General features: G+C 34.7%; 1 protein-coding gene across 1 annotated transcript; it reads right to left on the bottom strand.

The window, feature by feature from the left end:
• Window positions 1-15700: 15700 nt before the first annotated feature.
• LOC308414722 (prefoldin subunit 3-like) lies at window positions 15701-16396 on the bottom strand (the record flags this gene model as incomplete). Its single annotated transcript, XM_080909955.1, has 1 exon — window positions 15701-16396. The coding sequence occupies one exon, from the start codon at window positions 16394-16396 to the stop codon at window positions 15803-15805; it is 594 nt and encodes a 197-aa protein (XP_080766081.1). The 3' UTR covers window positions 15701-15802.
• Window positions 16397-72089: the final 55693 nt, after the last annotated feature.

Here is a 72089-nt window from a genome sequence, read left to right on the forward strand (position 1 = left end):
ATGCTTTCAAATAAATACTTTAATTTGTTTTGAAGATTTTAATGTTTTCTATAGTGGCTAAATTATTTTATATACATAAAAAGTATATAATAATCCTAGATTTCATATATTCTGGTCTCTTTATTATGGTTTATATTGCTATGACGAAATACCATGACCAAAATCAACTTGGAGAGGAAAGGATTTATTTGGCTTACACTTCCACATCATTGTTCATTATTGAAGAAAATCAGAACAAGTACCAAAACAGGACAGGAAGCAGGAGGCAGTAGCTTACGCAAAGGCCATGAAGGGGTGCTGCTTACTAGATTGATCATAATGTCTTACTCAATATGCTTTTTTATAGAACCCAGGATCACCAGCCATGGTATGGCACCACCCCAATGTACTAGATCTTTCTCATCAATGACTAATTTATAAAATGGCCTATAGGCTTATCTATAAACCAACTTTACTTTAGCATTTTTCTCAACTGAGGTTCTCTCCCCTCTAGTGACTGGAGCTTGCTTCAAGTTTACATCAAACAAGCTAGGACATTTTAACTCTTTTTTTCCCTACTTTTTTAAATGAAACATTCTAATAATAATAAAGTAGTATCTCGTTGCTGGTTAGATTTGCAACTTATTGGTTATTAAATATTAAATCATTTTTATGAGTTTGCTGAACATTTTGTTTATCTTACTTGGTAGACATGTCATTTAAAATAATTTTCCAATTTAATAGTTTTATTTGTGTTTATGTTTATGTGTGTGTGTCTTTCTGAGTATATGTGATGTGTGTGTGTGTGTCCTTGTGTTTACCCTCAGAGGTCATAAGAGGTGTATTTTTGAAAGATAAAATTATAGACAGTTGTGAGTTTCATGAAGTGGGTACTGGGAACTGAACGTATGTCCTCTGGAAGAGCAGTAAGTGTTTAAATCCCCAGTCATTTATCCATCCCTTCCCTTCTCTTAATTTGGTGTTTATGTTGTTGTTGATTTTATTTGCATATTCTGAATATTGTATCCTGTTTTAAAATATAGATAAGTAATGATTTTCTCATTATTCCCAACAGAATACCTTCACTGTTTGGATAAATTAATTTGAAATGAAGTCATAATATATCTCATTACCATATTTGTTCACATATAAGAAATCTTATCACTGATCAAATAGCTTTAATTTATTGAGATAAGAATAGTTAACTAAATATTAGTTAATATTTTAAGAGCTTCCTAATTTTTCATTTAAAGTAAACAGCATCATTATGTATTAACAAATATTTATATATCGGCTGGGGCTGCGGTCAGTGTAATAAACATAATAACCTGAAATTTACAGTCAATATCATGGAGAACAGCAATAAAATTAGGAAATCATATTAACATTTCCATGTAGCCATTATGCAGAGTCTATTAGATAATAAGAAAATAGGCAAATTTTTTATTTGTTATTTAATAAGTAAAGAATAAATCTAAGGCAAAAGCATGTCTCTACTTTCAGTCTGACCACTGGTAAATTTAAGTCATGTTTGCTTATATTTACTCTCAGGAAATTTTTTAAAAATATGTTTTCTAATTTTCTCACTGTATCCAGATAAAGATGAATTAAGATAAAATCTTCTACTAACTGTTTTGTAGACTTCCTCTCTGTTTCAAGACTTTTCCAAAAGAAAAGTTGTCCTTGATAACGTGAAAGTGCTATGAAAAATCATATGAAACCCCTGAGAAATGTGGAAATTCCCTTAGTATGTTGATTTTTCTATTTTATTGTACTGACTACATTTTTTATAGTGTAGCAGTTTGTTTAGAAATAAATAATTTATAACATTGAAAACTCAATCATCTCTACTGTGAGAATTAACAAGCTTGAAGTTTATAATATTTTCTAAACTGAAGAGGAAAAAAAAACAACTTTAGGGTAATTTATTCATTACATTAATGAATGATCAAAGAATGAATACAAGACAGTTCAGTGTGCTAATAATGTACATTTTGTTTAGAGTACAAGAAATCTTCAAAATGCTGAGAACTTGAAATAAATACCTGTGTTTTGCAAAACAATCACATATGGCAAAACTATGATATTAAGTAGAACTTTAATTACACACTCTGATTGTGTTAGTGACTTAAAACAAAACTGTATTTGGAAATGTTTGAAAACAATCTGATAATTCTAATAGTTTTCTTATTGGCATAAATATGTAATATATGAAATGTGAAATAAACTTCAACTGAGCTTCATTCAATTTTTAAAGATTTTTACTTGATTAAACCAAATTTAATTATGGTTTAGGTTTAAAATGAAAAGGATATATATATATATATACATACATACATACATAGAGAGAGAGAGAGAGAGAGAGAGATATTTTGATATAATATATTTACATTTTAACAATTCTTTAAGAATCTCTCATCATGCACCTAAGTCCTGCTTATTTCCCTGCCATCCCTCTTATGTACTCTTTGCCTTTATAATCTCTCCCACAAAATTTAAACACACGTACACACACCCCCCCCACACACACAAAAAGAAACAACAAAAAAAATAACAGAGCATAGAATATATAACCATAACCTCTTGGAGACTTTTAATGTATCACAGTGTGTCCCACAGGATATCCCTCTCTCCACACATCTTCACTCAGCACAGCAGAATTGGCTGTGCTGGAAGGGTCACAGATGATTCTGCAGCAGGGCTAAATTTCAGGATAGCTGTCCCAGCCACTCTTCTACCATGAAATGTCATGGATGTGGGACTGATGTCCTCTCTCTTCCACTCGCACCACCAGAAGTAGGCGTGAGAGCAGTCCCCTCACTGATTGTAGTACTCAGGTGAGCTGGACACTGCATCTTGCCTAGGTGATACAGTAGAGCTGGCCCTGATGGCAAAGACATGGGTAAGCCAGCCCCTAAAATGCAAGAGTGAGAGAGCTGGCTTAGCCACTTACAGGCTGCAGCACTTAGGAGTGTGGGACCTGTGTCTACACAGGGCATCATAGTTGACCTGGATCTGGACGCTTCGATGCAGGTGAGCCTATTGTTCTGAGAGCATGTAATATATTTTGATTATGATGGTTCCTCCCTTTAGTCTTCCCAATTCCCCTCTCATTAAAGTTACCCCCCCCCCTGTTAATAGAAAATGAATCAGCTATTAAGGATTTTCTGTTTTGCTTGTCCTCTGAGAGACTTTACCTGGAAAGCTGACTGAAACAGATGCAGACAACCACAGACAAGCATTGAAGGAATAGCAAGGATTCTTACTGAAGAATAGGAGAAAGTATTGCAGGCCCTGGAGTGAATAGGAACACTAATGGAAGACCAACATAATTAATTAACCTAGACCTCTGGGGGCTCTCAGACACTGAACTTCAGAGCATATATGGGCTGGACATAGGTACCACACAATATGTAGTAGATGTGCTCCTCAGTTTTCTTGTGGGTCCTGAACAACTGGAGCTGATGCTATCTCAAAAGCTGTTGCCTTGGGCCTGGTGGCTACACATGGGGTGTATTCCCAGGTGAGGAGGCCCCTGAAAGATCCCCTCTTCAATTCATGATCTTACACTTCATCCTGTACCTCCTCCCTTGAGTGTTTTGTTCTCCTTTTCTAAGGACTGAGGCTTCTACATTTTGGACTTCCTACTTTTTGAGCTTCCTAAGGTCTGTGAATTGTTTTTGGGTATTCAGAGCTTTCTTGGGCTAGTATTAAATTACCAGTGACTGTGTACCATGTGTGTTCTTTTGTGACTGGGTTACCTCACTCAGGAAGATACTTTCTAGTTCCATCCATTTGCCTAAGAATTTTGTAGAGTCATTGTTTCTACTAGCTGAGTAGTATTACTTGTGTAAATGTACCACACTTTCTGTCACTATCGCTGATGCTGGGAGTTGCTTGCTGGCAGGAACCAGATAGGGGTGCTTACTCTAGGTTCTGCCAGAGGTGCTTGCAGCTAACCATCAGACTGTAAACTGGGACCCTGGTCAGGGTGCTGTGGTGGGGGTAGAGAATGGAGGAGCTGAAGGGGTTTGTGCCCTCATGGGAAGAACAACACTGTCAATCAACCAAATCCTTCACAGCCCCATGGACTAGATCGCCAACCATTGAACACATATTGAGAGGCCCATGGCTCCAGTTGCATATGTAGCAGAGGATCGCAGTGTCTGGCATCAATGTGATACCTTTGGTCCAGTGAGGGCATGTTTTCCCAAATGTAGGGGAAGCCAAGGCACTGAGGTGGAGAGGGTGATTGGGAGCTAGGGCACCTTTGTGAAGACAAGTAAAGGGAGAGGGGGATGGGAGCAAGGTGGGCAAAGGAGATAACATTTCAAATATAAATACATTGTTGTCTGACTGTGGAATCCTTTCCAAAACAGTGATGCTATGTCTGGCCTAGGTGATAGAAGGTGTGTCTAGCCTCCTAGATACTTGATGATCCAGGGTGGGAGAATGCCCAAAGGTGGCCCAACCTTACAGAGAAGTGGTTATGGGGAGTTACTCTATGCGGTGGGGATAGGAGGCAGCATTTGGGGTGTAAATAAATAAATAATAAAAAAGGAAAAATCAGCATAATATTTTAAGACAAATACTTGTGCCAATAGAAATATCTATATGTCTGATTGAAAGCATCTGGCAATGGACATTAGGCAAAATACATTCACACACACACACACACACACACACACACACACATACACATATACATGTAGAAGAAAGCAATTAAAATACTTTTATGCCTTTTCTGAATGTTTTTTTGAATAATAGTAATGGACTAATTTCAGAATGCAGTATTTTGGGATGACAAAACCAATTCTAAATCTATTTGCTAGAATACTTTCATCCAAACAGTAGTGAGTTATTTGATTTCAGTTCTCTTTAGAATTCAAAATACTCTACCAGAAGCATAGATTGGAATTGGTATGTATTACAAACACAAAGCAAAGCATTATCATACAAATATATGATGGTCCTAAGATGCTGATTTTCATTATATTCTAGGTTTATAACATTTTTGATAATACATATGAGTCAAGTACACATCAATTTTTGGTTAGATATGGAGAGTCAGTAATAACGTGTGATGCAGAATGATATAACAACTTGTAGTGGGAGCTGAAGATACAATAAATAGCAAGCTATAAACCAAGGTTTATATAAATTAATTTAATTTTTACAATCTAGAGCTAAGGACAGTAGTCAACATTCAATAGAATTGATGATAAAACAAGATTTTGTCATTTTGTTTGCATTAGGTATTTTATATAAATACACTTTTTCATAAAATAGTTTACTAGAGGTGACATTCAATATCATCAGTTACAAGTAAAATAAATGTCTAATGTATGTACATGTCGAAAATACAGGTATTTTACAAAAATCATGGATGAATGATTTCTTAAACATATATGTTTCTCTGTTTTTACTTCAGTATTTAATTTTCAGTTCTTATATTTTAAACCTACCTGGATTTAAACAGTTGTAGGGAACAAAAACAGATGTGGAAAATATTTTTCATGGGATGGAATAAATAAGACAATATGCATTTAATATAGGATAATTATTTGAAGAAAGTGTTATGTGCAGACTGTCCATTTTTTTACACTGCCAAAGTAGAAAAAAATCCAACATATAATATGGAGAGAAGAGAATATATTTCCTTGGCTTTAATTTCACTTCCGTAGCTTTGATGAAGATAGATACCATCATGAATACTCATTATATAAGAGAAGAGAAATGTGATGACAACCTAATGCTATGAACAGTTTCATAGGTGAAAGAAATATTAAATCAAGTCTTTCCAAATAGCTATATTGGTTAGGAATTGAATAAGTATGGTAATTTAAGAAATAGAACATGTTAATCATTTGCTTGAAGTTTTCTTCCACATTTCATCACAATTGTAACTATTCCTGCACTCCATTCCAGCTTTTTTATAATGAAGAACTTGTAAGCAATTCCTAAAAAAATTACATTCTTTTTAAAGGGTTACCTCATATCATGTTAAATTAATTCTTTTTAATTTATAGTACTTCTTCATGAATATACAAGCATCCATGTCAGTTGCAATGATCAAGGCTGAGTTTTTTTTTTTTTTTTTAATGTTTCCTAATATTGGCTATTTACTTTCTATAGTGGCAAAAATGAAATTTGATTTTGAAAGCTTATTATTTACTACCATTTTTGTAATACTGATTTTCTCACCTATGAATGGGTATAACTACTCTGTTTTATGTTATTATGTGATAAAATATGTAATTGTGACAATAATCACTTATATAATTTGATATATAAAATCTTTTCTAATCTCGAAGATGTAATGTGTCCACATGTAGGGGCCTAATAAGACAGAAAATATTTTCCAAAAGGGAGAATTCCAGTCCTTGTTTCCAAATCAAGTCAATATAGAATGAGGGAAAATGTATGTGAGAAGAAAAACAGACCTTCCTTTATCACTGTGTGCGTTCTATTTCTAGAAATTCCAAAACATATTTCTCAATGTGTCTGAGACAGCTGTCTACTTGTTAAGGCTAACTCATGAAGCTGTAATCAAGAAGTCAATGTGGTCACAACGCATGTTTGGAGATGAGAAGAAGTTACAAGATATTAAAACATCTGCTACTTGGTTACTATGTGATGGCTCAATAGACACTGACATCCCTTGAAAGGAATATTTTTTTGGAAATGAAGTAGAAAACAGTCTAGCTTGATTATTCAGTCGAAAGTTTCACATAAAGAAGCAGAAGCTTTCCTAAATATTTAACTATGTTATAGAAGTAGTTGCAAGATTTATCCTGGAAGAGAATTTACAAAGTAATATGGTATGTCTCTGTAGCTCTTTACAAGTTAACCAAGTGCTTAATAATGTATGCTGATGCTTCATATAACATTATTCTCAATAATCCCTTTTATTTGGAACTGGGAAGAATTCACAGACAATGTTGAGACAATTAATGATGAAATCTTGTAGTACTAATGACTTAATTTGGCTTTCACTTCAGTCATTTTAAAACATAAATTGGTAGGCTATGAATGAAAATAAAGATGCTCAAGACATAGAAATTGAATAAATCTCTAACACTTCCACATTTAAATTTATAGAATTGTACATATCACAAGAATATAAAGGACATAGACAACACTTACCTTGTGATATTTTGCAAAGTCAAATTAAGAAGGCCAAGATTTTAAATCCACGCAGAGTTACACAACTAATTTGAGATGTACAGGATCCTATCTTTAAAACAAAATAAAATAGTGGAATAGAGGCTACCATGAGACAAAGCTTCCATTTGCACATTGTCAGTAATAAGAAACTGTGATCAATATGTTTTCAATTGTACCTAATGTACAGGATTGTTACAGTGAAATTGGAGTCAGTACTATTATTAATTGTCTTCTAATGTTTATTTTAATGCTAGCAATTGTTTGATTGTTATCTTACTTACCGTGTTTAACCAAGAGTAAGGGATATCAGACATTTTACCCAACAGTTATATGGACATACATAGTATATTTTTTTTTTCAAAAATATTTCTTGGTTTACTTATTTTATTTCCATAAGGCTCAAAATAGGGCAATACAGGAATGAGATAATTTGAATATGCTCAGATACATGATATACTTGTATTAATAAATTGTAAAGCTGGGCCTGCTGCCATAAACCTATATTTCAACCTACTTCAGAAGATGAGGCAGGAAGATTATAATTCAAGGATTGTTTGAGCTATAGAATGAGTTTAAGGACAAGCATGAAAACTTTGAGATTGTGTCTCAATATAGGGGAAAAAAAGGAATAACAAGAATATAGTTCAAGGACATAAAGTTTGCCTCCCCATGTGCAAAACCCTAATTTCCATGCATAAAAATGTTATTATAAAATGTCACTTTGTTCAAATAATACAGGTAATTAAAAAATTTAAAATGCAATGAACATGCACTGAATTATATTTAATAATAATAGCAAAAGAGCAGTAACTATGAGCTCAAATCTGATCCTCATTTCACAGGCAGACAGAAAGAATGTGAGCCTGGTGTGAGCTTTGGAAGCCTGAAAGCCCACCTATAGTGAGAAACCTCTGCTAACAAAGGCACAACTTTTAATCCTTCCCAAACATTATCACTACCTGGAGACCATACACTAAAACACATGATCCTATGGGCATTGTGTGTTTTCAAAACACCACATGTATATAGACAGGGTCGTACATGACATTCCACTCCTTAGAAGTCACAGATAGGCATATCTTTATTATTTATTAAAAACCTGGTCTACATAGAGCAAGGACAAGGGCTACATACGTACTGAGGTCCTGTCTCAAATAAATAAACAACTTGGAACTGTCCAAGTATTTTTATCAGAAAATGTTATTGTTTATTGAGTGACTAATATGTACCAAATGAGTGTGAAACTGTATTTGTCTTAGCTTTGTTTCTAATGCTGTGATAAAAGACAATAACAAAAAGCAACTTGGGAAGGAAACTATTCCTTTTATCTTAAAACTCTCCAGTCACAGTCTGTCACTTAGGAAAATCAGAGCAGAATTTGAGGTAGTAACCTGGACAGGAATTAAATCAGAGACCACGGAGGAACATTCCTTATTGATTTCGTCCTTATGGTTTGCACACCTTGACATTTATAGATGTAAGACCACCCGTCCAGGAATGGAACTACCCCATCAGGCAGGAACTGAAGCAGAGGCCATTATGGAAGGTTGTTTACTTTCTCAGTGTGGACTGCTCATCCTGTTTTGTTATAAAACTTATAACTAGCTGCCAATGGGTGGTGCTGCTCATAGAGAGCTGGGCCCTTTCACATCCGTCAATCAAGAAATGTCCTACAGACTTGAATACAGACACTCTGATGGAGGCATTTTCTCATGTGGGGTAGTTTCCCATAAGATTTTAGCTCGTGGAAAGTTAGCAAAAACTGATCATCATGGCACTGTACAAATTCTCAACAATCCATTTCATAATCTTATGAAGAAACATCACTCCTATCCTGATTTTACATATAAGTAAAATGAAGTCTCAGTGCTCACTCTGCAGCCAAGTAAATGAATCAGAATGGAGGCCTAGGCATGCTGCTTCAAGAAGATAAGTTTCAACCTACCTAATGCTGTGATCTTTTAACGCACTTCCTCCTGTTACTGTGATCCCTAACCATAAGATTATTTTTGTTGTTTCTTTATAACTGTAAGTTTGTAACTTTTAATACTTGTAATGTAAATATCTGTGTTTTTCAGTGGTCTAAGGTGACCACTGTGAAAGAATCATTTGACCCTGCAATGGAGTCACAAGTTGAGAACTACTGATTTAGAATCATTACAGTTAATGACTCTCTCAAGAATAAGGTAAAATAGATGTAATTAAACATGGAAGCATACTAAGAGTATGAAGCAATCAAAGTGCATTTGCTTTCGGATTATCTAAGTGAAGAGCTGCATAGGTGAACATTGAGTCATTTGTTGCTCAGCTCATTCTTCAGGATGTTAGTACCTATAGGGTCCATAGAGACTAGTGAAATTATTAATTTCCTTATATAGACTATCCTACATTTAAATTTTATAGAAAGGTTTTTTTGACAATATCTTTAGAACCAAATGAAATTTACAACTAATAGTATAAATTAAACATTTACAATGTAATAGGTCAGACACTGAACCAAATACTGTTATCATTTAGTTGAAAAAAGAAAACTCTAATTTCCATATAGCTTGGAGACAGACGCAAATCATAAGTTCCAGTCCAGCACAGGTCTCAGATCAACAAACAACACAGTAAAATGTATGAAGGAAACGCTACTTTGTAAATAAGAAATTTAAGTCACTCTAATGCTAAGATACACATGTTCCAAGTAAGAGTCAGGATGTGATGGACTTATGGCAGTATATGGGGGAGATTTGTGCATGTGCACAGAGGAGAGAACACAGCAACCAGAGTACTACACTTCATCCAACTATTTCCTTAAATATAGGCTCCCTTTGAACTTTCAGCTTACCTTTTTATGGAAGGGGGTGTGTACTCAGAGTAGTCAGACAACCTCAGAAATCCTACTGTCTTTTGTGACCACATTACACCAGCATTGAGCTGACATGTTCCTGCAGTTATGCACAATTTTCCTTCAAATGAATGCTGGAGATTTGAATGCAGCTCCTCATGTTTACACTGAACTATCTCCCTCAATACGTGATTTTTTGTTCTTAAATGCAGCCTCAATGATTCCTAAGTTTATGTTTTATAAAATTCATCCAAACTCAAAATAGAAGTAATAGAATCTGTGCTTTATTTTTGTTGAGTTTTGAATATGGTCATAAGTATAAAAATAAAATCTTACAAAGGATAAACACAGAGTTTTTCATACATGCCATAATCTCATTTTATGCCCAAACTCCCAGTTTATGAAAAACTTTTATTCTAAATGCTCACAGTATTTTTATAGTTTTTCTGGAAACAGAACACCTATTTTCATCAGTACAATTGCTTATGTGGAAACAGAAGGACCATTTCCTTATAAGCAATCTTAAAACATTTCTCACATCCCCACATTACCCTGACAATTCCATTAAGGCCATTACGTAATTGCATGATGTTGTTTTTCCAGTTTTGGAAGGCAAAGTTGAGGGTTGTAGTTAAGCAGCTGCCTGTGAATAGTAATAAAATTACTGATTTTAAACAATGCATGTTTGAATAAGTAACTTGACATTTTATCTTTTTAAGAGAGGAGTAGAAAAAACAATAATAACAAACCAAAATAATAAATTGCAATGTTGAAAATTAGTTACTGATAGAAGACCCTAAGCTTTGTGAGTAAACAGGCCCTATTTAGTGGAAAGAAAGACTTGAACTAGTTCTCATCGATTATTTGATCTGTACCCTTCAGTATCTAAACTCTGCATTGCTCTTAAGACTGAATCCATCAGTAACTTACTAAAAGATCATATTACAGAATTACTTTCCTACAATATATATATATATATATATATATATATATATATATATATATATAATTTTATATATATATATATATATATAAACATACAGATTGTTAAAAAAGAAGATAAAAGGTTATAGAAATGAATCTTAAGAACATGAAGGTAGATACTATTAGTTTAGTAGCTATATCAAGGAACAAGGAAGCTGACTTACCTTTTCCTGAGGTTAGACTGGAGAGACATCTAACTCTCCCTTTCACCTACATTAGTGCTTCCTTCTGTGCCTGCAACACTAAACAGTAATTAGATCAAGGAGAGCTCTGTATGTCCTGCTAAGGCATTTAGACAGTAACCTGAAGGCCATGGAGTCACTAAAGGGTTTTAATTCACAGATGAACACTTATGTGTTAGTTTCAATTACTGCAGATTACTTTCCATGTGCATTTAATGTTGCTTCCGGGCAACTGAAAAAAAATACCATAACCCTCAGCTTTCGCTTGTAAACATTTAGTACATTTTAACTTCTAATAGAACAGTTGCAAAAAGATAAAAATTCAGTTTATTAACACAAATCTTTTGGGGGAGGTTATAAAACTCAGTTTCTATTAGCAAACCAGATACATTATTTTTAAGAAGCTAAATGCAACATTCATTACTCTCATTGCAGTTTTTAGAGGTCACCAGATATGAAAGGCTTCTGGCAGCATTTCTAGTGGGCTAAACACTTTAATATATAATGTGAAAGCTTTTTATAGAGGAATATAACTTTAGATAGAGTGCCCACTCAGCAGTAAGGCATGCAGGATTTTTCTCCTGTATTGAATCAAATTTGTTGACATGTTGCTCCTCAGAGTCCTTAAAGTCTGATGGCTTCCTAGATTTATTATAAACTCTGCTCAAAGGATCTTGAACTTCACAGAGTATATCTTTCATGCTGCCCTTTCTCTAAAGTAGAGCTGCAATAACTTCATCTGCCTGGAAAGAATTGGCACTATGGAAATGAGACTACTTTTCTTGGCCAGTTAGAGGGCAATGGAAAGAGGTTTACATAGTCCAAATGCATTGATCCATTACTTAAACAATTTGGTTTCTTGACTCTCAAGAGAATATAAATGGAAGAGGCTGAGCTGAAACATTTGTGCAATAAAAGTGCTATCTGTGAGTGGATGGCTATTCTTACCTCTCAGAAAAGGAAAGGAGGCTAACTTATACGAACATTTGATTTTTTTGTGAATATGTTAGAATTCTTGCTTTCACAATAGATTGCTATTATTGCTGTTAAGATACAGAGTGTTACTCTGATGGCCAGGAGGCCTAGACCTTTCTATTTAGATCAGACAAGCCTCAGACTTCAGATGATTCTCCAGAGTTTGGAATTTACATTCATACATTATCTGTCATGTATCTCCAAAAGGCCAGCCTTCTAATAAAAAGACCACTGCTCAATCTGAGTGTTTTCTAATATTTCATAACCATATTCAACAGCACCAAATACTACCATCACTATATCCTTGTATTAATATTTAAATGTATTACAACAGATTTTCTGGTTTTAGCAATTTAAATCTATTACCCTTAAGTTCAATAGGTAAGAAATAGGACCCAAATTTCTCTAAATTCAAGTTGTTTGTCAAGCTAGCTTCTTTTCTTGAAGTTTGAGGGTTGATTGATGCTGTTTCATTTTCCCTTCCAACATCTATAAATTGTGGACACTTTGGCTCATATATCTTTTTGTTCATTGCTAAAATCAATAGCATAGCATTTTCATCTATCCCCTTCTGGATTCCTTAAATCATGTATTCTCAGATTAAACTTTCTGATTTTATTTGATAAAGTTTCCACACTTAGATTATTAAATAAAAATGTAATCTTAGGATCTTTTGTTTTCTCTATCCCCAATAGTTAATTTTTACTTTTCCTCAATAAATATTGTATACATACTCAAGTATGAGGATTTAATAGACTATTAAATCTGATGGATATTTTGTGAGAAACATATAGAGAAACAAACAAAATAGAAAGGAAATAACATAATCAAAGCTGGATAAATATTTTCAATATGTCAAAATTATTTCTTGTGTTTTTTATGTTAGCAAACTCTAAGTTCCAGAAACATGGAACTTCAAAAGTTTAAAATTTGTCATTATATATCAAATCCCCTGGGTTGGAGTACTTGGCTTTGAGACAGACACATAATTAGCCAAATATGCACTAGAGGGCTTAGAGGACTGTTCTGTAGTGATGTAAAGGATATTTACTAGTTTGGCCCTTTGTTAACATATTCTTGGTGAATGTACCATGCAAGTTTCCAAAGGGTGAAAACATCCAATTGTCTAATTAGCCATGACAGCTATGGCTCAATAACCATAAGTGTGCAATAGTGGTATGCGTACCTTAGCTGTTACCAAACAGCTTTTATACTAAACTTAAGTCTTACTAGAAAAGAGAAAATGTGTGTCTGGTAATGGAAAACTAGCTAATTATTGTACTGAGAACTTGTAAAACATGGTTGCTTGAGTAACTAAAACCAAAAGTAGTAAATACTTATGAAACCTAACAATAATCTATAAAAATATATCCTTACATGTAGAGATAAATGTCCTAATTCCCCATCAAGGCAAATCATCATTGCAACAGATAGAAATTATAGCAGAAAATCATAACCATTTAAAATTCTGAGTTGTGAAATCCTGTTCTAATGAGTACATCTAAAATACTCCTGTATGTAAGTCTTATGAAGCATTGCAGAAAATGGGGACAGAAAGATTGTAACTGCCAGAGGATCAGAAAGTTTGCTATGAAATAGTGTTTCCTAGGAATGTCAGGATCTACATACATAAATTCTTACCAGCCTGACTCTATAAGTAAGAGCAGAACATCTGATAGAAGGCTCCCATCCAAAATGCATAAATAACTCTGGAAGTTAGACTCCAGAGAATCAAATAACTCTATTAAAAATGTGGGACAGAAATAAATAAAGAATTCTCAACTCAGGAATACCAAATGGCCATGAAACATCTAAAGAAATGTTCAGCATCCCCAGTCATCAGGGAAATGAAAATCAAAACAAACTTGAGATTCCACCTCACACTACTCAGAATGACAAGATCAAAAACTCAGGTTACAGCAGATGCTGGTAAAGATGTGGAGAAAGAGGAACACTCCTCATTGTTGATGGGATTTTAAACTGGTACAACAACTCTGCAAATAAGTGTATCAGATGCTCAGACAATTGGGCATATCAATACCTGTGAACCCAGCTATACCACTCCTGAACATATACCCAAAAGATGCTCCAACATATAACAAGGGTACATCATCCTCTATATTCATAGCAGTCTTATTTATCATAGTCAGAAGCTGGAAAGAACCCAGATGTCCTTCAACAGAGGAATGGATACAGAAAATGTGGTACATTTGCACAATGGAGTGCTACTCAGCTATAAAAAACAATGACTTCATGAAATTCTTAGACAAATGGATGGAACTAAAATATAGTTCCTGTGTGAGGTAACCCAATCACTAAAGGACACACATGGTATACACCTAATATGATATTTTAGAGAACACTGGATATTTTTTGTCCTAATGTTATAATATGGTTTCAAATAGGTTTTTACATTTTATTTGAGAGCAGCAGAGGTTTTAAATACTCCTTAAAGATGGAGCATCATCCCAAGTTTTAAAAATCGTTCTCAAATCTACTCTTTTAACGGTACTCGTTTCTTGGTTTCTAGCAAATTAGTCACGATAACATGTCATTTCATATTTTCTATTATTTAATGTAACATAGTCAAAAAATGGAAAAGCTACTAGAGAAATAATCGGAATCACACTTATCACAAGGGCTGTGGAAGACTTAATCATTCTCTTAAAAGTTATTAAAGCATTGTAAAATATGTTTTCTATTGTTAATATGTTGTCAACGGTATTTCTATGTATGTTGTATTTTCTTTTTTTTTTTTGAGCATCACTGTTTTAATAACATGAATACAAGTACAAAACTTTGTACAAGTATACTTTTTACTACATAGAGATGGAATAACATGCATGTGTTTTTACCAGAACCTGTATCACCAAGCTCTTTTACCACAGTCAGTTCCAATGGCTTTCCAGAGATTACATCTGTACTATGCAATTTTATTATGAACAATAAAAGCTTACAACTATTTTCAAACAATGAAGATTTATATTTATGTTAATGTTCCTGTTCCAGGTGCTTTGAAAAACTATTACATAATATAAAATTACATTAGCTTATAAGTTTTGAATGGGTAGTACACTCTCACATTGATTAAATCTTCCTTGTACTGGCATTGCAAACACAGTGCACTTACTTGGGACCAAAATGTTATGTTTGTCAATCGTCCTCATACTGTGTAGGAAAGCAAATAACAATTTTCTGAAAAGTTCCGAGTATCATAAAAACCACTGGTTAGGCAGAAACGCATGAAACCCCATTTACAGAACAAAACAGCAACAAAAGATGATAATGTCCTCTAAATACTAAAGAAGAATAAGTTTACAAATATTGGAACTGTCGGTCTCTCCTGCCTCCAAAAGGTTTACCACACCAAGTGAGAGTAACATCAATCAATAAAGAAAAACTGCTCTGGTGCCCAGTGGTCAGCAGCTTCTGTAGCTTCCTCACAGTTTTCGGCCATTTCAGTTAAGAGTTGTCTTATAACAGATTACTTTTTAGGGAAATATGAAAAAATACTGTTAATTTCATAAAATATTTGAAAATAATTTGTTTTCATAAATAAATAAAATGGTGTTTCTAAATTTTAATCTTGCTGTGAAAAAAAATCAGTGAAAGTTACATCAATCTTTAAACACTGGCTTATTAAACATGTTTGGAAACCTGAATCACATTTTAATTGCCAATGTTATGCTTTATTCTTGGAAGAATCATCTTTGTTTCTTCGTTTTACATCCCAATTATAAACCCTGGCCATATTGACTTCTGTAGTAGTAAACTGATCTCGAAGAAAGTCAAGGTCTTCTTCAAGAGAATCAAGATTCTTTGTGGCAGTTGATAAATTCTTTTCCAACAATGCCTGAGCTTCATCAATATCATATTCAAGCATTACATTAGCCCCCAACCACAGGCACACTTTATCAGTAGGAGGAACTGAAGCTTTGCAGTATAGGTTATCTGCCAGTAAGAATCTGGTCTCCATTGAATTGGTAGACTCTTTTTTCTTCTGCATGTATTTCAGAATTTCCAAAGTCTGTTTAATTTCAGGAATCTGACCTTTCAGCCTCCTTTTTTTTTTTTGAGCAAGGTTGAGTTCCATAAACTTATACTTCTGATATTGTTCATCCAGCTTCTTTAACACTGTATCTGCAGTCTCATTCCCGGGCTGCTTCATGAAACAATATACATCTTCCACAAACACTTCTTCAGGAATCCCTAAGTGTAGCCGCCGCCCGTTTCCAGCAGCAGTTTCTAAGCCACATCCGTCCTTAGCCGTGGGCATCTTAAAAAAGCCGTATTTTCTTTTTAAAAAATAATTATTCATTTTATGTAGGTGAGCACACTGTAGCTGTCTTCAGACACACCAATATATGGCATTAGATCTTATTACAGATGGTTGTGAGCCACCATGCCTTTGTTGGGAATTGAACACCAGACCTCTTGAAGAACAAGCAGCCAGTATTCTTAAGTAATGAGCCATCACTCCAGCCTATATATTTCACTTTCAAAGGACAAACTATTCCTCATTCTCATATGGTAGAAAAAGTATTATGAAAGCATTATTTTTGATAATAAGTATGTAAGAGAAGGTTTATTTGTCTGGTTCCTGTTATGTTTCTAGTGATTAGATACAGTAATGTGCACACATTCTGAAATCATGGCAAGCCCACAAATATTAGCATCAGTCTAGTTCTTTCTGACAAGATTATGGTAATTACATAACATGACCTACGGTAAAATATAAAAATGCCATATTTGTTGCCAGTTGTATTTCTTCATATTATAGCACATTATTTCGAATTATAATGCTTGCAATGTTCATCTATATTTTTAAATATTGAAGGCTTAGAAATTCATACAGAATCTATATTCTTGTTTTTGATCTTACAAGGGAAAAGACAAAGAATATTAAGAAAAAATATGTACTAGATTTTTCTGAGTGTATGTATGAAACATGTAATTTCTGTTTATTACATAAGCATCAAATGCATGTGATCTTGTGATCAACTTAATTTTTTCACTTGAATCAAACACATTTTCTCTAAAATATGTGTAAGTGTACTCAAATTTATAAAATTAAAAAAATGACAGTGATACTGCAGTTAAGTATTACTTATTTAAGTCTTACTAGAAATGCTCTTCTCTCTCCCTCTCCCTTCCACCCTCCCTCCCTTCCTCCCTCTCTCTCTCTTTGTGTATGTATGTGTGTGTGTGTGTGTGTGTGTCTTTCTGTCTGTCTTTCACAAACATAAACACACACACACATACCAGAAAGCTATCTTGTATATTGGTGTCATCATAAAAAAGTTATGACAAAATAACTTGCAACATATTTAAACTGTGTGTTCTCATATTAAATTACTGTGAATTACTATGCTTTTTTTTCTTTTTTTCTTTATGTCTTTTTCATGATATACATTATTGAACATAAAGATTTATTACTTAGGATCTCATTTGGAACTCTGTCTTATGCTTTCTAGATACATTATTGTCCTTCTCTCACTTTGTATAATTATTTCACTAATTTTGATTAATATTTGATATGCCTAGCATTACAGATATATTATTATTACTCATACACACATTATAGGATAGACTACAATGTTTACTCTGGCCCTTCATAATAGGTTTTTACACCTATAAGTTAATAATTTGTCTACTTATTATTGCTTATTGTCTCATTCCTAGACTCCAAAAAATGTTAACTTTCCTTAAAATAACATTAAACATGTAAGGTAAATGATCATTTCATTGCTATGCATATAATACAGCTTTCTGGAAATTTTAGCTGGCTAAATTAGAATATAGTATGTTGTAACTATGAACCCACCACACAGCTTTCATGTTAATGCATTCTGTTATTCTCATCATCATAGGTAGTTTCTTGTTTATAGTTGATGGATTTTAGTTAATTAGCCACAATTCTAGTATGAACTTCAATAGCTCTTTTCATGGGGCTGTGGTCGATTTAGCTGAATACTTATATACTGAAGATAATCAAGATCAACCTTTCTATATTAGAATATATATCAATAATAATGAGTATGGTTTGCTTTATTCACCAGAGGAATAAGAAGAGTATGTTTGTGTTTGTGTATTATGCCACTGTGTGTTGAATATAATTTATTAGTCCACAAAAGAAATTATACTGTTTGCACCAAAATTAGAAGAAGTGATAGAAATCCTGCTGATTAAAATAAGACAGACTTGGAAAAATAAGTATATGAGTTTTTCAACATGTCCCTTTCTATATTAAACATAAACCACACATATATAGGGCATAAAATAGAAGTTGTATTGTTTAGAAGGTGGAAGCTATACAAGCTAGGTAAGTGGGACAGGAGAATAGAATAGAGAATAGGTATGTAGTATACATGCATGAAAATATCACATGGAAAAATAGTCAATGAGATGTGGTGTTTATATAGGTTTTAGTCACAAATTTCACTGTTGACTACTATCACTAAATTTTTTGATATACTGGAGATATAATATTTACTATTTTAAAACTTTAATTTTGAGAATTACTTATTCAGAAGCATATACATATTTATAAACTTGATTTTAAAAAATATTATACAAAACATGGCAGACTTAAAGTACTAATATATTAAATTATGCAGGCCCATCTATTTTAATTCACTTTCTTGTTGTGATATTAGTTCAACTTGACATTATCATGTGAAATTAATAATAATGTGCTTCTGAGCTAGAAATATGATGAAATATCTGAGAGCATGGTTGTATTCCTGCAGTCTTCCTAATCACACATCTATTCTCTTTCTAAACTATATTTTAACATTTAAGGCTAAGAATTTTTCAAATTTTCTGCAGGATCTTGTTTCACAAATATTCCATATATTATTTCTTATGTCATTCATTCCAAAGACTATGTTTGAAGTTCCTACTGTTCACTCAGTATCATATGCTTATGCATCTCATCAACTGTGCTGTAAGCTTCTGAAAATGTTTTACCTTTTTAAATGTGAACACTACTCTTTAAAATGCAGTCATAGTTTAAAGTCTTATTTTATTGTATTCCTTGAAGTTATCTATGTCTTAATATACAAAATAATTTAGTAAATAAGTTTTTTATGTTTAGATAACTGAAAAGATAAAGTTCTGTTTTCTACCCAAGGCAACCCAGAATAAAAGTTTCAATTATGCATAGATAATTACTAGATTAAAGTGTACATCTGTGTTTCCTTAGTAAGGTACCCGCATCTAATGCACCTTAAGGATAAGAACGTTTCCGGCATGAAATTATGTTATGTATGTGGGTATGTGAAGAATGTTTGAGGACATATACATAAAAAATATCCTCAACATAGCTATAGATAAAGTACTCCTTTAACTTTCTCACGTCCCTCTGTACCCAATCATACATATACATATATATGGGGTAGTCGCAGTTCAGCAGAGACAACAATAAATTGGAACTTTTTTATATTACAGTCACATATGTACTATTATATTTCCATCCATGAAAGAAATGTCTTGACATTTACCAATTTTAACACCTAGCAAATTTTGGTACTTATATGTGATAGTAAAAACTAAACTACTTTTAAGATGGTTAATCAAATAGTCATACTAAAAGTAAATTAGCCATTATGTCTTTCTTATATATATTGAGTAAACTAACCAACCTATGCAAAAAAATGGGTGGTATAAGATATTATTTCGAGATTTTAACAAATTGCTTATATTTAACTAATATTCATTCTATGAATATATAAAATTATGTCTGTGTCAACATACAAAATACAGATTTACTGAGACAACCTTATACTGAAATTCATGACAACAGTAGTAGCAATAGTAGTAGTAAATATTTAAAGTTTACTGCAAATTGAGAAATACTAATAAAATTTTGTATAGAAGGAAAATATGTAAAACAAAGATAAAGAATAATTGTGGCATTTTCTCAAATATGCCTGGCACATACCAGACAATCCAAAATAATTATTTATAGAGAGTTGGCAATACATAACCATAGTTTATTTTGTTACCACATTATAGTAATTTTAGATGTGAATAATAAAATATACCAGAAAGTTTTCTGCAGTTCTAAAATATGTAGAATAAAATGATTATGAAACCACTATATATCAGAATGTATTTTTTCGACAAATGGAGATTTGTATGGCAGAAGGGAAATGGAAATTGAGAGAAGTGTGTTCAAAATTGTAAAATATTTGCCAAGGACAAGATAAAAATAAAGCAAGAAGAAATAATATATAACAGTGATTATAGAATAAAACTACACAAAATACTCAATAAAATTAAGAATATCTACTGGAAGATTGTTGCCGCAAATATTAAAATGGGTGGCTTATCTCTTTATCAGCCCCCGCAGTCTCACTCCATGGACAAAGCTTTACTATGGAGCTGAATGCAGGAACTCTGTCACTTGGTCCATAAGCAGCCCTTTCCTAGGGATTCCTTTCCCAGGCAGTTCACTCTGCCACCCTGTTGATACTATCCTGGGTGGATACAACTGTCCTGGCATTTTCTTTCCTCCACCTCCCAGCACAAACATTACTCCAAAGCACAATAGCTTTTTAATGCAGATGTATGTATTAAATTCTCAATCCTCAAACTCTCTACACAATGCTATCATATCCAATGGACAAAGACACAAATTGCCCTTCTATATGAGATGAAAGAACTATAGAATACCTTAAAATATTCATATATACCTATCTCCAATTATGGCCACCAGGATATAGGTCTGCTTTCTCTGGCTCCATCTTGAATTTCTTTCTCTCTGCCGCCCCCCAATTCCATTTTCCTAACTTGTCCCCACCTACCTCTCCACTGACCAATGATGTGTCACCTTAACATCAATCTACAGGAGATGATGACACATGCCTTTAATTCCAGCACTTGGGATAAAGAGATAGGTAGATCATTGTTTTAAGGACCTCTTGAAAGCCAACAGGAAAAAATGTTGTACTCTTTGTTTTGTTAGACCAGTTTAACTTAGCATCACTTTTTAGGAACAATTCAATTAAGAAAATAGAAGTGCTGGAGATGTGGCTCATCAATAGTGAGCACTTGTTTTGCTGAGATTCCCAGCACCTATGTGGTGGCTAAGTATTAGATGCAAGACTCTGCCACTCACTTCATGAAGACAAAAACGGTCATTTACATAAAATAAAATAAATCTGAAAGAGGATATGCAAACACATGCCTTTACTTATATTTAAGAATATGTAAAAGAATATTGATATATTTAATTAACACGCATAAAATATGAATCATCATAATAAATTAATTTTATCCCAGATCTATAAAAATCAGTTTTTACAGTATACCATTGAATTTCCCTCTTTGATAAATAAGATACAAAAGGAAATATTACATAAAAGAATTATAAATAACATAAAATATTCATGTACATGTAAGTTAATTGACTGTATAAAATATAATAATATAAGAATATCATAATTAATAATAAATCCCATTTCTTATATGTAAAAATCATGCCTTTACTCTTAATAGCATATATCTTAAAACTGATTGAAATGCTCACCAGTAGTTACCATGCTAATGTGAAATGAAATAGTCTCACAGGACCCCTTCCAAGACAAAGAGCTACCGATAATTTATGGCTGCTGGGAGGAATTAATTAGACTTCCCTGAGGATGAGCCTCTCCACTGCTTATGCAATATGAAGCAAACCCAAAACCCTATACATATGAATTTGAGCAACACAAATGAACCCAGTAGGTTGTGTCTAAATATTTATTCATCTATACCTATATCTATCAATAATAATTAGAAAAGAGACCATGACCAAAACCTCCTAGTAAATACACTTTTTATTAAATATATAAAAATATGCACTGTACAGAAAAATTGATAGGATTGAAGAAAATTTAATGTTTTAAAGAGATATAACTTAATCTCAAAATTAAGAATTTTAGCATATTCTCAGATATCCCACTGATGTTAATCCCTTTAAAATTATTCTAAAACTACAATGTTCTCACAACATGACTGCAGATAGGATTAAATAAAGCTTAAGAAGCCAGTTTAATTAAGGAAAATGCTGAGAATAATTGATTATTTGTAAAAAAAAAATATACAAGTAGAAGAAGATTTTCTTACTAATCACCAATATATTACAAAGGGAATTCATGAACATCAAAACTTTCACAGGCTTAATTGAATTAGAGGAAATGGTGTGAAATTCAGAAACTGTTTCACCAATGGATAACATAAGTGTCACTGAATGTAATCAGAGTATTTTGTTTTTCAACAGAGCTATCATAACTTAAACATTGACAATGCTTCTGACTGGCTGTGTGGCTGACATGGGAGAAATAACTTACTACTTCTTTATGTCATTTAATTTAACTCTTGAATGGAACAATGAATACACATTTATGATAAAATATATTGCACAAATTATTGTGAATATTTTAGCAAAAATATAATGGCAATTATATAATACTATGAATAAAATTTTAGATATTAAACTTTAGCCCTACACACACCAAGAAGTACATTTCTATAATGTATAAAATACCCAATTTTAGGCACATTGTAAAATCAAGAGAAAATGAAATGGAGTAAAACCTATAACATATTTTAACATCTGAATGATGTACACAATGGGGAGGAAAGATAGTTCATCTGTTAGGAGTGTGTAATGTTCTCCACCACCGGGACTCAGGATCTGCCTGCAGGAGGCTGAGTTCCTAGATCAACTGCACAGGCACTTTTTCTTCTGGACCAGGGGTGAACCTGGGGCCCAGACCTAGGGAGATCACACCAGGAGTTCTTGGAGCTCAGGGAGCATGGTGCTCTCAGGAAGAGTGTCTTTTTTGCCCCACAGTGAGGGCCAGGTCTCTAATACCAGGACTTGGGATCTGCATACTGAAGGCTGAGCTCCCAGATCAGCTGAACAGGCACTTTTCCACCTGGACCAAAAGTGAGCCTGACACATAGGCCTGCTGGCTGTTCAGCTAGGAAATACATGGAGTTCTCAGTGTTGGGATTCGGTAAACCCCACCCCTCAATTACGTGGAAGTAGCCAGGTATGCTCTGCCCCAGTGACCTGACATTATAAAAGGGGCTGCTTGCCCCCTCCTCTCTCTCTTGGCCTCTCTTGCCTCCTGACTCTATTGCTCTCCCACCCCATCCCTCCTCCCTTCTATCCTCCCCCTCCATGTGTTCATGGCCAGCCTCTACTCATCTATTCCCCCCCCCCGTGTCTCTACCACCCTCTTAACTCTCCCATGACCTGAATAAACTCTATTCTGTACTATACCATTGTGTGGCTGGTCCCTTGGGGTAAGGGATTCCCATCATGGGTCCCCCAGAGGCATCTCCCTTGCCCCCCAGGCCTTGCTGCACCTCCACGGGCCATATGTCCCCCCACTCTCTTCATCCTTCCCCTAACATTGGTGCTGAAACCCTGGACTTGGGACGTCATCTTTTCACAACATTGGTGCCTGTGACTTTTCCTTTCAGTGACTTCCTTTCACTGAAAGTGCAAGGAGTTTGGTGCTTTCTGAAAAAAAGGTCCTTTTTGTACTTGAGAAAGAGCCAGATCGCTAGCATTAGAACTCAAGAACTGTGGGCAGAGGGCTGAGCTCCCAGAACAGCCACATAAGAGCTGTCATACCTGAGCCCAATAAGACGGAACTGAGTCATAGCCATGAGAACTCAGTGCTTCCCAACAAAGAGCCGAACACCCAAGAGCATTCACCCTCTTGAGTCCACAGACCTTCAGACCCAGAGGAGAGACAAGCACCAGTCAGAAACAAAAAGATGACCAACAACCACTGACAACAAGATGGTAATAGGAAAGCACAAGAACGCAGTCAATGGAAACCAAGACAACCTGGCAACACCACAACCCAGTTCTCCCACCACAGCCAGTAGTGGATTCCCCACCACTCCAGAAAAACAAGAATTAGACTTGAAAATCATACTTCATGATGATGATGGAGATCTCTGAGAAGCACATGAATAGCTACCTTAAAAAATTACAGGAGAACTCACTCAAAGAACTACAGGAAAATACAAACAAACAGGTGAAGAAATTAAAAGTGGACTTTACCACAGAGACTATGAAAGCTAGGAGGTCCTGGACAGACATCATACAGACTCTAAGTGAACACAAGTGCCAGCCCAGGCTACTATATCCAGCAAAACTCTCAATCACATAGATGGAGAAACCAAGATATTCCAGGTCAAAACAAAATTTACACAATATCTGACCACAAATCAAGCACAACAATGGATAATATATGGAAAATTCAACACAAGGGGGGAAATTGCACCCTAGGACAAGCAAGAAAATAACTATGCAAGAAATCCAAGGAAAGAAATACACACAAACATAATTCTACCTCTAAAAAGAAAAATAATAGAAAACAACAATCACTATTTCTTAATATCTGTTAACATCAATGGATTAAATTCCCCAATAAAGAAACAGACTATCAAACTGGATACAAAAACAGGATCCAGCATTTTGCTGCATACAGGGAACTCATCTCAGAGCAGAAAAAACAAAATACAAACAACAACAACAAAAAAAAAAAACAAAAAACAAACAAAACATAGACACCACCTCAGAGTAAATGGCTGGGAAAGAACTTTCCAAGCAAATGGCCCCAAAAAACAAGCTGGAGTAGACATTCTAATTTTGAATAAAATAGATTTATAACCAAAAAGTATCAAAAAAGAGAAGGAAGGACACTTCTTACTCATCACAGGAAAAAATTATCTTGATGAATTCTCAATCCTGAAAATATATGTTCCTAATACAAGGGCACCCACATTCACAAAACAAAATCTATTAAAGCTCAAAACATATATTACAGCACACAATAATAGTGGGATTCTTCAACACTCCCTCTCATCAATGGACAGATCATGGAAGCAAAAACTGATCAGAGACACAGTGAAACTAGCAGAGGTTATGAACCAATTGTAATTAACAGACATCTACAGAACATTTCATCTGAGAACAGAAGAATACACCTTCTCCTCAGCACCTCACAGCACCTTCTCAGAAATTGACCTTATAGTCAGTTCACAAAACAAGCATCAACAGATATAAGAAGATTGAAATCCTCCCATGCATCCTATCAGATCACCATGGAATAAGGCTGGTCTTTAATAACAACAAAGACACCAAAAATCCCATGTACACATGGAAACTGAACAAAATGTTACTGAACCATAACATAGTCAAGAAAGAAATGAACAAAGAAATTAAGAATATTTTAGAATTTAAGAAAAATGAAGGCACAACATACCCAAACTTATAAAATTCAATGAAAGCAGTACTAAGAAGAAAACTCATAGATTTGAGTGCTTCCAAAAAGAAACTAGAGAGAGCATACACTAGCAGTTAAACAGCACACCTTAAAGCTCCAGAACAAAAAGAAGCAGATACACACAAGAGAATTGGATGTCAGAAAATAATCAAACTCAGAGCAGCAATCAACCAAGTAGAAACATAAACCTTACAAAGAATAAACAAAACAAAAGAAAAAAAAAAAAAAAAAAAAAAAAAAAAAAAACCCAAAAAACAGGAGCTGGTTTGTTGAGAAAATCAACAAGATCGATAAACCCTTAGCTAGAGAAAGTATCAAAATTAGCAAAACCAGATCTAACAACAAAAACTGAGGAAATTCAAAAAAATCATCAGATCTTAATACCAAAGCCTGTACTCAACAAAACTGAAAAAAACTAGAGGAAATGGACTAATTTTTAGACAGATACCAAATACCAAAGTTAAATCAAGATCAGATAAACCATCTAAACAGTCTCATAACACCTAAAAAAAATAAAAGCAGTCATCAAAAGTCTCCGAAACAAAATAGGCCCAGGACCAGGTGGGTTCATTGCAGAATTCTATCAGAACTGCATAGAACATCTACTACTGATACTGTTCAAACTATTCCACAAAATAGAGAATAGGGGAACCCTACTCAACTCATTCTTGGAAGCTAAAATTACACTCATTCCTAAACCACAGAAGGACCATACAAGGAAAGAAAACTTCAGACCAATCTCACTTATGTAAATTGATGCAAAAATACTCAATAAAGATCTTGCAAACAAAATCTAAGAACACATCCAAGGAATCATTAACATAATCAAGTAGGCTTCATTCCTGGGATGCAGAGATGGTTCATTATATGGAAATTCATCAACATAATCCACCATATAATCAAACTCAAAAAAAAAAAACACATGATTATCTCAATAGATAATGAGAGATCATTTGCTTAAATTCAACATCCCTTCATTTTAAAAGACTTGGAAAGAGCAGGATTCCAAGGCCCATACATAAACATAGTAAAAGTAGTGTACAGCTAAGAAGTAGCCTACATCAAACTAAACCATGAGAAACTTGAAGCAATCCCACTAAAATGAGGGACTAGACAAGGCTGTTCTCTCTCCCCCTACCTATTCAATATGGTACTGGAAGTCCTGGCCAGAGCAATTAGAAAACAAAAGGAATTCAAAGAATATGAATCAGAAAGGAAGAAGTAAAAATATCATGATTTGCTAATGATGTTAGTATACATAAGTGACCCCAAAAATTTCACCAGAGAACTTTTACAGTTGATAAACAACTTCACCAAAGTGGTTGGATATAAAAGTAACTCAAACAAATTCTTAACCTTCCTCTACTCTTAGGATAAACATGCTGAGAATAAATTAGGGAAAAGATACCTTTACAATAGTCACAAAAAAATATGAAATACCTCGGTGTGACCCTAACTAAGGAAGTGAAAGATCTGTATGACAAGAACTTCAAACCTCTGAAGAAGGAAATTGAAGATCTCAGAAGATGGAAAGATCTCCCATGCTTATGGATTGGATAGATCAACATTGTAAAAATGGCCATCTTATCTAAAGCAATCTATAGATTCAATGCAATCCCCTTCAAAATTCCAACTCAATTCTTCATAGAGCTGGAAAGAGCAATGTGCACATTCATCTGGAATAATAAAAAACCATGCTAGCAAAATTTATTCTCAAGAACAAGAATACTTCTGCTGGAATCACCATCCCTGACCTCAAGCTATATTTAAAAGCAACTTTGCTTAAAATCACATGGTAATGGTATAGAATTTGGCAGGTAGATCAATGGAACAGAATTAAAGATCCAGAAAAGAAGCCTCACACATATGGCCACTTGATCTTTGACCAAAAAGCTAATAACTTTCAATGGGAAAAGGACAGCCTCTTCAACAAATGGTGGTGTTTTAACTAGCAGTCTGCATGAGGAAGAATGCAGATTGACCCTTCTTATCTCCTTGTACAAAGCTCAAGTGCAAGTGTATCAAAGATCTCCACATAAACCAGGTACATTAAAACTATTAGAACAGGAAGTGAGGGAAAACTTAGAACACATAGGCATGGGGGAAAATTTCCTTAACAAAAGACTAATGACCTATGCTCTAAGACCAAGGATCCATAAATGGGACCCCAAAAGATTTCAAAGTTTCTGTAGGGCTAAGGACACTGTCAAGAAAAGCAAACATCTGCCAACAGACTGGAAAAGGATCTTAACCAAACAATCCTATTAAAAATGGGGTACAGAGCTAAACAACAAATTCTCACCTGAGGAATATCAAATGGCTGAGTAGCATCTAAGGAAGTGCTTGACATCCCTAGTCATCAGGGAAATGCAAATCAAAACAACCCTGAGATTCCATCTCACAGCAGTCAGAATGGGTAAGATCAAAATTTCAGAAGACAGCAGATGCTGGTGAGGATGTGGAGAAAGAGGGACACTTCTCCACTGTTGGTGGGGTTGTAAGCTGGTACAACCACTCTGAAAATCAGTCTGGTGGTTCCTCAAAAAATTGGACATAGTCCTACCTGAAGACCCAGTTATTCCACTTCTGGGCATATACCCCAAAGATACTCTAATATATAATAGGGACACATGCTCCACTGTGTTCATAGCAGCCTTATTTATAATAGCTTGACACTGGACAGAACCCAGATGTTATTCAGTATATAAATAGAAACAAAAATTGTTGTACATTTACATAATGGAGTACTATTCAACTGTTAGAGACAATTACTTTATGAAATTCCTAGGTAAGGGATATATCTAAAGAATATCATGCTGAGTGAGCTAACCCTGTTACAAAAGAACACATTTGATATTCAGTCAGTGATAATTGAATACTAGCTCTAGAATGCTCTGATCATCAAAGAAACAACTCACAAATCATATGAAGCTCAAAATGAAGGAAGATGAAATTGTGGATGCCTCTGTCCTTCTTAGAAAAAAAAAAGACAGAAAAAGAAAAAAATGTTTATTCATTAGAGAGAGAAGTTGAGTTCTGTTCCTAGCACCTATATCAGGTGGCTAGCAATACCTAAACCTCCAACTTGTGGGCATCTGTTACTCTCTTGTATCTTCCATGTTTATCTGCAAGCATGTGCACACATGTGTACACACACACACACACACACACACACACACACACACACACACCAACATTATGTGCATGTCCACAGAAACAGTCATGAGTAAAAATTCAAATGACCTATTTAAAAATAATTCAGAAAACATAACTGTTAGCCAGAAGATAGATATAAGGGAAGCTATAATATTTCTGAGGGAAAGATGATCAATTTTAAAGAATTTTAAATATAAGCCCAGTAAGAAATTCAAATCATGATATATTGAGAAATTTGAAATTTGACTAAAATCACCTTTTTTTTTCTTGCCTGAGATTGGGCATTTGTATCATGGGTATAGTACTGTCTTCTTTACCACAGAGAACTAGAACGCAAATGAGCTAATATAATGAATTGTGCTTATGACAATTTCTTATATATCACACAGTATAAATTTAATTTTAGAAAGATATAATCACATGAATAAAACAAAGGATGTCACTGAGTATAACTATGATGATAATTGTATCTGGAAATTGTTTTGATTCAAGTATAGCAGTATTTCTGTTTGTGTGATGATTAAAATATCTGCAATCTCATTTGTGCATTTCTGGATGCTTGGGATGCACTGAAACTTATAAAACGACAGAGTTACTTCAAAGTTTTAGAAAGTGTAAAAGGCAATAACTTTAAGTTTGTATTGAAATGATAAAACAACCAGAATTACCGAATGCAGACTTTTTATTATAGCGCTCAGCTCAGTTCTGCAAAGCTCTTCAAAGATTTACAGAAGCCTTTTGAGGCACTGGAGCAGTCTGAGTCCGGCTTAGAAAAAAGACCAGACAAAGCATTATGTATTGGGCAAGGAACTGACACTGGATTCGAAGTTATAAAACTAGCAATTTATTCTCTATATGGAAAAGAGAGAACACATATTTTTTGGCTCTACAAGGAACAGTGAGTTGAAGTATATTGAAATATGCAATAGGGAATAGTAGTTCAAATATCTCTGTTTCTTTAATTATTAATTAGAGATGGAGAAATAGAAAAACACAGAGAAGTATATGTGATAAATGGAATTGATGAGAAAAATGTATTCCATGGAAAAATTGTTTATAATATGAATGAAAGAAAATATACATTTTGTCCAGTGAGGTAGGTGTCTATATTTGTTTCTTTTTAAATTAATTGCATATTTCCCCACTTCCACACCTATTTAGAGTGATCTATTTCAGAAGTAGATTCAATATGGTTATCATAAAATTCTTACAGGTGAAATGCATTGCCTCAATTTTGCAATAACTTTAAACATTGAACAGTTTATCATCATTATTAAATATTTTATGCTATGCCTCTTACATCTTTGAAGCTAATAGCTTACCTAGTATTTGTGTATAGAATGGAAACGGTAGGAAGCTAATGCATTAATAAAAGAGCATGCACATTGCACCTTAGCATTTAGAGGAAATCAGGAGGAGGAATGATGTAAACAAATGAATCCTGTTAAGATTACACTGAAGTCTCCATTTGGATCCACAGCTTTTATGTTGGCAAAGCCTCAGGTCATGTGGATTTCCTTCTTCAAAAGCACAGTTGTTTGAAGCAGAAAATCCATTTTAGAATTTATTTTTGTTTATTTTAGTTTTAGAAAAAGTTTTATTAAGCCCGAAAGCTTTCTAATAGACTTTACATGGTCTTCTAAGTAAAGAATCTCATTATAGGCACATAGGGAGAGTGTGACTTCTTTCCTTCTTAGTGTTATACATTTTATGTCTTTAGATTGTCTTATTGATGTAGCTAAGAATTTTGGCTCTTTACTGATTAAAAGGATGGACATGTTTATTTAGCTCCTGAATTTAGAAGCAGCGATCTCCATTTTTCTCCATTTGATATGATGTCAGTTATGGGGTTTATTATTTTAATATATGCTCTACATATTCCTAAACTTTCCAGAACTTTTTGTTCATTAAAAATAGAGATTTTTCTCACACAGTATATCCTAATAACAGGTTCTCCTTCCTCTTATGCTCCCATTCCTTCCTTACATCCTTTACTGTCGAGATCCACTACCTTTCTGTATCCCATTAGAAAACAAAGAAGGATAATAATAAAGTGATATTAAATTAACAAATTGTAATTGGAATAATCAAACAAAAAGAAAAGAGCCTAAGAGAATGCAGAAGAAACCTAAGAGGTCCATTCATTTGCACAGTCTGAGAACTGGTAAAAACAAAACACTAAACTGGAAGCCATAATATATATGCAAAGGACTTGATGCAGACATGTATATGAGTGGTCCTTAATTTAAATGAGATGTTCCTACTTGATTTGTGCTACCATTTCATTAGCATGCCTTGAAACCAAGAAACTATTGTACTTCAACTTGTTTGTGGCTGGATTGGTGGAACATTCCTTTTCAGTAGCTTGCAGAGAATAATCCTGTACCAAGACAATAGAATATAAGGATGTAGGGTTAGGGTTAGGGTTAGGGTTAGGGTTAGGGTTAGGGTTAGGGTTAGGGTTAGGGTTAGGGTTAGGGTTAGGGTTAGGGTTAGGGTTAGGGTTAGGGTTAGGGTTAGGGTTAGGTTAGGGTTAGGGTTAGAAGATTCCACTTTATTTTTCCTATGATTTGCAGCCAAAATATGACAAATGTCTAATAAGTCTATTTTAGTAAAAGAATTTGGTATGTAATTAGTATCCAGTTGTGAATATGAGCATGTGAAAGAAATAAAAAGGATTGACATATACCTCATGAAAATTTCTGAGCTTAATATGTATATTTTTCTGGTGAATGAAACACACAGCACATACATTATTGTAATTATTAATATTCTTCATTTTCTTTATTTTCAAGCATATACCTGGTGCGTAACTATTTCTAAATATTTCCTAGAACCTTTTAAGTATGACCAAATTTTATTATTATTGCATGTAATAATAGAAATATAAGATGTTATCACTCCAGCTTCTATGCCACATTATTTTTGATAATAGTTTTATTTCTTCTAAGTTCTATCTTCAAAACATTTAGCTATAAATAAGCACAAAGTCAAGATATAAACCAAGTGTTTGCACAGAAGTTTTATTAAAACAAAAAGTAAGTTTATATATTTTGATATTTATTTCCATGATTACTCTTTTATATGAAATATGAATGAGTGATTAGGTTATAATCAAGGGCAATATAGTAATCATTAATAAAAGATTTATATTTCTTAGGCTACTATACAACATAGAAAAACACAGTATGTGGGGCAGATCAGCTATGCTGGGATAACAAACCAATTAAGATCAGTGCAAGCCCAGAACGTATATGAACGTAGATACAAAACAGAAGGTACTTTTTGAACTCTCGGGTTTGGAAACCCACTCTGTCTTAATGCTGCCAAAGTAGCACAGCCTTACAAAGCTCTAACCACACTCCAATTCTGCCTTTATAGAAGCAGGAGATATAGACTCTAGCCAGATCAGCCACTCCCTAAGTTCCTCCCCTGCTCACAAGTAAGCTTAGACAAAAGATGACCACCTAAAAATATGTACACAAGCTCTGCCCAATCTCAGAAGCAAACCGATGAGAAAGCAAGTGGTTAGAAGCTGAGTTGTTTGAAAAGACAGAACAAAGAAAGAAGCACGCAGAAAAATAAAGCATGCATATTGAAACTGTCTTCTCCATTATGTGTTAGTGGTTGTTGTTGTTTTGTTTTTTTGTTTTTTTTTTGTTTTTTTGTCTCACTTTCACTGGTTCTGCATTGAATCTGTAGATTTCCTTTGGTAAGACAGTCATTTTTACTGTGTTAATTCTGCCAATTCATGAGCACTGGAGATCTCTCCATTTTTATCAAAATTTTTTGAGAGACTGAAGTTATAGTTGTTGGGATTCTGTAAACCCCACCAGTCAGTTATCTGGCTATTGCTCTGACCCAGTTACCTGACATTATAAAAGGGGATGCTTGACCATGCTTTCTCTCTTTTTACCCTTCTCTTGCTCTCTCTTAGTCTCTTGCTTTCCCACCCTTACCACCCCTCTCCCCCTTCCCCCCCAAATGCTCATGGCTGGCCTCTACTCCTCCCCTCACCCCTCCCCTCCCCTCCACTTGTCTCCCCTTCCCTCCCCCCTCCCCTCTCCTTCCCTCCCCTCCCCTCCTCTCCCCTCGCTCTGTCTCTCTCTGTCTCTCTCTGTCTGTCTCTCTCTCTCTGTCTGTCTCTCTCTCTCTCTCTCTCTCTCTCTCTCTCTCTCTCTGCGTTTACTGCCCTCTTAACTACTCCATGACATAAATAAATCTCCATTCTGTACTATACCATCATGTGGATGGTCCCTCGAGGGAAGAGATTCCCAACATGGGCCCCCAAGAGGCATCTCCATTGCCTCTAGGCCTCATGGCACCTCCATGAGCCATACCCTACCACACACACTCTATTTATACCAGTCAGAATGGCTATGATCAAAAAATTAGATGACAGCAGATGCTGGTAAGGATGCAGAGAAAGAGGAACACTTCTCCACTGTTGGTGGGTTTTGCAAGCTAATACAACCACTCTGGAAATCAGTCTGGCGATACCTCAGAAAATTGGACATAGTACTACCTGAAGACCCAGTTATTCCACTTCTGGGCATATACCCCAAAGACACTTCAACATACAACAACGACACATGCATCACAATGTTCATAGCAGCCCTGTTTATAATAGTCAGAAGCACTCCCCCAGAAACAACTCACAGACTGTATAATAGTCAGAAGCTGGAAAGAACCCAGATGTTGTTCGGTTGATGAATAGATACAAAAATTTTGGTATATTTACACAATGGAGTACTACTCAGCTATTAGAAACCATGACTTCATGAGATTCCTATGAAAATGGATGCATAGAATATTACCCTGTGTGAGGTAACCCAGTCACAAAAGAACAGACATAATATTCAGTCACTGATAATTGGATACTAGCCCCAGAAAGCTTTGCATACCCCAGAAACAACTCACAGGCCATATGAAACTCAAAAAAAAAAAAAAAAAAAAAAACCAAAACAAAGGTCCTTCTTAGAAAAAAAAATAGTGTATAGCACCTAATCAGAGTGTGGAACACCTGGACCTTAAAACATTAGTAATCCAACAGCTAATAATATAGCCTTGTGGCAATTTTTAGTATTTAAAAATCATTATGTTTAATCTATACACACCAAGAAAACTCTGACTGTTTCCATGTTCTGTTCTATTCTACATGTATTTTATGCTTATGGTAACTAGTAAGATATCAATGCATACAATCAAACCTCTAAGAGAATCAAGTACTGATAAAATATATTCATATAGTTTTATGCCAAAATGCTTCTAAAATCTGTACATGTATCTCTCTTTTTTTAAATAAAGTTGTATGAAAAAATAATTGGTAACAAAACCTGGGACCTCATCTTTTAACAACATTGGTGCCCCATGTGAGGAGATTAGATTTCCTCATGACAGGATTATCTCTTCCATTTGCTTAGGTATAATAGGGCTCTTTAGATAGCTTACCTCATATTGTTTTAATGTTGCCATATGGTATCTGTCTAAAACATCATTAATGTTGTTTAGAGATACTAAATTTGTGGAGTATAGGCTTTTGAAGTAATCACTATTGATTTCTGAAATTTCTTAAATTTCTGCTCTTTTGTCTCCTTTTTCATTTCTGATTTTGTTAATTTATTATCTCTTTACTGTTTATTTAGCTTGGCTACGAGTTTGTCTATATTGTTGATTTTCTCAAAAAACTCAAACTCTTGGTTTTGCTGATTTTTTTCTCTTCGTTTCTAATTGATTTATTGCAGCAATGAATTTGATTACTTCATGTCTTACTCCTTTTACAACTTTTGGGTGTGTTGTTAAGTTGCTGGTATGAGAAATATTTTTTTATGGAGGCACTTAGTGCTATAAACTTTTATCTTGACCCGGAAAGGCGGCTCGTAGAGGCTGAGCAACTGGTGGGTGGGAGAACTGGGCTGCCGGGGAGCAGAGAGATCTCTGCGGAATGCACACGGAAAGTGCATCTCCTGCCTTGCCCTGCCCTGCCTTGCCTGATCCAGCGACCAGGAAGAGAAAATTAGAACTTCTGTTTCCTTCCACCTCACACCAGTCAGATTGGCCAACATCCAAAACTCAGATGACAGCAGATGCTGGCGAGGCTGCGGAGAAAGAGGAACACTTCTCCACTGTTGGTGGGGTTGCAAGCTAATACAACCACTCTGGAAATCTGTCTGGCGATACCTCAGAAAATTGGATATAGTACTACCTGAAGACCCAGCTATTCCACTTCTGGGCATATACCCCAGAGACACTTTAATACACAACAAAGATATATGCACCACAATGTTCATAGCGGCTCTATTTATAATAGCCAGAAGCTGGAAGGAACCCAGATGTCCTTCAGAAGACGAATGGATACAAAAATTGTGGTATATATACACAATGGAATACTACTCAGCCACCAGAAACAATGACTTAACCAAATTCTTAAGAAAATGGCTGCATCTAGAGAAGATCATCCTGAGTGAGATAACCCAGTCACAAAAGAACAGACATAATATGCAGTCACTGATAGTGGGATGCTAACCCCAGAGGCTTGCACTCCCCCAGAAACAACTCACAGACTGTATGAAGTCCAAGAAATAAAGAAAACAAAAAATATACATATATTCACAAAACAAGAAGATTTTGACTATTTCCATGTTGCGTTTTGTTTTGCATGTACTTTACGCTTATTGCAACTAGTACGTTTTCAATGCATACTGTCAAGCCCTTGAAAAAAATCAAGTACTGACTAAAAAACATACTCACAATGTTTTATGTAAAATTTATTTTAATGTCTGAAAAAACAGTACTGACAAAAATGTATAATTTTAAGCAAAAAATGTTTAAAATCTTTACATTTATCTTTGTTTTGCAAAATAAAGTCGTTTAAAAAAAAAAAAAAAAGAACTTCTGTTTCTACCCAGCAGCGACTTCAGGACGCAGAGCGGAGCCCGGCCCATCTGCCACCCAGAATGGCAGCTCGAAAAGGCTGAACAACTGGTGAGTGGGAGACCTAGGCTGCAGGAAAGCTGAGGGATCTCTGTGGAGTGCACAGGGAAAGTGCACCCGCTACCTTGCCCTGCCCTGCCTTGCCTGATCCAGCGACCAGGAACAGAAAATTATAACTTCTGTCTCCACCCGGCAGCGACTTCACGACGCAGAGCGGAGCCTGGCCCATCTGCCACACGGAACAGCGGCTTGTAGAGGCTGAGCAACTAGTGGGTGGGAGACCTGGGCTGCCGGGGAGCAGAAAGATCTCTGCGGAGTGCACACGGAAAGTGCACCCCCAGCCTTGCCCTACCCTGCCCTGCCTGAGCCAGTGACCAGGAACTGAACTTTGGAACTTCTGTTCCCACCCGACGACTCTGAGGCATAGAACAGGGCTCAGCCCATCTGACACCTGGAACAGTGGAGATCCAGGGACACAGACCAGATACAAGAGAAAGGCAAGAACATATCACTGACAACAAAATGGCAAGAGGAAAGGGAAAGAGTATATCCCAAAAAAACCAAGACAATCTAGAAACACCAGAACCCAGCTCTCCCATAACAGCAAACATCGGAATTACAAACACTCCAGAAAAAGAAGACACAGACATGAAATCATACCTCAAGATGCTGATAGAGATACTTAAACAAGAAAGAGAGGAAAAGCAAAAAGATTCAGAAGCTTTTAAAGAAGAAACAACAAAAACACTCAAAGAACTCAAAGAACTAGAGGAAAACAGAACCAAGGAAATAAAGGAATGGAAGAGGGAAATTAAAACGGAAATTGACACAATGAAGAAAACGCTAAAAGAGATAACCCTAGAGGCAGAACACCAAAAAAAAAAAAAAAAAAAAAAAAAAAAAAAAAAAAAAAAAAAAAAAAGAAATCAGGAGTCACAGAAGCAAGCATTTCCAATAGATTACAAGAGATCGAAGAGAGAATCTCGGGGGCAGAAGACAACATTGCAAACATAGACAAAACAGCCAGAGAAGATGCAAAAAACAAAAAGCTCCTAACCCAAAATGTCCAGGAAATCCAAGACATAATGAGAAGACCGAACCTAAGGATAAGAGGAATAGAAGAGGGAAAAGAGTACCAACTAAGAGGCACAGTAAATATCTTCAACAAAATCTTAGAAGAAAACTTCCCTACCCTCAAATATGAGATTAACACGAGCATAAAAGAAGCCTTCAGAACTCCAAATACGTTGGACCAGAAAAGAAATACCTCCCGACACATAATAGTAAAAACATCAAGTGCCCAAAGCAAAGAAAGAATACTAAAAGCAGTAAGGGAAAAAGGTCAGGTAACATATAAAGGCAGGCCAATCAGAATCACACCTGATTTCTCAACAGAGACTATGAAAGCTAGAAGAGCCTGGACAGACTTCATGCATACCCTAAGATAGCACAAGTGCCAGCCCAAGCTGCTATACCCAGCAAAACCATCAATCACCATTGATGTAGAGATGAAGATATTTCAAGACAAATCAAAATTTACACAATACCTGACCACAAACACAGCACTACAACGAATTATAGGTGGAAAACCCAATACAATGAGGGAAAATACAGCCTAGTAAAAACAAGAAAACTCCTAAACAAGAAAACTAAAAGAAGAAAAAAACACAGACACAACGCAACCCAAAAAAGCAATAATGGCAGGAAACAGAAACAACTATTCCTTGATATCTATTAACATAAATGGACTCAACTCCCCAATAAAGAGACATAGACTATCAGACTGGATACATAAACAAAATCCAGCCTTTTGGTGCATACAGGAAACCCATCTCAGAGACAAAGACAAACACTATCTCAGAGTAAAAGGGTGGGAAAAAACATTCCAAGCAAACAGCTCCAAGAAGCAAGCTGGAGTGGCTATTCTAATATCGAATAAATTAAATTTCCAACCAAAAGTTATCAAAAAAGATAAGAAAGGACACTTTTTACTCATTACCGGAGAAATCTGTCAGGAGGAACTCTCAATCCTTAACATATATGCTCCAAATAAAAAAATCACCCACATTCATAAAAGAAACCCTACTAAAGCTCAAAAAATACATTTCACCCCACACAATAATAGTGAGAGACTTTAATTCCCCACTCTCACCAATGGACAGATCAGGGAAACAGAAACTGAACAAGGACACTGCAAAACTAGCAGAGACTTTGAACCAACTAGAATTAATACATATATACAGAACATACTCTCCCAAAGTAAAAGAATAAACCTTCTTCTCACCTCCGCATGGCACCTTCTCTCAAATTGACCACATAATTGGACACAGAACGAGCCTCCATCGATATAAGAAGATTGAAATATTCCCATGCATCCTCTCAGATCACCATGGTCTAAGGCTGGTCTTTAACAACAACAAAGACAACAAAAAGCCCACATTCACATGGAAACTAAACAACACTCTGTTAAACAATAGTGGGGTCAAAGAAGAAATAAACAAAGAAATTAAGGATTTTCTAGAATTCAACGAAAACGAAAACACAACATACACAAACCTATGGGATGCAATGAAAGCAGTACTGAGAGGAAAACTCATAGCCCTAAGTTCTTCCAAAAAGAAACTGGAGAGAGTTTACATCAGCAACCTAACAGCACAGCTAAAAGCTTTAGAACAAAAAAAAGCAGATATACCCAAAAAGAGTAGATGGCAAGAATAAATCAAAATTAGGGCAGAAATAGACCAAATAGAAACAAAAAGAACCATTGAAAAAATCAACAAAACCAAGAGTTGGTTCTTTGAGAAAAGCATGAAGATTGATAAACCCCTAGCCAGACTAAATAGAGGGCATATGAGAGTATACAAATTAACAAAATCAGAAAGGAAAGTGGAGACATACGAGTGAAAATGAGGAAATTCAAGAAATCATCAGATCCTACTACAAAAACTTATACTCCACAAAATTGGAATATCTGAAGGAAATGGACGAATTCCTAGACAGATACTTGATCCCAAAGTTAAACCAGGACGAATAAACCATCTAAATAACCCTAGAACACCTAAAGAAATAGAAGGAAGAAGTCATCAAAAGCCTCCCAACCAAAAAAAAAAAAAAAAAAAAAAAAAAAAAACAGGTCCAGACAGGTTCAGTGCAGAATTTTATCAGACATTAATTGAGGACATAACACCAATACTCTCCAAAGTATTCCAGAAGATAGAATCAGATAGAATACTACCTAACTCATTTTTTGAGGCTACAATAACCCTAGTACCTAAACCACACAAAGAACCTACAATGAAAGAGAACTTCAGACCAAACTCACTTATGAACACTGATGCTAAAATACTCAACAAACTCCTTGCAAACCGAATCTAAGAACACATCAAAACGATCACTCATCATGACCAAGTAGGCTTCATCACTGGGATGCAGGGATGGTTTAACATAAGGAAATTTATCAAAGTAATCCACCATATAAACAAACTCAAAGATCAAAATCACATGGTCATCTAACTAGACGCTGAGAAAAATTTGACAAATCCAACACTTCCTCATGTTAAAAGAACTGGAAAGAACAGGAATCCAAGGTCCATACTTAAACATAATAAAAGCAATATACAGTAAACCAACAGCCAACATCAAACTTAATGGCGAGAAACTTGCAGCAATCCCACTAAAATCAGGGACTCGACAAGGCTGCCCACTCTCCCCCTACCTATTCAACATAGTACTGGAAGTCCTTGCTGGAGCAATTAGACAGCAAAAGTAGATCAAGGGGATAAAAATCGGAAAGGAAGAGATAAAAACATCACTCTTTGCCGATGACATGATAGTGTACTTGAGTGACCCCAAAAATTCCACCAGAGAACTCCTACAGCTGATAAACAAGGTCAGCATAGTGGCTGGATACAAAATTAATTCGAACAAATCAGTAGCCTTCCTATACTGAAAGGACAAACATGTGGAGAAAGAAATTAGGGAAAAGGTACCCTTCACAATTGTCACAAAAACTATGAAATACCTTGGTGTGACTCTAACTAAGCAAGTGAAGGACCTATATGACAAGAACTTCAAACCTCTAAAGAAAGAAATTGAGGAGGATCTCAGAAAATGGAAAGATCTCCCATGCTCATGGATTGGAAAAATCAACATCTTAAAAATGGCCATCCTACCAAAAGCAATCTACAGATTCAATGCAATCCCCATCAAAATTCCAACCCAGTTCTTCATGGAATTGGAAAGATCAATGTGCAATTTCATATGGAATAACAAAAGACCTAGAATATCGAAATCCATCCTCAACAACAATAAAACATCTGTGGGAATCACTATTCCTGACCTCAAGCTATATTACAAGGCAATTGTGCTGAAAACTGCATGGTACTGGTACAGAAATAGGCATGTAGATCAATGGAATAGAATAGAAGATCCAGAAATAAGCCCTCATGTATATGGTCACCTGATTTTTGACAAAGGAGCAGTAAACATTCAATGGAAAAAGGACAGCCTATTCAACAAATGGTGGTGGTCAAACAGGCACTCAGCATGCAAAAGAATGAAAATAGACCCTTTCTTATCTCCTTGTACAAAGCTCAAGTGTAAGTGGATCAAAGATCTCCACATTAAACCAGATACACTGAAATTATTACATTTTGTTTTACATGTACTTTATGCTCATTGCAACTATTAAGTCTTCAAGGCATAGTATCAAAACTTGAAAAAAATCAAGTACTGACTAAAAAAAATATATTCATATAGTTTTATGTAAAAATTATGTTAAAATCTGAAAAAAGTACTGACAAAAATGTATAATTTTAAGCAAAAAATGTTTAAAATCTGTTCATTTATCTTTGTTTTGTAAATTAAAGTTGTTAAATAAAATAAACTTTTATCCTAGCTCTGCTTCAATGAGTCCCCGAATTTTTAATATGTTTTACCTTAGTTTTTCTTAAATTCTAGAAAGTCTATGGTTTCTTTATTTCTTCTTTGATAACTGAGTGTAGAATTATTCTGTTTCCATAGACTGTAGACTTCTGTTTTTGAATTCCAACATTAATCCATAAATATCTGATAAGATGCAAGGTGTTACTGTAAACCTCTTTTTTTCTGTTGAGGCCTGCTTTGTGACTGAATACATGGTCAACTTTGTAGAAATGATGAGAAGAATATACATTTTTCTTTTTTGTGTTTCAGTGAAAGGTTCTACAAAATTCTATCTGCTTGATAACATCTGTTAGCATCATTATTTCTCTGTGTAGTTTCTGTTTTTATGACCTGTCCTTTGGTTCCAATGGGGTATTTTAGTTCCACACTATTAACTGTTGTGGTTCAATATGTGATTTAAACTTAGTAATATTTCTTTTCATAAATGAGGGTTCCTTTGTATTTGGGGCAAAGATGTTTAGAATTTACACATCAGCTTAGTGAATTTTTCTTTGATGAGTATGAAGTGTCCTTTCGCTGTTTTGATACCTTTTGGATGAATGTCTATTTTATTAGATACTACAATATCTACTGTTATCTGTCTTCTTGAAAAAAAATTAAGATCTTTATATTAAAGGCTATCTTTTTTATTGAGGTGTGTTTCTTTTATGCAGCAGTACACTGGATCCTCTTTATCAATCTACTCTCTTAGCCTGTATCTTTTTATTGAGTTCATTGATGTTGAGAGATATTAAAAATTAATGATTGTTGGTTTCATTTATTTTTCTTGTTTGCAAGGGTATCATATTTGTGTATTTCTCTTCTTTTGAAATTGTTGTTAGATGATTAATTTCTTGGTTTTCCTTAGTTGTAGCTTTCCCTCTTGTGTTGGTGTTTTCCTTCTAATATTCTCTACAGGGATGGGTTAGTAGAAATATATAGTTTTAAATTAGTTTCCTCATGAAATATCTTGGTTTCCCTACCTATGGTGATTGAGAATATTGCTCAGAATAATAGTCTGAGCTGATAACTCTGGTTATTTATTGTCTGTATGACTTCTCTCCAAGTCCTTCTAAATTTTATTGTATCTGTTGAGATTTCAGGCATAATTTTGATAGTTCTTCCATTATGTGGTACTTGGCGCTTTTCCCTTCCTTCCTGCTTTTAAAAACTTTTTTTTGTACACTTAGTGTATTTATTATAATGTGAGAGGATTTCCTTTTCTGGTCTAATCTTTTTGCTGTTCTCTAAGCTTCTTTTATCTTTATAGGCATTTCTTTCTTAGTTTAAAGACATTTAGTTATTTAATACTGTTGAAGAAGTTCTTTCGCTTTGAGCTGAAAAATTTCTTCTTCTTACCTATAATTCACAGGTTTTGTCTCTCATAGTGTTTTAAATTTCCTGAATTTTTTGTTTAATGTACATTTTAGATTTGGCATTTTCTCTGAACAATGTATCAATATTTTTATACTGTATCTTGTATACATGCAATTCTGTCTTCTATCTCTTTTATTCTGTTGGTGGTGGCTTTCTACCTTGTAGAGATGAGAGTTTTAGAGTGCAAAGTCACAAGTTATATCAGTAAGAGACATCTCTTGTAGTAGTATAGTGAACTAAAGCACTGTGACTTTCCTGGAAGAATTTCATATATTAATATCATCATTATGGATGTAAATGATACTGAAGAAGTAACTTGGGTTTAATAAGTGACCTTACTCATGATGAAAAGTGAACTTTTTTTTTCCTTCTTACTTGAGAAAATTTACTCTAGATTTGGACTTTCCTTTCTTGTATGCAAATATTCTACCAAAGCCATCAACACATCTATTGAATTACATCATATCTTAGACATCATAATGGTATCTAAGCATCATTGTATTTAAACAGGAAACTCAGTGTGCTTCAATAAATATAATTTTATCATAAGATTCACAGGTTTTCTATGGTCTCTGTTACTTTGAACAGTATTTTGAAGATTATCTTATTTCGTAGGTTAAGTGGAATAACTGGGTCTTCAGGTAGTACTATGTCTAATTTTCTGAGGAAACTCCAGACTTATTTCCAGAGTGGTTGTATCAGTTTACAAACCCACCAACAGTTCCTCTTTCTCTGCTTGCTTGCCAGCATATGTTCTTATCTGAATCTTAGCCATTCTGGTTGGTGTGAGGTGGAATCTCAGGGTTGTTTTTATTTGCATTTCCCTGATGGCTAATGATGTTGAGAACTTCCTAGGATGCTTCTCAGCCATTCGATATTCCTCAGTTGAGAATTTTTTGTATAGCTCTGTACCCCATTTTTAATAGGGTTGTTTGGTTCTCTGGTGTCTAACTTCTTGAGTTCTTTGTATACCTTGGATATTAGGCTTCTATCAGATGTGGGGTTGGTAAAGATCTTTTCCCAATCTATTGACTGCCATTATGGTTTCTTGACAGTGTCCTTAGCCTTACAGAAACTTTGCAATCTCATTAAGTCACATTTGTCAAAATTTGACCTTAGTGCAGTAGGCATTGGTATTCTGTTCAGAAAATTTTCTCCTGTGCCTATGTGTTCTAAGGTTTTCCCTACTTTCTCTTCTAATAGTTTCAGTGTACTTGGTTTAATGTGGAGATCTTTGGTCCACTTGTACTTGAGCTTTGTACAAGGAGATAACAAAGGGTCTATTTTCATTCTACCTTCATTCTAGTTGGACGAACACCATTTGTTAAAGAAACTGCCCTTTTTCCATTGAATGTTTAGAGCTTCTTTGTCAAAAAGCAAGTGAACATATATGCGAGGGCTCATTTCTGGATCTTCTATTCTATTCCATTGATGCCCGTGCCTATCACTGGACCAGTACCATGCAGTTTTTAGCACAATTACCTTGTAATATAGCTTGAGGTCAGGGATGGTGATTCCTGTAGATGTTTTCTTGTTGTTGAGGATGGATTTAACTATTCTATGTCTTTTGTTATTCCAGATGAAATTGTACATTGATCTTTCCAACTCTATGAAGAATTGGGTTGGAATTTTGATGGGGATTGCACTGAATTTGTAGATTGCTTTTGGTAAGATGGCCTTTTTTACATTGTTGATCCTTCCAGTCCATGAGCAAGGGGAATCTTTCCATTTTCTGAGATCCTCCTCAATTTATTCATTGCTGGCCAGAGCAATTAGACAGCAAAAGGAAATCAACGGGATACAAATTGAAAAGGAAGAAGTAAAATCATCACTGTTTGCATTTGACATGATAATGTATGTAAGTGACCCTAAAAATTCCACCAGGGAACTTCAACAGCTCATATACAAGTTCAGCAAAGTGGCTGGATATAAAATTATCTCAAACAAATCAGTAGCCTTCCTCTACTCAAAAGACAAACATGGGGAGAAAGAAGTTAGGGAAAAGATACCCTTCACAATATTCACAAACCATATGAAATACCTAGGTGTGACTCTAACTAAGAAAGTGAAGGACCTGTATCAGAAGAACTTAAATCTTCAAAACCTTTCCTGTCAACATGTTTTTTGTATTGTTTTCAATATACTGTCTCCATAAATATTTTTATAAGCAGTTTCTACTAATAACTGTTATATTGTTTTATAACTAATTCTAATTCTGTTCTAGTCTCTTGCCTGTAATGTTATCAGAGATCAGAACTTCATTTTATTCTTTATTTTTTTCTTAGCAGATGTTGAGTACTTAATTAACATTTAATGAAAGAGATGACATGTTTCCCAGACTTCCCTCTCTTTTCCTACTAGATATTTCCTGAACGATTCTTTTCCTTCTGTTTCCACAGTGTATTTTATTTCTGAGGGTTTCTTATAGAGTTTAGGACAATATTGTATAGTTTTTTTAAGTATATAATCCTGTTCCATCTCCTTAAATTTTATCATGCTAAGGGTTTGCTTCTTTTGTTTGTTCTTTTCTTTGCTGAGTATTCATAAACAGTCCATCTGGGTCCTTTGATTTTTTTTTTTTTACCATCCATACTTTAATGATTTCAAAGTAAGTATCTCTATGCCATATTTTAAACTCCTAAACTATCATCATTACTCAAATATAATGGCAAATCAAAGAAAGTTTCTATGAATAGGAAGATATTTTGTTTCTGTAATTGACCTTACTTGCATTTGACAATTATAAAAGACCAACTTTAGGTTTTGGTAACATCACACATCCCCTACACAATCTAAAACACATTATTAGCCATGCTCAACCATGACAATTCTGATTGCCCCTACTTTAATATTGTCATTTGTTTACTCAATCTTTCTTGAAGTATTCAAAAAATGCCTTACACTTAAAGTGCCTGAATCTCTTTTACAACTCATAACTGAAAATAATCCCTTCTTGCGCATTCTTTATTTTAGTGAGCTGTGTTACTATCCAATAAGGTTTAATACCAAACCAACCAACCAACTTAACAAACACACAAAAAAGCAAGCCAAAGAAACAAAAGCAAAAAACAATTTCAATCTCAATATGGCATTCGATTTTTTTTTTTTAATTTTCTCACATGTGAACAATTATGGAAATGGTTCTTATTTCATTTAAACTAATAGTGAAATTTTCTCCTTATCTGCACTCTTTCTGAAACCTTATCCAGTGTGCTATAATCTTCCTGATGACTAAAGCAACCTTTGATGTACTATTTAACACAGGATAACTTAAGTCACCCTTGCCACAACCCCTTCTATAGTATACATAACTTCTGTTTATATTTGTCTTTGTATTTTAACATACTGCATACAAGTAATTTCACTGAGTTGTGTTCAGGCTAGCCTCAACCTCTTGATGTTTTTACCTCCCTTCAGCATCTTCTACACACATGTGCTACCTCAACCGGCCTTGTTCAGATTATGTGAACACATTATAAGAACAGGACTGATATTAATCTCATTTGCCATTTTTTAACTCTACTGATCTTCAAAGTTATTAAAATATCTTTACTAAATATTAATTGAATGATATAACAATAAAATATAAATAATAGATCAAAAGAACTACCAAGAAATGACAGGAATATCTCCTTTGATTTGTTAAGTTTGAAAAATAAAGGTTTATTTATAACAAAAAATTAACCTTATCAGAGTTGAAGGGATAAATAATATAAAAAAGTTAATGAGGAGATAAGATGGTATCCAGACACTGAACAGATATAGACTTGTATGTTAAACTGCCAATAAAGACATATCACTATGAGATGTAGCACAAACCTCTAAAACTCAACACACTTAAAATGGGACACATCATTTGTGTCAAGACAGAGGAATTCCAAAAGAAAGAAATGCTAAGTTTTTTATGAACTCCAGAATATCCCAGTAAATTGGAACATTATCAGTTTGAATACCCAGTTGGAAATAAGTGTTTACTCATAATTTCTCATTTTCTTAGCTTCTCTAATTAATATATTAACCTTACCCCTTGCATTTATCTACATGTATCACCCCCCATAATAAAAATTTGTACTCAGTGAAAAAAATATGACCATTTTATTATTAGGTTTCTCTCAATTCTTATTAAGTCTTCAGAACCTAGGAATGTGCTTGAAATACAGTAATGACTGAATAACTATTTATTGAAGAAATGAATAAAGAGAAACCTGATTTTATTCATATAAATAAGTATTTTCTCTTAAACTTGGACATTTTTGTAATTTATTTGGTCAACAGAATACTAATTCGATACTGATTTATTGACATATACACAAATTCAAGAGAAAGAAGAAGAGGGAGAGGGAAGAGTACAAAGAAGAAGCTTAGAAAATGACATACCAAGACCTGAAATTCAAGCAGCTAGTTTTCTAGGGCTATTTTCAGTACATCATCCATAGATTCCAAATTGTTCAATTTGTCCTCTTGGCAGCAGACTAAAGAGGATGTCACTAAGTCTCTACAGAAAAGCCCGTGTGTTGATCAGCTACAAAATAGATTAGTGTACCTTGTACTCAGAAGCTAGTTTTGAAAAAGTGTTACTGCAGAGTTCAGATTCCACTCAACATATCATTATTAATTTTAAGTTTTGATTTTTATTAGTCACTAACCTAATACTAGACACAATCGGATTATTTGCCCTTTCACAAATCCAAGTATTCCATAGAGATGGCTCAGAAATGAAGATTACATGCATATGTTCTGCAGACAGCTTCCTTTCTTTACCTGTCACCCACCTGAGGCAGGTCACAAATGCCCGGAACTCAAATTCTAGAGAATTTGATGACTTTTCATGTTCTCAAATGGCACGTGCTCTCTTTGGGCAAAATATATACCTATAAAGATTGTTAAAAAATAAGTTGTTTGAGATATAAAAGTTGAAAATGTCTTAGCATTTGTTTTCCCTGAAGTTAATCTCCTTATTGAGAAATCAAAAGAAATAAATAGCAAATAAAAAAATACCTTTTAAAGAAGCACAAATGTGAGTTCTACATTGGTGACTTAAACAAGGAAATATATGTAAGCAGTGCCTGATACACTATTATACTAAAATACTTCAAGAATTTTGTAATATTCTATTTTACAAGACAGGATCTATGAATCTTAAATGAATTACTTTTCAGAATTACATACTTTCTATTTACTACATTCAGAAAACCAACTAGAATTATCTTCAACAGGTTCTGTGCTATATTTTCCTGAAAACCAATCTCTTTCTTCCATTTTTCCAAGCAAAAATCAACTGAGTGAACAGTAATTTGTATGTTGACAACCATAAAGCCGTGTAGATCCAAGATCACAGTCAATAAATGTACTGTGGTACCATGTAACTTACACACACACACACACACACACACACACACACACACACACACACACACACTGAGTGAGAGAGAGGGGGGGGGGGATGGAGGGAGGGAGGGGGAGAGAGAGAGAGAGAGAGAGAGAGAGAGAGAGAGAGAGAGAGAGAGAGAGAGAGAGAGAGAGAGAGGAGAAATTTTTATTGAGAAACACTTGCAACATACTTTCTAAAAGGTACATAGAGTGTTGCAGGATATCTGATCATACTAGGAACCCTAATATTATACATTGTATAAAAATGGTTCTACTTGTGGTATGGATCAGGCCTAGCACACATATTTAATCCAAGAATGTTGCAGAATATTTGATCACATGTGACATTGTGTTCTGGAAAATACTGGCTTTAGTTGAGGTATAGCTTACTTAGTCCAAATTCACATTTTTAATCCTAGAGATTTCTGCTTATTGTAAACAAGATTAAATAAAGTCAACAATAGGTCAAGAGGCAGAATTGATAGGGAGAGAACACAGGAAAAACCCTGAGAGTTAGAGGAAGTTAGGGGAAAGAATAGAGATGAGCACTGGAAATAAAAAGAAGGGGCATTCAGTATGAAAGGATTTTTTTTTAAGAGTGATAATGTGCTTCTTTCTTCTGGGTCATCAGTTGAGAAGGAATGTCCTGGGTGATTTCTCTGACTATCTCAGCTAATAGAGTTTCACTTTAGCATCTAGCTCTTGAGTCTTCAGTTGGTAAATTTGAATGATTGGAATATATTTTTAAAACAGTAGAATTAACTATGTTGCCCAAGATGTGAATGACACCAATGAAGCAGAAAACACAAAGCTGTTGTTTACACTCAGATAAATGAGTGTATACTTCTGCCTCTACAATTGTTTCCACATGCTTTGTTAGTTTGAATTCATATCTATCTTTGATATCATTAAATTTATTTATTTATTTATTATTGTAGTCTGAATCAGGCATAGTCTTAGACCTCATTATAATAAGTTGAGGCTTCAAGTAAAAACAGATTACTGTTATAAGCTCTTTTCTCATTATGTGTATTATACACACAGTTATATATTTTACATTTATATATGTACATGCATGCAAAAACACATGACTAGTTTTAGCCTTAAATTCTTTTGTAAATGATTAGAATTGTTTGTATATATTCAGTAATGAATTAATTACATGGGTGTACATACACTCTATTTCCCTATGTAAACATATCCATAGCATGTCATCAGGTAAAGGCAGATTATAGTCCAAAGGAATAGAAATAAAAATGCTTACCAGATAAAAATAGATACAGAGAAGATAAAGGCAAGAGAATTAGAGACACAGCAGTTATATTCTCAGAGCTTCATTTCCTGAGATAGAATAAATATTTATATAACAAATAAGTTGAAGTTATTTGTTTTTCTTTATGTGAAATTGTGTAAACTTGATATCTGTATAGATAAGCAGGCATCTCACTTCATTGTTAAATAATAAATAATAAAGAACTAATATCTTTCTTAAAACCAACCAACTGTTGTAAGGGGATATGGATATTTAGAATTAGGCTTAGATAATTTTTATGAAGCATCTCATGTAACTGACCTGTTATGTAAAATCATCAGGGTGCACTTGTAGAGGTGTGAAAATATATTCTTTCATTTTATTGCCCTTTGTTCTTTTCTTATTTTTATACTAAATATATATACATATACAAATGTAGTATATTCCATTCTTTCTTTTTAAAACATTTCAGTCCAGGTCCTTTGTACATTAGCTCATGTTCTCATATGGAATAACCCCCAGCAGCTTAAACACTTTCCCATTAGCCCTCACAAAGTGTGATTCTCTGGGTGGCACAGGTTGGCACTGCAGCTGAACCCAGGTGCCCTTCTCTGTGGCTTTCTTTTTTCTTCCGACCAGTCTCTTTCCCTGCCTTCAGGAAGCTGTCTCTACTCTTCAAGTGTTTGATCTGATCAATCTGCACATTGATCTTCTTGGTGAGAATCTTGCCCTTAACTTGCTTGTTTGCAATAATGCCAGTGACAGGCTCAGTGACGTTGTAGACATTCCTGTTTAGCTAAGGGAACACTTCCAGGGCATTCCTTTGTGAACAGGAATTATTCCCTCAATATCACTCTTGTTATAGATTTGCATGTATGTGGTCAAAAGAACGACTGCATATTTCCACAGAAGCCTAGACAACACAGATTGAGTGCCTCTCCTTTTCCCCTTTGTATTCGTCATTGGAAGATGGCTGCCAAGACTCAAAAGCTTTTTCTTTCTTCTTTGTTTTTCTATTCTATTCTTTCATCAAAATTTTACAACAGACTTATCAGAACTCAAGAAGGTGAGACATACAGAGTGCATGTATTATTCCTATAGTAACCACTTCTGACAGCAAAAGCTAGTTATGTCCTGATATTATTTTACTACTTTATAGTTACATGGGCAGTTAAAGAGTCATTCTGCTTGAAAGATCAGGGAAGGAGAAGTAAAAGTGCCAAAATACATTCACAGATTAAATAATCTAGAGTCTGTGAAGTAAGAAAGCCAGATGTTTGGAGCCTGATGATGAAAATTTTATGTTCTTGTTATCTCAAAATAGTGTCAGTGTTGGACGTAATTAGCTAAAGAATCCATGTGGCAGTGGCATGCTACTCATCTGAACTATAGCAGAGTAATTATAACATAAAGTAAGTCTTTCTGTTTACTCTAATGAGCTTGCCTCTGAGTTTCATTAGTGACATGAAAACTAATAGCAGGGTCAATACAATGTCTCTATGGCAATTGTCACGCCACTTCTCCCCTCTTCCTGTATTCTTCTCCTGTAACATTTTAATGTATTTCTGCTCAAGTCAATTCAATTTATCAGGAGGCAAGAGGCATGAAACAGGGCTGATTTGCTTTGGATCTACTTACAAATAAACCGGAAAACTCAATTTTCAAGTTGAGATTTCAATCAGATTCACATGGGAAGAAGAATAACTGATTTAAGGAATGCCAATATTTACCAGTGTTTCAATATGATCCAGATACAAAGGGGGAGACGGCTTGTTTCTCTTCATGCTTAGCCATTACAAATTCATTTTATGGTTTGGATCTATAATACAATAACCTATTACTGCTCGGGCCATAAAATGAGAAGACATATGGGATATCCTCCAGTGCCGTTGTACAGTCACAGTATAGATGTCCATGAAGACTTGATGGGGCTGGGTGGGTTTTGTTCCAAGACAAACTATTCCTAGTCTATCTCCTTCTAAGTATCATCTTTCTTAAATCGGATATCCCTTTAGTGCAAGCTGCAGGCTGATTGCATTTTTCTCACCTCACTTTTAACACTTGAACTTTGCTAACTTTACAAAATAAAGGCTCTATTTTCATTCTCCACTCACATAGCAGGGTAGTCCCTTGGACATAGAAAATGGCTAAAGCCCTAGATATAGATACACATTAAGATTATATTAGTAACTGTTGACAATGCAAATCACATTTTCACTGGTTTATGTGTTCCTTATAATACTTGAGACTTCTGTACTTTCAGTTTTATCACATTGAATGGAACCCTACGTCATATACCAGATAATAAACCTTTCTCATATCTATGGAATAGGTAAAAAGAATGAAAGATATTACTTAAAAATAGATATTAATTTTTAAAATGTATAAATAAAAGCAAAGAAACTATTCAAAGTGCATATCTGAACCCACAATGTAGAGCCTGAATGACTAATGAACTTAGTTCTAGCAAAACTAATATTCCCTTAAAGAAATCTACACTCCTTCAAAAACTTATTTATTTCCAATTTATTAAAATACATTTTGCAAAAATAAATTTTGTTTCATATTTTATTCAAGCATATAATTAGTTTTATATAAACAACTGTATTCTCTTGAATAATTGTAAAACATAATTCAAATATAAATAATGTTTATTCCCAAATAAATTATATATATACTGAAAATTTTTAAGTAAAAATGTACTGCATTTTATAATATAAATTATGTTTCTATGAAGTAAATAAAATTTGAAGCTCTATAAGTAATTTAAGAATAAAATGATTCATGAATATAAAATCTTACAAGGAAAGGCTTTATGAGTTATAAGAAGGGAAAATGTCAAATATTTGACACTTTTGGTATTATTCATATAATTTTAACGGATAATGGAGTGTATTCAACTTTCTTAATATAGACATATTACTTCATTCATCAAAAATAATAATATAATACCTTATCTGATTAAAATTTACTTTTTAGATTATGTTCTAAACTATGTTCCCTGTTCCATTTAAATGCACAGTGAAAACCTTCTCATTCATTTTGTATGTATTTCAACAAATTTATGGTAAAATAATTTTAATAAAATAATACATTTTATTAAGTAAAATATATTTTATTAAAAAATAGCTCACAGATAAAACTATCACCTAGCTAGATGGAAGTAGCAGATTCAGACTCTGTGCATGCCAATGAACTCCCATGCAGTTAGAAAGGCAGTCAGAGTTCAAGGCCAGGTTGTGAGATGCTCTATGATCCTTCTACAATTAGAGTCTATAGGGAGTATTTTAAGGGTTTGTTTTTTAACATTGTTTATTTTAGTTAATATTTCATAGAGTTTGATTAACACTCCTTTGTTGTAATTATTTCTGTATGATTCCTAACGTAGGAGACTCCTTTCAAGTGAAACCTTTGAAGGAACACCAACACTGAATGGTAGATGTGCTTGGCAAAGATATTCTCTCTCCTTTTCCCTCCAGACTCTATCTCCTGCAGATACCTAGAAGGAGGTTCTTTAGGTAACAGTTATCAAGTCATTGATCTAACCTCTTAATTTATTGGTTTGCAATAAATTAATTTTTAGACGATACATAATGCAAACTGTTATCTAAGATATAAGAACAGTTATCTTTTACAAGGTCTATTACTTTGTGTGTAAAAGAAAATGCATGTTTTTACTATAAACAGTAGGTTTCATTGGGCCTCTTTTGTAGAAGTAGTTAGATTGGCATCATTCTCCATTACTCTCAGTTTTCTCCCTACTTTGAAAATCATGTGAAGTTCTATTGAACATTTTCTTTTTACTGGTAACAATATAACAATAGGAAATCTCATTTCTCTCTGTCTATTAATACAGTGCTGTCTTCAGATTAATTCTATCATTAGAGGGTTACATCATTTCCCATTTCTGATTTAATACCAAAGCACTAACAAAATCTGCAGCTCTGTACCATAAATCATGAAAAGGATGATTTACATACATCAGTATGGCAACTTAAGATAGCTAATTATACTGACCAAAGATTACTCTTGTTAACTGCATCTATAACTAGAAATTGCTTTCACTAGCCTTGATTTAATTTTTTTCTGTGCTTTATGGCTTGCTTATCTCTGAACACTATAGCATTTTCTTCTTGTAATACTTTAACAAGATCATACAACTCATTGCAACTTAGCATTTCTTACCTACCTGACTTGACCCTCCTCATGAAGCCCTGCCTTAACTTTATCTTAGTTTAGCTATTTGTGTGACTTCTGTAAGATTCACTTATCCATTTGTCCCTATAATTTTTTCAAAATACTTGCCTCTCAAGATAATCAGTTTATATCATTAAGATTTGTCTTCAATTCCTTTATACTTGCTACCATTAATATGTTGCATAATTTATTTTTGTGACTCATATTACTTTCTGTTACATAGATATGAGCTTCACAAAACAAAGGTCTATTCTGCAATCCTTGTTTCCCCCCACCAGCCCAAAGAAGAAAAGAATACATCAGTTCTGATTTGTGTTGTCCATATACTCATTGGAGCATGGCTAAACTCTTATTGGTCAGCTCTGAAAAGAAAATCCAGTCTCTCCCTGCCCTCCTGCCTGAAGCCACCAACTGTGATAAACAACACTTCAAATTTATTACAATTTTAAGCAACCTTTTAATTAGCGACTTATATGAAATGTTTCTTTCTTTTTTTGTGGTAGTGGTAGGAAAGGTTGTTCCATAAACCTTCAATGGCACAGAAACCACAACTGAACAGAGGATTTTAATATATATCCATAGGATCCTTTGTTTTTCCTTTATGACAAGCACTAAGATCTACAAGTGAAAAATTGAACCTCATGAAACTGAAAATCTTCTGTGTGACAAAGGACACCATCAGTCAAACAAAGCGGCAACCTACAGAATAGGAAAATATTTTATTTTTTGTTTTTCTTTCTTTGTAGCAAATCCACATCTTATGTAATATTAATATCCAAAATATATAAAGGACTCAATAAAATAGATATCAAAGATACAATAATTCAGTTAAAATGGGGTACAGAAAGTTCTCAATATAGGTATCACAAATAGCTAAGTAACATTTAAAGAAATGTTCAACATCCTTAGTCATCAGGGAAATGAAAATCCACACTACATTGAGATTTGTTCTTATACCTGTCAGAATGGCTATGATAAATAATGTAATTAACAGCTCATGCTGGGAAGGATGTAGAACAAGGGAAACAACTCTTCTACTGTTGGTGGCAGATAGTATGGAAATACTATATATTAATCTAATTCTACAGATACTATACAAATCAATGTGGTGGTACCTTAGAAAATTAAGACTCAAATTACCTCTAGACACAGTTATATTACTCTTGAGTACTTACCCCAAGGATAATTACTTATTCAAATTATTCATTTTGGCTTTGGTCATAGTATTAAAAACATTATAGATATTAGATGGGGGTTCAATTTAGAAGGTAGTAGGGATGGAAGGAAAAAACACTGAGAAGGATGGGTAGAATTGGGGTGATTTTGAAGTGCAGTTTATTAACCTTCTCTATAAAACCTAGTTCAGTAAAAACTCCCTGGAACCTATGAAGTAATCCCAGCAAGGTCTCTTAGGAATGGGAAATAAGGAGTCGAGTTTGACCATCTGTAATATCCAAGGAATGCTGCCATAGTTGGGTCTGTATTAAATTTGATTAAGTTGCTGGTGATGGTGGTGCTATTGAATTTCTCAGAAAATCCAGATGATTCTAAGACAATGTTTTGCTCTCCACAAACTGACAGTGGGACTCCATTGCCAAGGTCAACATCCATTCAACTCACTGAAAGTAGAAATATTGTGTTGGTGCCTACATGTAGCCTTCACTTTTTCATTCTAGTCTCTTTGGTGAGAGCAGGTACTCTCCAAACTATGGAGAAATAAATGTAGATACCAACATAGCCACAAAACATTTCAACAACCATCTTTCCATCCTGCACAATATGTTAGGGCAATGGTGGCACAAAATTTGTGTGAGTAGCCAACCAGTGCTGATTCCACTTAAGGCCCATGTTGTGAGTAAAGAACACTGCTTTGGTAACTAAGAACCAGAAAGTCGATAGCTAAACATCTAGGGTAAAACCAAACACATCTGGTAAAAACAAACAAAAAAAATTAAAATGATTGGAAATGATAAGATGCTATACTCACAGATCAATGTCTTATCTATTCTTCATCATAGAGGCCTCCTCAGGCAGGAGATGAGGACAGATGCAGAAACACACAGCCATACATTATGCAGAGAGACTCTAATTTGGAGGTCCCCATCAAATCACTCCCATGAGCGCTCCAAGAATCCATCATAAGAGGATTCTCACAGATTTTAAAAGCAATATGGAATTGGATGCATCAGGAGAACAAAGCCTTCTAAATAAACTTATCAAGGGGAATCTGAGCTCATAGAGACTGAGGTAGAAAGCACAGGAATTACACATGTCAGTAGCATTTCCTCTGCTTATATATGGAAGATATGAGCTTATTATTTTATTGGAATCCTGACTAAAATAATGAGTTGGTCTCTGATGATATTGCTTGCTGTTGGGATTCTTTCCATCTTGTTGGTTGCTGTGTCCAATATGATATCAAAAACCATTTCATCTCATTTTATTTCATTTCACCATGTTTCGATTTTTTTTCTTAGAATTCTATTCCTTTTTAAAGAGAGAAAGTAGATGAAGAGGGGAAAAAAGGTTAGGAAGAACTAGAAATTTAGGAAGTAGAAACTATAATCAGGATATATTGTATAGAAAAATATACTTACCATAAAAATAGATGGGTTCTTAGTAATTTCTTCATGGTAAGAAAGAAAGCCATGTGCAAAAGGATTATTTGATAAGCAATTTAGTACAATTGAATGCAACCAGGTTTCAAAAATAAGACTCAAAAGGAAATCTTCATGATTAGTACTGTGACAATCAATGTGGTCAGCTGTGTTACTTGGCAGCCCTCACAACCAGAAATAAGTCTAATGCTCATAGAAATACTCCATCTTCCTTAAAAGTGAAACTTGAACATTACAGACAGTGAACTAGGTTTCAAAATGTAGAGTGTATTATCAGTAACAACATTTAAATTCAATTCATAAAACCACTTTAGTTTAAGGCAACATTGAAATGGAAACTGTCAGTGGCAATGTTGAGAAGCAAACAAAATGGAACTTTCATTATGCACTGCAAAATTTAAGTTGTTTGTATTCAGTTTATTAAGATTATTATATCATTTCTTATGGAAAATTCTTTCATGGTGTTAATTACTAGACAATATGATCATCTAATTGATTTTCCCCTGTCCTAAAATTTGGTACACCAATTGTATACTCTTGAATAATAAAAAACTGGAAAATATACCTTTAGATTTATTTATAGATTTACATTCACACATTTCAATCCAAAAATAACCTCTAAAAACTGAATTAAAATATATTTAACTTGTTTTGAAATTATTACGATGCCTTAGTTATGATACTGAAAAAAAATCAAAAGAGCTCTCAAAACTATGAATAAATTCATCAAATGACAGAGGATTAAAGCTGAGTCAAGTAGGAAAATCTCAATCTTCAGTTAAAGTTACTTTGTTTACTGACAACTGACTGACTACTTTAGGAACATCCCATACTTAAAATTGCAGAAGGCTTACTATGTAGTCCACAGATCTGTGTTTGGGAAGACAGAACATGGACTCTATATAAATGAATCAAGATCAATGAAGTTTTGTTCCAGATAGTTGTGGACATTGAATGTTTATGAAGCCAATGCCCAGTGTACTGGCTACGTTTATGCCAATGTGGCACAAGCTAGAGTTATCTGAATGCAGAGAATCTAAATTGAGAGAATGCCTTTGTAAGACCTAGCTGTAAATCTAGTATTTAATTAGTGAAGGATGGTGAAGGGACCAGCCCAGTTGTGGCATCTCTGGTCTGGTGGTCTTGGGCAGGAAAAAGAAAATTTAAATGACCTTGAGATTCCATCTCATACCAAAAAGAATGGCTAAGATAAAAATTTTAGGCAACATTAGGTACTGGTGAGGAAGAGGTGAAAGAGGAACACTCCTCCATTGCTGGTGGGATTGCAATCTGCTTTCAATGACACTTTCAGACAATTAGAAATAGTTCTACCTGAAGACCCAGCTATATCACTACTGAGCATATACTCAAAAGCTGCTCCAACATGTAACAATGACACATGCTCCACTAAGTCCATAGCAGCACTATTAGCAATACCTAGAAACTAAAAAAAAAAAAAAAAAAGAACAACAACAACAACAAAAAAAAAAAAAAAAAAAAAAAAAAAAAAAAAAAAAAAAAAAAAAAAAAAACCCCAGATGTCCCTAAATGAAAAAAAGGATACAGAAAATATGGCATATTTACACAGTGGGGTACTACTCGGTTATATTATAAGCAATGACTTTTCTTGCATCTTCTGCTGGGGCAAATCTCAGGCATGTCTGCTTCCCCGAAGACACCTCACCCTAAAGGCATCCCAGAAATTCTGATGCACACAGGGCCTTCCTAAAGGCTCAGCCACTGGCAATCCCGAGGAGCCCAGTGGACTTGAGACTCATCACCCCCTAAAACCTCAGCCCCCTGAATTCCAGTCCCCTTCTGTCTGGTGCTTTCTCAGGGGGAAGATCGCCAGCTTGTCTGCTTCCCTGAAGATTTCACAGCCTGCGAACATCCAGAGAGTTTCACTACTGGTAGGGCATCTGACACCACAGCATCTCAGGAGTTATACTGAACATAGGGCAACTAGGCAACTGACAACACAGTCTGATGATCTCCCCCAGGGGCTTCACTATATGCAGTATAACTGATCCAACAGTCTGAAAGCCTCCTTGTAGTTATGCTTCACACAGGGCAACAGACCCCCACCCCCGGAGAACAGATAAACACAGGGCAACAGCTTGATTGCCCCTTTGAAGATGGAACTGTGCTAAAGCCTCCCAGGAGATCTGCTGCAGCCAGCCCAGCAGATCAGCATCTTCTTCGTCCATCTGAAGGAGTTAGGATCAGGTATAGGAAGAGACAGGAGAGAAGTACAGAGCGTCAGGAAATTGAACAGAAATATGTGACATTAGGGGTGGGGAACTGGGGGTAGCCAAAAGAAGGTCCCAGATGCCAGGGAATGAAGCAGTTCCGAGGACGCAATGGGGATGACATTAGCCATAATACCCAGTAAAGGGGGAGATATAACCTATAAAGATCTCCAGTACCTGCAGTTATGCACATTCCCTAGCTGAGAGATGGGGCCACCTACCTATCTCAAAATTTTTAACCCAGAATTGTTCTTATCCAATGGAAATTCAGGGACAAAAATGGAGCAGATACTGAAGGAAAGACCACTCAGAGAGTTCCTCACCTAGGGATCAATCCCATCTGTAGTAACCAAACCAAGAGACTTTGCTGATGCCAAGAAGTGCTTGCTGACAGGAGCCTGACATAGCTGTCCCTTGAGAAGCTCTGCCAGCACCAGACTAATACAGATGCAGATACTTAAAGACAACTATCAGACTGAGCCCAGATAAAAATTGTAGAGTTGAGGAAAGGTCTAAAGGAGGTGAAGGGGTTTGCAAACCCATAGGAAGAACATCAATATCAACCAAACAGACCACCCCCCAGAACTCCCAGAGACTGAGCCACCAACCAAAGAGTACTCATGGGGGAAAAGGTCCATGCCTCCAGCAACATCTGTGGCAGAAGATTGCCTCATTTGACATCTATGGCAGAGAAGGTCCTTGGTCCTGTAGAAGATTGAAGCCCCAAGTGTAGCAGAATGCTAGGTCACTGAGGTGGGAGTGGGTGGAGGCAGGGCGAGGGAAATGAGATGGAGGGTTAGTGGAGGGGAGACTAGCAATAGGGAGAAATTTGAGATGCAAATAAATAAAACAACCAACTTAAAAATCAGGTTGAATGAGCATGGTTAATGAGGCAATAGGCTTTTGTAGATTCTGCACCAGTACCTGATTTCAGCTTCCTGCTCTAATTGAGGAATTGTATTAAAGGTTTGACACAGCATTAGGAAAGTTCAGAATCCCTACATAAGAGGCTGCATAGAGGAAATTCCTTTCCTTAAGAATTATTCTGCAAGGAAGTTTATGTTCTATCAAGTAAACAAGACACAGTCTTATATATTATGTTATGGTCATCAAAACTATATTTCTTTAACTTTTTTCCCATGACTAATTTGTTATAAACAAGTCATATACCTATCCTACTCAAGAAAATCTGGTTCTAGAAAGCATTGAGGTCTTCAGATTTGTGGGCCTCTTGATTAGGAAGACTGAGCAAATGAACATGTCATTTATTAAGTTGAACAAATAAGGATATATCAAATGTATATCAGGGTTAAAAATCACATAGTCTTTAAGTACAAAACTTGAATTATGAGACGTATAGGAGTCATATACTATTATTGTCTAGATAGATAAATAGATAGATAGATCAAAATATATGCATAACCAGGTTTCTAAATATATAAATACAACTTGCTCCATCTATTTACTACTACTTGTATGAATATAATTTACAGACTAACTAATTTACATTGCATAGCCAATCCAGGGGCTCATCTGTGATAATTCAAGAATCTGACTGCCTAAATAAATCTCGAAGAAATATAACAAAACTAGTTATGCTACATGGAGTCAGAAAAAATCTCATAGGCCTCCCATAGACAAAGAACTATAGTCACCTTAGAAATTCTGAGAGAAGAAAACAAATATTTATTGGAAAAATATATACTCCACATCAATTTTGTGTGTGTGTGTGTGTGTGTGTGTGTGTGTGTGTGTAAAATTCATCTGATATCTCTGGAGTAGGACAATATAAAGAATAATAAGTCCTTGTAGACACAGAAAACATATGAATATAGTATCATTACTTGTATGTGATAGGTATTAAATCCACAACAAAATGAGGAATTCAACTCTATTATCTCTTGGAAATGCATATGTATGTTCATGCATATATCACATACAAGAAATGGGAAACTACAATGTCCCAAGTTCTTCTTCTTCTTCTTTATCCACCTAAGAGTATTTATACATACTTTTGCAGATTACAGAATAACCTTTTAACAAAATGGCACAGTTCATCATCTAAGGAACACAATGGTTGTAAAGAATCAATAAAAATGCCCTGCAGCAAACAAAGGATATCACTCAAAGACAGGCTTTGTGAAAACATGATTCTTTCTGATTTTCCATATTTTATTTTGCAATAGACTTAAATATATGGTTATACATGAATTACTTTTCCTTAAGATTATATAAACTATTTTATTTTAATTTCATAAAAAATAAATGTAGGCTACTAACAGTAATTACATAGAAGTTGAGTAACATAAATAGTTTCTAGCTTGGATTTTGAATTGAAATAACCTCTAAAAGAAATAATTGTGCTCAAGAAAATCCATTTATGAGTAATTTGGGACAATAAGTAACAAAATATACAAGGGGGATATAAAATGAGAAACTTATTTAATTCATTGATTGTTTACATAATTTGCACAAAGGCTAATCAAAAAGGTAAAATAAGATTTTCACTAATTCTTGAAATGCAGATATTTAGAAAAATTAATTTAAACTAGAAACAACTCAGAAATACACAAATAAAAAGCACAAAGTCAAAAGAAAAAGCTTTTTCTATGTTGAAATACCAGGAACTTCTGGGTTGTAAATATTGTATCTATACTGTGATCAAAACAACTTACCAATATGTAAATGAATGTGGACTTCCAGAGAAAAGATTGCTTTTGTTAGCTTTGAGGACTTAAAGATGAGACGTAAGACCTTCGTGGAACTTTTACTTGAATCCTAGTACTGTAATACATACCTAGTACTGTAATACAACATCAGATGGAAACCAGTCTGTTTTTAAAAGGTAACTAATTTTTTGCAAATGCCTGTTTTACATAGCATTTCTTGTGATGTTTTTCTCATCAAATAAAAGAGAAAACACATTTGTCTTGTTTTTTTTTTAACTTAAAACAGGTGATAAATTAGTTTGTAAATATCAAAATGTGAAGTACGATAAGATAAATTCTTCCATAATTTTGTCACAATTTTATTTTTCTTACTTTATAAAGACTGTTATTTTCTTAGATTGTTTGTTCTTTTGCCAGGAAGTTTTCTTTTCCTGCTATTAAATAATAGCTTGACCATTTTATGAGTCTCATAGCTCCAGTACTGAGAAAAGGAGCAATGCATAAAGGAATCAAATAGTGATATAGATACTGGGAAACTTACACCAAAACCATCATTCATAAGTCACCCAGGATTTTATTTATTTTACATTATTATTCTTTTACAAACTCATTCCTGTACAAAATGATGTTTTTATCATTTCATCTCCTTTGTTATCTCAAACCCTTGTCTACTAAATCCATCCTTCTTCACAAGTACCCCATATCTTACATTCATTTTTTCCTTAATTTATATACTTATTCATATGACTTTATAATAGAATCCCCCTCCCTCCTCTTATGAAGTCCCACCCTCATATCCCCTCTTCCCTTATATTCCCTCTTCCCATTCTTGACTGAGAAGGGACAGCAACTTCCAACCTTCCCTGCCATATCAAGTCAGAGTGAGACTAGGGGAAAGGTATGCAGTGGGAGGCTACAGAGTTAGAGGAAGCCCCTGCTCAACTTAAGTAAGGGACCAACATTGATTCCATGATACACATGCTACATATATGTAGGGGAGCTAGGTCCAGCCCATGCATGCATTATGGTTGGTGATTTATTATATGTGAGTCACCTTGGGCCCAGGATAGTCGACTTTGTAAATATGTTGAGTGAAGTCATACAAACCTAGAAAGATGCTCATGGTTTGCACATACTTATTAGTGGATAATAGCCATAAAGTACTGAATAACTATGTGTACTCTTTGGTTCTAATATCATTTAGTTTCTATAATGGTTGCTCTGTAATACAGCTTGAGTTCAGAGATGGTGAGTCCACCAGATCATATACTTAAGTGAACACAAAAATTCCACCAGAAAAACCCTACAGCTGATGAACAACTTCAGCAACATGGCTGGATATAAAATTAACTCAAACCAATCAGTGGTCTTCCTCTATTCAAAAAATAAACAGGCTGACAAAGAAATTACACAAAGGACACCCTTCACAGAAGCTACAGCTAATATAAAATATCTTGGTGTAACACTAACTAAACAGGTGAAAGATCTGTATGACAAGATCTTCGAGTCTCTGAAGAAAGAAATCAAATAGGATCTCTGAAGATGGAAAGATCTCCCATGCTCATGGATTGGAAGGATTAATATAATAAAAATGGCCATCTTGCCAAAAGCAATCTACAGATTCAATGCAATCCTCATCAAAATTGCAACTCCAGTTTTCATAGAGCTCGAAAGAGCAATTTGAAAATTCATTTGAAATAATCAAAAACCCAAGATAGCAGAAAACTATGCTCAACAATAAAAGAACTTCTGGAGGAACTGCCATTCCTGTTGCTATGTATTGTAATGTTTAATACTGTCTCCCAAGGTTTGTTTGCTTAAGGAAGAAGGAAACCCTTATGTACAACAAATAGTGGAATGTAAACTTCCCTCCTTAATTTAAAAATATTGGTTGTATAAAGATGTCTACAATGTATGATTGGGAAGAAGTGAGGGTCTACAATGTATGATTGGGAAGAAGTGAGGCTTTGGATTCTGGATCTTGGAATCTCAGTAGTCACATTGAGGAAGAGAGAAAGAATCAATTATGTGATCTAGGTGTCAGGGTGACTGTGGCCTCAGAGAATGAGTTTGGCAATGTTCCTTCTATTTTGATTTTGTGTAGAATTTTGAGGAATATTGGTATTAGCCCATCGTTGTTGGTTGGGTAAATTTCTGCTCTAAAATTATCTAGTCCTGGGCAGATTTGTTTGTTTGTTTGCTTGCTTGCTTGTTTGCTTTTGGTCTGATTTTTTTTGTTTGATTTGTTTTGGTTTTGGTTGGGAGTTTTTAATGAGTGTTTATATTTCTTAAGATGTTATGGGACTACTGAAATAGTTTACCTGATGGTGGTATAAATTTGGTAAGTTCCCTCTGCCATACTTTCTAGAAAATCATTCATTTGTTTTGAATTTTTCAATTTTAGAGTACAGACTTTTTAAAGGAGACCTAATTATTTTTAAAATATCCTCAATATTTGTTGTTTTGTTTCCTTTTTATTTCTGATGTTATAAATCTGGATATGGTGATTCTGTCTTTTAGTTTGGCTAATTTCTTCTCTGACTTGTTGATTTTTCTAAAAGAACCAGTTGTTAGTTTTGCTTTGCTCTTCTTTGTTTTGTTCTCTTTGTTTCTATCTGGTTGAGTTCAACCTTGAGTTTGATTATTTCCTGCCACCTATTTTTTTTTTTTTTATGGGTGTGATGGCTTCTTTGTGTTCTAGAGTTTTCACGTGTTCTGCACGTTGCTAGTATTGAGATCTCTCCAACATATTTATAAGGTACTTACTGCTATAAAAGTTTCTCTTAGACCTGCTTTCATTGTGTCTCCTGATTTTGGGTATGAAGTACCTTCATTTTCAATGAATTCTAGAGTTTGATTTCTTTATTTTTTATGTGGCCCAGTAGTCACTGAGTATACAGCTTATTTCATGTCCATGAGATTATAGAGTTTCTATTATTTCTGTTGCTGTTTAATCACAGCATTGATCCATGGTGATCTGATAAGATGTATAGGGTTAAACTTTGTGACTAAGTGTATAGACAACTTTAAAGAAGGTTCCATGAGCTACTGAGAAGAAAATCTGTTCTTTTATATTGGCGTAAAATATTCTGTAGATATGTGTTAAGCCCTTTTGTTCCATAACATCTGTTAGTTATCGTTCTGTTGAGTTTCAGTTATAATGACCTCTGCATTGGTGAGAGTGGAGGGTTGAAGTTGCTCACCATTAATGTAGAGGTTTAGATGTATAATTTGAATTTTTGTAATGTTTCTTTTACAAATATGTGCGCCCTGTATTTGGGGTATAGATGTTGAGAATTGGGGCATCATCATGGTAGATTTTTATTTTGATGAGTGTGACATGCCCTTCCCTATCTCTTTTGATTACTTTTAGTTGAAAATATAATTTATTTGGCACTAGAATGATTATTCCAGCATTTTTTCTTGGGTCGGTTTGCTTAGAAAACCTTTTGGCACCCCATTACTCTGAGATAGTGTCTATTTTTTATTGAGGTGTGTTTCTTGTATGAACCAGAATAATGAATTGTGCCCATTGATATTGAGAGATATTAATGTTCAATGATTTTTTCCTGTTATTTTAATATTGGTAGTGTATGTGTGTGTGTGTGTGTGTGTGTGTGTGTGTGTGTGTGTGTGTGTTTCTCATTGTTTTGTATTGCACTAAAAATTATAAATTCCTTTTGCTTCCTTAGGTGTAGTTACTTTCCATAATTTAGAGTTTTCCTTTTAGTATCTTCTCTAGGGCTTCATTAGTAGAAAGATACTGTTTAAATTTTTTTTTTTTTTTTTTGCATTGAATGTATTAGTCTCTCCATCTGTGATGATTGCAAGTTTTTGCAGATATAGTAGTCTAGTCTGACATCTGTGGTCTCTTTGGGTCTGTAATACTTCTGTCCAGCCCTTCTGGCTTTTTCAGTGTTTTGAGAAGTTGAGTAATTCTGATTGGTCTGCCATTATGTATTACTTGAATTTTTTCCTTTATTCCTTACAGCTTTTAATATTATTTATTTTTTGTACATTTTGTTTTGAATATTATGAGGGAGGAGGGTTTTATTTTCTGGCCTAATCTATTTGCTGCGTTGTAGGCTTCTTGTGTGTTTATATTTATTTCTCTAGGTTAAGAATATTTTCTTCTCTTATTTTGTTTAAAGATATTTTCTGGGTATTGTAGTTGGGAATATTCTATTTCTCCTATTCTATTATTCATAGTTTGGTCTTTGTATAGTGACCCTAATTTCCTAGATATTTTGTGTTAGATACCTTTTTTTTTTTCTTTTTAAGGTTTGGCATTTTCATTGACCTATGCATCAGTTTCTTCTATTGTATCTTCTATTACTGAAATTTTCTCTTCCATTTCTTGTATTCTATTGTTGATTCTTGCTTCTAGAGTTCCTGTTTTCTTTCCTAGGTTCTTAATCTCTAGGTTTGTCTCCATTTCTGCTTTCTTTATTGATTCTATTTTCATTTTAAGGTCCTGAATGGTTTTATTTATTTCCTTCATCCCTTTCATTGTATATTCCTATTTTTCTTTATATTTATTCATTTATATTTTCAAGCCTTCTACCTGTTTGAATGTATTTTTACTGCATTTCCTTAGGGCTTTATTTATTTCCAGTTTAAGGGTCTCTATTATCTTCATAACATTTGATTGATTGTCATTGTCTTGCTCTTCACAAATGTTAGGATATCTAGGGCTTGCAATAGTAGGAGTGGTAGGTTCTGATGGTGTCATATTACATTGACTTTTCTTGATTGTGTTTTTTTCACTGACATTTAGCCATCTGGTTGTCTCTGGTACTGGATGGCCTGGTGGTAGCAAGTCTCTAGGACTGCAGATAGAGCTGGTTGTCCTTAATGCCAGGAGGCCTCTGGTTGTCCTGTGTGGCAGTGGGCCTCAAGGGAGGCAGGCAAGGCTATGGCCCTGGGATTGGGGAATGCAAATTGGTGATTGCAGGTAGAAGTGTTCATCTGAAGATGGAACCCAAAGGGGAAGGAGCAGTTATAAAGGCTGCTGGGCTTATAGGGGGCCATTCTATTAGGGGAGTGAGCTGTAGGTGTATCAGTTTTGGTTTTGTGTTTTATTGTTGTTTGTTTGTTTTTAGCTTTTTTTCCTTATGTGCAAGCAGGCTATCAGGGAAACAGAGAAAGCTGTGGCCAACAGAGTGGAGTGCATATCTGGGGTTGTAGATAAAGGTATGCATGGTATGTATTGAAAGATGAAGTGCAGAAGACACAATGGGACAGAAATGACTTCGGGGCTTCTGTGGTTGTTGGGGGAAGTCTTAGATGTGGCCACTGAGTTTAGTCATTATTACATATGTGAATATGATTCATTGGACTATTGATTGGAACATAGAATAGTCTTGGTGGCTATACCAATGAAGAAATTATGTCTGAATCATCTGGGAGAAATGTGTACTCATATTTATAACACTCTTTAATGAAGGTTGATATACAAAATGTGTATATCATCACAAATCCTCAGAGTTGAAGTGTTAAACATCTACATCTTTCCCTAGATAGTGGTCCACAGCACCTCATACTTTCTTCCAACTTTTGGATTCTTGCTACCTCTACTGGGGTGTTTCCTCAGTCTGGGGAATGATAAAGATGTGCTGAATAATGCTGAGTACTCAACAGTAAAATTGTCTCTTTAGCCAGTGAGCATGGATTTTCTAGACATTTCTAAACAACTGCTGGTTAAACTAGTACTATAAATTTATACCACTGATGGATTAACCTAATAGAAAGTATTGAACTGTGATTGATGTAGTGTTATTTCCAAATACACATAGATAAATATTTATGCCTGTATAGTAAGATAACATGCACTCATCAGAAAATGTCTTCAGCATTCAGACCTTCCTCTCGTCTAGCAGTACACAGTACTTTTTTCTTTTTAGTATTTCTGAACAGTGGCAGCATCCAATAACCAGCCAAGAACCATACAAACAAGAGGGACATTAGAGATAGTATATAGTGAAGCTAAAGTATAATGGTCAGTGGGTTAGGTACTTTTTACAAAGATAGTTTTATTAATCTTGCTGATATCTTCACGTGATGACAAATGAAATATATTTTATTTCTAGAACACATATAATGATTTATTGCTAAAGAATATGAATACTTTATGTATTATAATAGACTATGAAGGCATTGTATATTAGGTAGAAATTTGTTAAATAATTACCGTGTCCTTATATGTTATTATGCCACAGTTTTTTCTCAAATATATGTATATTATTCATCTATCTTATGATGGCATTTATATTCTCAGGTTCACTTATCCTTGTTATTAATAATATGGTTTCATTACACATAGTATTTTTCTTTGCAACCAAAATTAATAGATGCTATTGTTGAGAAGGACACATCAGAAAAATGATGGCCAGGAAGGAATAAGAAATAAATTTAATTGTATAAATACATGAACTATCAAGCAATAACAAGTAGACAAGAAGGCTTTCCTGCTATTTCTTTCTACATAATTCATAAGATACTCTGAAAACAGACCATCTTCATTCATACTGAGAAGGAAAACTTACCTTGTCTTCATCTCTAAATTTTTTCTTGTCTTAAAAATAAATCAGTGGGCAATACTGAAAAAATGTGATAAGTAAATATATTTGCACAGACAGTTGTTTTAGGAAACTATTTGTTCAATGGAAGAATTTTTTGTGGAAAACTAAGTTCACTTGGTTGGTACATAGAATGTATGTATTTAGATCAAAGGGGGTGGGGAACATGTGGGTTTCACCAGCAAGCAGTAATCATGTCTTTCAAGAACATCAGAAAAAATATTAGCGTCAAAAGGCATACATGGATGGCTGTGAATATGCTTCCTGATTAATCAATGAAAATTAGCTATTGAAGCTTTTCAGATTATCTCACCTTTAGCTGAAGTATCCCAGACTTAAACTTTTTGTTCACATCTCGTTTGGATCCTTGTTTTAGAGTAATCAGCTTGTTTTTAATATGAAGCGAACACTTTCATTTATGATCCTTTTATGACATAGGAAATATTGGATCCCTAATCTCAAATTCCTGAGACTTAAATTATTATCTAGGCTAGAGCATAGCTAACAAAGAGAAGTAATTAGCAATTATGGTCATCAATTTTTATTTTTTTAGACTGGGAAAATGGCTCAAAGGAAAGCAATGTTTTTTTACATTCTATTGCAGAGGAGGGTGACATTATACGACTATATTCTATACATTTCAACAGACTAGAAGAAAGTGTTTTCTATGGTTTCACCAAAAGAAAAGAATAATAAATGTTTCAAGTTATTTGTTTCTTTAATTAAAATACATAGACATAGATAGACGTAATAAAGCATCATATTGGAACTCATAAGCGTGCAATTTATTATTTAAAATACATTAAACTGAAACAGCAGAATACATTAATTCACTAATATAAACACAAATATTATGTACATACATATTAAATTAACCAGATACATGGTTTGTTTGTGGAAGTTATAAAATCTTTATATCCAAACTTCTGCTGGGTTTTTCTGAAGCATGGCCAAACTGCCACCACTGTTGAAGTCTTTTTATCTTGTTATTTGTTTTCCTCATTTTGGTAAGGTGACTTGAGGTATACTGAGATTCGTTTTAGTTATTACATTCAAAACAAATAACGTTTTCTTATGATGATGTACATGCCATTTAATGTTTATTTTATTTAATGCTTTCTTGTAGGTCTATAAAATAAGTTAGTGTTTGTACTGGAGTCCGAGAATCATGATGGCTATTGGCCTAGGTGTTAAGGACCTCATTAGTTAGCAGAAAGGATAAGAATTATTGACCTTCTCCAGACCAAAGCATATTTAAACAAAATAAAATTTGCTCTGATGATATACAAACTTCCAGTAAATAATTGTAATGTACTTTCAATTGGAATTCCATAAATATTTTTTAACTTGTTCTAAGCTGATATCTCCCATACATGGTTAAAAATGTTACAGAACTTCATAAAGTATTATAACTACATTGCTGGCTCTGTTCCCACCCGGCGACTTTGGGGAGCAGAACAGGGCTCTGCATATCCACCACCTGGACCAGCAGTTCCCAAAGGTTTAAAGACTGGTGAGGAGGGGATCTGGGCAGCCAGGAATCAGAGAGATCTCTGCCAAGTGCACACAGAAAGTGTGCCCCTACCCTGCCTGATCCAGGGACCAGGAACCCAGCAGTGGGACCTCTGTTCCCACCCGGCAAATTTGGGGCACAGAACAGGGCTCGTACCATCAACCACCTGGAACAGTGGAGATCCAGGTACACAGACCAGATACAAAGGAAAGGCAAGAACATATCACTGACAACAAGATGGCAAGAAGAAAGCAAAAGAGTATATCCCAAGGAAACCAAGAAAACCTGACCACACCATTACACAGCTCTCCCATAACAACAAACATTGGAATGCCAAACCAGAAAAAAAAAAGACGCATACCTAAAATCATACCTCAAGATGCTGATAGAGATCCTTAAACAAGAATGGGAGGGAAAGCAAAAAGAATCAGAAGCTTTTAAAGAGGAAACAGAAGAACTCTTTCCTCAAAGAACTAGAGGAAAACAGAACCAAAGAAATAAAGGAATGGAAGAGGGAAATTAAAATGGAAATTGACACAATAAACAAAACACTAAAAGAGATAACCCTAGAGGCAGAACACCTAAAAAAGAAATCAGGAATCACAGAAGCAAGCATGTCCAATAGACTACAAGAGATGGAAGAGAGAATCTCAGGGGCAGAAGACAACATTGCAAGCATAGACAAAACAGCCAGAGAAGATGCAAAAACCAAAAAGCTCCTAACCCCAAATGTCCAGGAGATCCAGGACACAATGAGAAGACCAAACCTAAGGATAATAGGAATAAACGAGGGAGAAGAATATCAACTAAGTGTCACAGAAAATATCTTAGACAAAATTGTAGAAGAAAACTTCCCAACCCTTAAGAATGAGATGAACACAAGGATAAAAGAAGACATCAGAAATCCAAATAGGTTGGACCAGAAAAGAAATTCCTACTGACACATAATAGTCAAAACACCAAGTGCCCAAAGCAAAGAAAGAATACTAAAACAGTAAGGAAAAAAGGTCAGGTAACATATAAAGGCAGACCAATAAGAATCACACCTGACTTCTCAACAGAGACTATGAAAGCTAGAAGAGCCTGGACAGACATCATGCAGACCCTAAGAGAGCACAAGTGCCAGACCAAGCTGCTATACCCAGCAAAACTATCAATCACCATAGATGGAGAGATAAAGATATTTCAAGACAAATCAAAATTTACACAATATCTTACCACAAGCCCAGCTCTACAAAAAATTATAAGTGGAAAACCCAATACATTGAGGGGAACTACATCCTAGGAAAAACAAGAAAACTCCTAAGCCAGAAAACCAAAAGAAGAAAAAAACACAGACACAACTCAACCTACAAAAGCAACAATAGCAGGAAACAGCAACCACAATTCCATGATATCTATTAACATAAATAGAGTCAACTCCCCAATAAAGAGACATAGGCTATCATACGGGATACATAAACAAAATCCAGCATTTTTCTGGACACAGGAAACTCATATCAGAGACAAAGACAGAGACTATCTCAGAGTAAAGGGTGGGAAAAAAATTTCCCAGCAAACAGCCCCAAGAAGCAAGCTTGAGTGGCTTTCTAATATCGAATAAAGTAAATTTCTAACCAAAAGTTATCAAAAAAATATAAGTAAGGACACTTTTTATACATTACAGGAGAAATCTGTCAGGAGGAACTCTCAATCCTATACATATATGCTCCAAACAAAAAAGCACCCACATTCATAAAAGGAACCCTACTAAAGCTCAAAAAATACATTTCACCCCACACAATAATAGTGGTAGACATTAATACCCCACTCTCTCCATTGGACAGATCATGGAAACAGAAACTGAACAAGGACACTGTAAAACTAGCAGACACTATGAACAAACTGGAATTAATAGATATCTACAGAACATATCATCCTAAAGTAAAGGAATATATCTTCTTCTCAGCACTCCATGGCACCTTCTCGAAAATTGATCACATAATTGGACACAGAACGAGCCTCAATCGATATAAGAAGATTGAAATACTTCCATGCATCCTCTCAGATCACAATGATCTACGACTGGTCTTTAACAACAACAAAGACAACAAAAAGCACACATACACATGGAAACTAAACAACACTCAGTTAAATGATAGCAGGATCAAAGAAAAAATAAAGTAATAAATTAACAATTTTCTAGAATTCAATGAAAACAAAAACACAACATACCCAAACCTATGGGCTGCAATGAATGCAGTACTAAGAGAAAAACTCAGCCCTAGGAGCTTCCAAAAAGAAACTGGAGAGAGCATACATCAGCAATTTGACAGCACAGCTAAAACCTCTAGAACAAAAAAAAAGCAGATACACCCAAGAAGAGTAGACAGCACAAAATAATCAAAATTAGAGCAGAAATAGACCAAATAGAAACAAAGAGGACCATTGAAAGAATCAACAAATCCAAGAGCTGGTTCTTGAGAAAAATCAACAAGATTGATAATCCCCTAGCCAGACTAACTAGAGGGCAAATAGAGAGTATACAAATTAAAATAAATTAGAAAGGAAAGTGGATACATAACAACTGAAACAGAGGAAATTCAAAAAATAATCAAATCCTACTACAAAAACATATACTCCATAAAGGTGGAAAATCTGGAGGAAATGGATGAATTCCTAGACAGATACAAGATCCTAAAGTTAAACCAGGACCAGGTAAACCATCTAAATTATCCCATAAAACCTAAAGAAATAGAAGAAGTCACCAAAAGCCTCCCAACCAAAAAAAGCCCAGGTCCAGACGGGTTCAGTGCAGAATTTTATTAGACATGTATTGCGGACATAACACCAATACTCTCCAAACTATTCCACAAGATATAATCAGATGGAATACTACCTAACTCATTCTTTGAGGCTACAATAACCCTCATTCCTAAACCAGACAAATACCCTACAAGGAAAGAGAACTTCAGACCAATCTCACTCATGAACATTGATGCAAAAATACTCAAAAAAATTCTTGCAAACAAAATCCAGGAACACATCAAAATGATTCCATCCCTGGGATGCAGGGATGATTTAAAATAAGGAAATCATCAATGTAATCCACCATATGAACAAACTCAAAGAACAAATCACATGGTCATCTCACTAGATGCTGAGAAAGCATTTGACAAAATTCAACACCCCTTCATATTAAAAGTTTTGGAAAGAACAGGAATCCAAGGTCCATACTTAAACATAATAAAAGCAATATACAGCAAACCAAGAGCCAACATTAAACTTAACGGTGGGAAACTTGAAGCAATCCCACTAAAATCAAGGCTGCCCACTCTCCATCCTCCTATTCAACATAGTACTGTAAGTCATGGCTGGAGCAATTAGACAGCAAAAGGAGATCTAGGGGATACAAATTGGAAAGGAACAGGTAAAATCCTCACTCTTTGCAGATGACATGATAGTGTATATAAGTGACCCCAAGAATTCCACCAAAGAACTCCTACAGCTGATAAACAAGTTCAGAAATGTGGCTGGATATAAAATTAACTCAAAGAAATCAGTAGCCTTCCTATATTCAAAGGACAAACATGTGAAGAAAGAAATTAGGGAAAAGATACCCTTCACAATAGTCAAAAAATATGAAATAACTTGGTGTGAATCTACCTAAGCAAGTGAAGGACCTGTATGATAAGAACTTCAAATCTCTAAAGAAGGAAATCGAGGAAGATCTCAGAAAATGGAAAGATCTCCCGTTGTCATGGATGGAAGGATCAAAATTTAAAAATGGCCATTCTACAAAAAGCAATCTACAAATTCAATGCAATTCCCATAAAAATTCCAACCCAGTTCTTCAC

Source organism: Micromys minutus, assembly GCF_963924665.1.
Source record: "Micromys minutus genome assembly, chromosome: X".
Taxonomy (NCBI): domain Eukaryota; kingdom Metazoa; phylum Chordata; class Mammalia; order Rodentia; family Muridae; genus Micromys; species Micromys minutus.